Source organism: Hevea brasiliensis, chromosome 13 (assembly GCF_030052815.1).
Source record: "Hevea brasiliensis isolate MT/VB/25A 57/8 chromosome 13, ASM3005281v1, whole genome shotgun sequence".
NCBI classification, from domain to species: domain Eukaryota; kingdom Viridiplantae; phylum Streptophyta; class Magnoliopsida; order Malpighiales; family Euphorbiaceae; genus Hevea; species Hevea brasiliensis.
This window is the reverse complement of record NC_079505.1, coordinates 70,374,343-70,446,055: the sequence shown is the minus strand read 5'-3', so window position 1 is coordinate 70,446,055 and position 71,713 is coordinate 70,374,343. Positions and strand designations below refer to the sequence as shown.

Here is a 71,713-nt window from a genome sequence, read left to right as displayed (position 1 = left end):
AATCCATCACAACTGCACCATACAAGCTTATAGAAGTAAGTTATGCATAAGAGACATATGTGAATTATGCCATTTCAACTCAAACCCTGCAAATTAATATTCTAGCACATTAAAGCTCAATAAAAATCTACACAAAGTTACAATTATCCACAAAAGAAAATACGCTCTCCAAGTTATGCCAAAAAAATACGGCATGTGCATACTGAATCACACAACCAAAATAAGTTCAAAACCACTAAAATGACCCTATTACCATCATATCAACATGATAAGCAAAAATACATAAAAGGTACACACCCAACCTCAACAAAGAAGTAAATAGCATATGCTGCAGACCCTTTTTGCTAAAAAACTTTTCTACATAAGCCAAGAAGGGGTCCTGCACAGGAAGCAATGAAAATAAATCAATCTTGAGAGAGTTAATGGATAAAATATCAGATTAAGAGTAACTCCCCAGCAGTGCAACAACCTTATCCATTGAAATACATCTACAAAAAATAAAATTCAACAATGTCAAAAATTGAATTTGGGGAGATTTAAGACAAAAACAAAAATAACGCAAAAAAAAGTAAATCAACAAAAGCAAAATAAAAGAACTTGGGGTGCCTCTCAAGAGCGCTAATTTATAGTCCTTAGCTAGACTCTTGTCATGTTTCATGGTGGCTGGAATTGGAATTTATTGCCTTTGTTTCCAATAGGTGTTTCAATGAATCTATACTTCATTTTCTTTCCATCACATGAGAAGATCCTTGTTACTTTGTCTAAAAGTCTGACCATTTCTTTCTTGACAACCTTTGGTGCATCTTTTTCTTTGAGAGATGGTTGCTTGACTTCACTTTTCTCCACTTGCTCAACTTGAAAGATTGGTGCCATAGGACAAGGTGGATTACTGTGGAAACCCATATACATTTATTATTTATTATTATTTTATTTTAATTAGCTAACAATAATTTAATATATTTATTAAAAAATATATATTTTTTATTAGATGGTCTACTTATTTTTTTTATTTTTGAAATTAAATATATATCTGCAATCTGAACAACCCAGTTCAATAATAACTCTTATCCCATTCTACACCTAATAGAACTCTTAAAATATATATATACCATGATCATCTCTTCTGCTAAACTTTGCTCTCAAAACCTATTTGTCATCTTTTTTTTTTCTATCAAATACTCTCAACAGAGAATCCCTAAATTTTTACTTCTCTATACACCACGTTCGATTCTATTTTCAAGGCAAAAATTCTCATTCCTTATTTAATAATGGGTGAATTTGATTTTATTTTCTTTCCTCGATTTGTTACCACTACTCTAAAAATTTATTTATTATTTTTTTCCCTTGATCATTGGTATTGAATTGGGTTGATCATGATTACTGTGAGATAATAACCTTCAATTTAGATTATATATATATATATATATATATATATATATATATATATATATATATATATATATATATATATATATAAACCTTCATCCCCTGTTGGCTTCTATGCGTGCGTCCCTGTGCATTCTTGTGCATTCTTGTGTGTATATATATATTTTGGTTGACGTGCGTCTTGCGTCCCTGTGCGTGTGTGTATATATATATATTAAAAATCATTTTATTTTACTGTTATTTAATATTTCTCTTTAATACTTTGGGTGTGTAGGAGATTCGAATATTCAATCAGCCAATTGAAATTGTCTCTCTTCCATTGAAAATAACTATTGTCTTGGAGGTTCCAAGTGAGTGGTAATTATAGTACATGACACCGTTTTTGTCCCTTTTAAAATTTCTTAGCATTAAGTTTGTTATTAAATGAAATTTTAAATCAATATATTAATAATGATTTTATATGTGATTTTCTAGAGTTTTATTTTATTATTAAATTTTATTTCGATTTTGATTAAATAATTGATTTTGCCAACTATCTCTGCATTAGACCTATTAGGATTCCGGGAACAGGCCTTTAATGTATTTATATTGATTGATATTTGACTATAAAATTTACTGATGTATTACTGAATTGATTTGAGATTGATTTGATTTTACTGAATTGATTTGAGATTGATTTGATTTTATTAAATTGATTTGAGATTGATTTGATTTTATTGAATTGATTTGAGATTGATTTGGTTTTATTGACTCTCTGAAACTATTGAAATACATTATTGGAATTGCACTATCAGTTATTATTTGCTATTTGAAATTTTTTATTGATTTTGATTGATTTGTACAAATTGATTTTCTATTTTGAATTGGTACCGTGCCCGATTCTTTCATTATCCGCCCCGTGTGGACTATCACGGTATTAGGTTGCATTGTCGAGTCATGCATCATTGCAGTTTATGTTTGCATTAGTATCATATGCATTGATATCTGTGAAGGAGGAGGAAGGTATCGATATCCGATAGCGCTTACCATCCGCCTTTGGTGATGTGGGGTATCATCACCACGGTGCAATCGTACCATAAAATTTTTATTGAATGAATTTCTTTTATATTTATGTTTTTATGAAGTTATTTTATTAATGATTTTTGACAGCATGAGCATGATTTTATTGAATAGAAAATTTATTGTGAAATTAATCAAGCGTCTGCCTATTCCTATTCCGTTGTGTGCTATAATTATCATTCACTGAGCATCGAGCTCAAACCACGTTTTCTCTGCATTATCCATTTTGCATCGGTAGAATTCTGCAGCTGATCCAAATATTCAATCCATTTTCTGGAGAGGGACAACTTTGATTTATTTTCATGGTATGCCCGAATTCATGTTTTCTCGGTTTATTAATTAGTTTAGTTTATTGAACAGTTTAAGTTTTTATTGAAATCTGTAGAGATTCCGCAGTTTACCTATAGGATATTTATGATGTTTATTCAGCATTTTGTTTATTTGGATTTTGTCTATTTTTGGGATTAGTAAGTAACAATATATTTATTCAAGATATTCTGATAAGGCTTGCATGATTTAAGAATACTTAAATTATGCTGTGATCCATTAATTTTGGGTCGTGACAAAGTTGGTATCAGAACTCGGTTGAGGTCTAGTAAACTTGCGGAGCATAGGATCCTTAACGTCTTTTCAGTTTATCATTGCTTTAGATATCTGCGTCCTTCGTACTTTTTCACCTGTCTTAATTTGGCTCACATTTTCAGATTTAATACTTGTTTATTAAAATGAATAGGTGCCTGAGTCTATTAAACGAAAGAGGAGAGCTAGGGCCAAGGGTCTTAATGGTGCAAACCTTGATCCAACAAGGGAGGTACCACCTCAAACTATTAATCAGACATCTGAACAGACGCCTACGGCTAAGACTGCGGCACAACCATTCCTTTGTTTCTCCATACTTTTCCATAAGATTTAGTACACCACCTACTTTGTTAGAGTATCCTTTATCTGTATCAACACCTATGGGGGATGCAATAGACACTGATATGGTGTATAGGGGATGTATAGTTCACATTGGAGATAGGGAATTAGCTGCAGATCTTGTTTCTTTGGATATGTTTGAGTTTGATGTGATTTTAGGCATGGATTGGTTAGCCACTTATCACATTTTATTGGATTGTCATAATAAAGTTGTACTCTTTAAAATTCCTGGGGAGGCAGAATTTCAATTTCAGGGAGATCGCAGTATGGCCTCTAGTAATCTTATCTCTGTAGTGAGTGCTAGACGATTATTGCGAAAGAGGTGTAAAGGGTATCTAGCTTATGTTAGAGATGTTCAGGTAGAAGGTGCAGGTTTGGAGAAAGTTGCAGTGGTTAAAGAGTTTCCTGATGTGTTTCCAGAAGATTTATCGGGTTTACCCCCGGAGCGAGAGGTAGAGTTTGGTATAGACTTAGTTCACAGGCCGAGCCCATATCTATGCCACCTTATCGTATGGCACCCGCAGAACTTAAGGAGTTAAAGGAGCAACTACAGGACCTACTAGATAAGGGGTTTATTCGCCCTAGTGTTTCTCCATAGGGTGCTCCTGTGTTATTTGTACGGAAGAGGGATGGGTCTTTGAGAATGTGCATTGATTATAGGCAATTGAATAAGGTAACTGTGCGTAATAAGTATCCTCTTCCACGCATAGATGACCTGTTTGACCAACTTCAAGGTGCGAAGTATTTTTCCAAGATTGATCTTCGATCTGGGTATCATCAATTGAGGGTTAAGAAAGAAGACATACTCAAGACGGCCTTTAGGACTAGGTATGGACACTATGAATTTCTTGTAATGTCTTTTGGTCTTACCAATGCTCCGGCCGCTTTTATGGATCTCATGAATAGAGTTTTCAAGCCTTTCTTAGATCAATTTGTTATAGTGTTCATCGATGAGATTCTAGTGTACTCAAAGAGTAAGGAGGAGCATGAGCAGCATTTGAGAATTGTCCTTCAGACCTTACGAGAACACAAGTTATATGCCAAGTTCTCAAAATGTGAGTTTTGGTTAGATAGTGTGGCTTTCCTAGGCCATACAGTATCTAAGGATGGGGTGTGCGTTGATAAGAAAAAAGTTGAAGCAGTGCTTCGTTGGCCTAGACCCACAACTGTGTCAGAGATTCGTAGTTTCTTGGGTTTAGCAGGGTATTATAGACGATTTGTTCAAGACTTCTCTCGTATTGCAGCACCTTTGACTAAATTGACACAGAAGAATGTGAAATTTCAGTGGTCTGAGGCTTGTGAGAAAAGTTTTCAGGAGCTTAAGACTCGTTTAACTACAGCACCAGTGTTAGCCCTTCAATCTGGATCAGGGAGTTATGTAGTATATTGTGATGCTTCTAGGATTGGTTTAGGATGTGTTTTGATGCAGCATGGACGGGTTATTGCATATGCTTCTCGTCAGTTGAAAAGGCACGAGCAGAATTATCCAACTCATAATTTGGAAATGGCTGCAGTAATTTTTGCTTTGAAAATCTAGAGGCACTATCTGTATGGTGAGACTTGTGAAATCTTCACTGACCACAAAAGTATCAAATACATATTTGACCAACGTGATCTTAATCTTAGGCAAAGGAGATGGGTAGAATTGCTGAAGGATTATGATTGCACCTAGGCTGATGCTCTAAGCAGGAAGTCTTCTGGTAGTTTAGCCCATATATCTACCAAGATGAGGCCTCTGATTGGTGAATTACATGGGTTGCTAGATCAAGGAGTAGAGTTTGAAATCATAGCTGGATCATTCTTAGCACATTTTCGAGTTAGGCCTATCTTGATTGATCGAATTAAGGCTGCTCAAAAGAGGGATTCTCAGCTGTGTGAGATTATAGATAATATTCATCAAGACCAAGCTCAAGGATTCATGTTGAATGATGATGGAGTTCTTCGTTATGACACTAGACTTTGTGTCCCCAATGTTGATGAGTTGAGAAGAGAAATCATGGAGGAGGCACACTATTCTGCTTACATAGTACACCCAGGTTCAACTAAGATGTACCGTGATTTAAGGGAGCATTATTGGTGGGGTGGTATGAAGAGGGATATTGCAGACTTTGTTGCTAAATGTTTGACTTGTCAGCAGGTTAAGGCAGAACATCAGAGACCATCTGGGTTACTTCAGCCATTGCCTATCCCTGAGTGGAAGTGGGAGCATATTGCCATGGACTTTGTTGTGGGTTTACCTAGTACACGAGGTGGTTACAATGCAATCTGGGTGATAGTGGACAGATTGACAAAATCTGCTCATTTCCTTCCTGTGAAGACTACATATGACTTTGCTAAACTTGCACAGTTGTATATAAACAAGATTGTTAGTCTTCATGGAGTTCCAGTTTCCATTGTCTCTGATCGTGGTACTCAGTTTACTTCTCGATTTTGGAAGAAATTCCAAGAAGCTTTAGGAACACGAGTAGACTTTAGTACTGCTTTTCACCCTCAGACGGATGGACAGTCAGAAAGGACCATACAGACATTAGAGGACATGCTTTGTGCATGCGTTATGGATTTTGGTGGCTGTTGGGATCATCATTTGCCTTTAGTGGAGTTTGCTTATAATAACAGTTATCAGGCAAGTATAGAGATGGCTCCATATGAGGCATTATATGGTCGAAAGTGTAGGTCACCGGTTTGTTGGGATGAAGTTGGAGAAAGAAGGCTTACTAGACCAGAGTTGATACAATTAACTTCAGAGAAGGTTCGACTAATTCGTGATCGACTTTTGACTGCTCAAAGTCGACAGAGAAGTTATGCTGACCCTAAGGGCAAAGATGTAGAATTTATGATTGGTGATCATGTATTTTCTGAGAGTTTCCCCTATGAAAGGAATCATGAGGTTTGGCAAGAAAGGGAAGCTTAGCCCTCGTTTTGTTGGTCCATTTGAAATTTTGGAGAGAATTGGAGTAGTTGCTTACCGTTTAGCCCTTCCACTTGGTTTTGCACATGTACATCCAGTTTTCCATATTTCTATGCTTAGGAAGTATGTACCAGATCCATCTCATGTTTTACAACCTCAAACCATGCAAATTAGGGATGATATGTCATATGAGGAACAACCAGTAAAGATTTTAGATCGACAAATTAGGAAACTCCGATCTAAGGAAGTAGCTTTGATCAAGTCTTGTGGCATAATCACTCAAGTAGTGAGGCCACATGGGAGGCAGAATCTGAAATGCGAGCCAAATATCCTCACTTATTTGATTCTTCAGGTTAGAATTTTGTCTATTCAAATTCGGGGACCGAATTTTTTTAAGGGGGGAAGTATGTGGAAACCCATATACATTTATTATTTATTATTATTTTATTTTAATTAGCTAACAATAATTTAATATATTTATAAAAATATATATATATTTTATTAGATGGTCTACTTATTTTTTTTATTTTTGAAATTAAATATATATCTGCAATCTGAACAACCCAGTTCAATAATAACTCTTATCCCATTCTACACCTAATAGAACTCTTAAAATATATATATACCCTAATCATCTCTTCTGCTAAACTTTGCTCTCAAAACCTATTTGTCACCTCTTTTTTTTTTCTATCAAATACTCTCAACAGAGAATCCCTAAATTTTTACTTCTCTATGCACCACGTTCGATTCTATTTTCAAGGTAAAAATTCTCATTCCTTATTTAATAATGGGTGAATTTGATTTTATTTTCTTTCCTCGATTTGTTACCACTACTCTAAAAATTTATTTATTATTTTTTTCCCTTGATCATTGGTATTGAATTGGGTTGATCATGATTACTGTGAGATAATAACCTTCAATTTAGATTTATATATATATATATATATATATAAACCTTCATCCCCTATTGGCTTCTATGCGTGCGTCCCTGTGCATTCTTGTGCATTCTTGTGCGTATATATATATTTTGGTTGACATGCGTCCTGCGTCCCTGCGTTTATATATATATTTTGGTTGACGTGCGTCCTGCGTCCCTGTGCGTGTGTGTATATATATATATTAAAAATCATTTTATTTTACTGTTATTTAATATTTCTCTTTAATACTTTGGGTGTGTAGGAGATTCGAATATTCAATCAGCCAATTGAAATTGTCTCTCTTCCATTGAAAATAACTATTGTCTTGGAGGTTCCAAGTGAGTGGTAATTATAGTACATGACACCGTTTTTGTCCCTTTTAAAATTTCTTAGCATTAAGTTTGTTATTAAATGAAATTTTAAATCAACATTTTAACAATGATTTTATATGTGATTTTCTAGAGTTTTATTTTATTATTAAATTTTATTTCGATTTTGATTAAATAATTGATTTTGCCAACTATCTCTGCATTAGACCCATTAGGATTCTGGGAACAGGCATTTAATGTATTTATATTGATTGATATTTGACTATAAAATTTACTGATGTATTACTGAATTGATTTGAGATTGATTTGATTTTACTGAATTGATTTGAGATTGATTTGATTTTATTGAATTGATTTGAGATTGATTTGATTTTATTGAATTGATTTGAGATTGATTTGGTTTTATTGACTCTCTGAAACTATTGAAATACATTATTGGAATTGCACTATCAGTTATTATTTGCTATTTGAAATTTTTTATTGATTTTGATTGATTTGTACAAATTGATTTTCTATTTTGAATTGGTACCTGTGCCCGATTCATTCTGTTATCTGGCCCCGCCGTGTGGACTATCACGGTATTAGGTTGCATTGTCGAGTCATGCATCATTGCAGTTTATGTTTGCATTAGTATCATATGCATTGATATCTGTGAAGGAGGAGGAAGGTATCTGATATCTGGTAGCGCGCTTACCATCTGGCCTTTGGTGATGTGGGGTATCATCACCCTGGTGCACTGTACCATAAAATTTTTATTGAATGAATTTCTTTTATATTTATGTTTTTATGAAGTTATTTTATTAATGATTTTTGACAGCATGAGCATGATTTTATTGAATAGAAAATTTATTGTGAAATTAATCAAGCGTCTGCCTGTTCCTATTCCGTTGTGTGCTATAATTATCATTCACTGAGCATCTAGCTCAAACCACGTTTTCTCTGTCTGTTATCTGTTTCAGATCAGTAGAATTCTGCAGCTGATCCAAATATTCAATCCATTTTCTGGAGAGGGACAACTTTGATTTATTTTCATGGTATGCCCGAATTCATGTTTTCTCGGGCTATTAATTAGTTTAGTTTATTGAACAGTTTAAGTTTTTATTGAAATCTGTAGAGACTCCGCAGTTTACCTATGGGATATTTATGATGTTTATTCAGCATTTTGTTTATTTGGATTTTGTCTATTTTTGGGATTAGTAAGTAACAATATATTTATTCAAGATATTCTGATAAGGCTTGCATGATTTAAGAATACTTAAATTATGTGCCGGTCACGGTTCAGAATTTTGGGTCGTGACAATTACTATTCAAATGTTGTGCAAATGCAGCCTCTTTTGGATTTTCATCATTGATACTCCCTTCATGGATAAGACAACTTTCAAGAGAAGCCTTCGGATAGCTCTTTCTAAAGTGTTCTTTTACTAACTCATCAATTATATCAATTCTCAACAAGAGTCTACATCTTCATGTAGTTTCTTCTTATCATTGCCAATGTTGAAGAATAAATGATCCTCTCCGACTTTGAGAGTAAGCTTTTCACCTTTCACGTTAATCAAAGCACCAGCTGTAGCTGGGAAAGGCCTCCCCAAAATGATTGGCGTATGAGAATCCTCTTCCATGTCCAAAATGACAAAGTCAACTGGGATGTAGAATTTTCCAACCTTCAGTGGTACATTTTCCAAGATCCCTTCTGGATACTTAATTGATCTGTCTGCCAACTGAGGAGAAATGTGGGTTGGCTTAAGATCTCCTATGTTGAGCTTCTCATAGATGGAAAGGGGCATAAAGCTTACACTAGCCCCTATATCACATAAAGCTTTTGTAGAACATGATTCCCTAATGTGGCATGTAATTAAAAAACTCCCTGGATCCTTGAACTTTGGAGGAAGTTTTCTTTGGAAGATAGCACTGCATTCCTTAGTTAAGACTACAGTCTCATAATCTTCAAGTCTCCTCTTATTTGAGAGAATTTCTTTCAGAAACTTAGAATAATAAGGCATTTGGGAAAGAGCATCAATAAAAGGCACATTTATATATAGCTTCTTCAAAACCTCTAAGAACTTCCCAAATTACTTATCAAGCTTGGCTTTTTGAAATCTCTGTGGAAAGGGAAGCTGTGGCTTGTAAGGCTCTGGAGGTATGTATTTCTCTTTTTTCTCTTCAACCTCCTCTTTACCTTTTCTTGCACTCTCTTTTTCACTCTTTTGTTTTTCATCTTCCTCATTTTCTCTCTTCTCAACTTTTTCACTCTTCTCATTATGCACTATTTTACCACTCCTCAGTGTGATGGCATGACATTGCTCCCTTGGATTTTCTATTTGACTAGGAAGTTTCCCCATATATTTGGTACTTGATGAGCATGCTTATTGTGTAATCTGATTTTCTAGCATCCTTTTGTGTGTTTGCATTTGTTCTAGCCTTGCTTTCATCTCTCTCATCTCTTATGATGCTTAGTTTGGTTAGCAAGAATCTGTTGTAATAAAGCTTCTGTGGTGGAACTTTGCTCTTGCTATTTTTGTGGAGGATTCATGTTTTTCTGCTGAAAATTAGGCAATGGTTGCCTATTTTACTGATATGGAATTCCTCGTTGCTGTTGTGGTTGAAGATTTTTATTTGGGACTTGATTTTGCTGATTTCCCCATGAAAAGTTAGGATGATTCCTCCAAGCTGGATTATAAGTTTGAGAGTAAGGATTCTCCATTTGTTTGTTTCCATAATTACCAATATATGCAGCTTGCTCTCCATAGTCTACTCCACAGCTGGTAGTTCCTTCTGCATAAGTAACTTATTGTGAACTTCCAGATGATGATGATGAACTAACCAACATACTTAAATCTTCCATCTTCTTAGCCAAAACATTTGTAAGTGCATCAAACTTTGCATTAATCATGTTGAATGGATCAAGGTCATACATTCCAGCAACTTGCCTCTTTTGAGTTGGAGCTGGTCCTCTTGAACTACTCCAAAGATAAGTATTCTTTGCAATTTTCTCCAATAGCTCATAAGCTTCATCTTCATGCTTCATAATAAATTCTCCTCCTGTTTGAGCATCAATAATCCCTCTAATTGCAGGAGTAACAATGGTGTAAAAATTCTGATTTATCATCTATTTTGGAATGGCATGATGTGGACATTGTCTTTCTAATTCCTTCCATCTCATCCATGATTCATAGAGAGTTTCATCTTCTCTTGGTCTAAAAGCTGTTATTTGATTCCTCAATTCTTGAGTTTTTCCAGGTGGAAAATATTGTGCAAGAAATACATTAGTAAGTTGCTCTCAATTTGTAGTAGAGTTGTGAGGTAAAGAATCAAGCCAATCCAATACTCTATCCTTCAAAGAGAATGGGAATAGCTTCAATCTTGCTGCATCATTAGATATTCTAGGTTGTTTTTGCATATCACAAATCATAGCAAACTTCTTTAGATATGTGTGTGGATTTTCAGAAGGATGTCCCCTAAATTGGGAATTTTGAATCATTTGAAGAACCCCAAAGTCCATCTTGTAGCTATTTGCATCAATTCTTTGTCTTGCTATACTCTCTCTCAAGTCATCAAAATGAGGAAATGCATAATCCATCATACTTCCCCTAGGCACATTAGCATTTATAACCTCTTCACCTTGGGCTGCATTTTCATTGTTTCGATCATTTCCAGCATTACCACCACCAATTCTAATTCTTTCATCAGCCATTTCTGCTTTAATTTCAGTTGCTCTCAAGGCTTCTTTCCTTTTTCTGGTTTCTTTTTTGTTGGCTCTACAAAATTTCTCAATTTCAGGATTAAACAATAAGGATGTGTCACTTGTGCTTCTAGCTCTTCTCATAAAAGATTAAGAGTACCTAAAAAGAACAAACAAATACAAAAAATGAAAAGATAACAAAAGCAAAAAAAAAACTATAAACAACTAAAATAATCAAGAATTCAATCTTAAACAAACAATTCCCCGGTAACGGCGCCAAAAACTTGATGTGTCCCAACTGCAAGTGCATGGGTCGTATAAGTAATATAGAAGAAATCGTTCCCACGAGGAGTTGTGTTAATGATTGAATTTTTGATATAAAAATTGACTAATTTGAACTATTTTTGAAATTAAAGCAATAAATTGATAGAAATTGGAGTGTGAAATCTATATGAGCAAAATTAATAATCTATTCAACAATGCAATGATTTAACTAAATTTGCATCAAATTAAAATAAGCAAATTGAAATATAGCAAGATTTAAAATGGCAAGTAATTAAATTCGATTAGAAATTAACATGATAAAAGAGGCGATTCTAGAGTTCGGGAGTTCATATTCAAGCGATTTTGGGATTTTTAAATTGGTTACCCAATCTTATGGAATTTACGGGTTTTAAGGAGATTAATTCTTAAATCCTTTGAATACTCTTTCGAGTGGGACAAAGAGTGCTTTAACCAATCTAATCCTACTTTCGTGGAGTTAAAATTAATCAAGATCTATTAAATTCCTTAATTAATCTGTAAATCCTCTTAATCCTTAGTTTATTTCTAGATCTAAGTTAATTAAGTCTAATTTCTTGATTATCCATCACAAGGTCTTCTCCTTTCGATGCTTCAACCATGGATTAAGAACAATACTTAATGAGATCCTACACTAAGCATGTCATTGAGCACACAAGAAATGAATAAAACTCATTAAAATCACAAAATATAGATTACCCAATTAAAATTCATAAAATATCTCAAATATTACATCTCAACTCCAGAATCTAATGAAAACTACTCACTATCCATAATATTTACAATAAATTCTAAATAAATATGGAAATAAATCTTAAATCTAAGCTAAGGACTAAGAAACCCAATACAAGAAAGGTAGGAAATAGGGAAGAAGGGAAGAAAACTCCAAATCTGGGTTAGAAATGGAGAGTTGACATTTTTGCTTTATTTTCTGACTCTTTCCTTGCTGTTGCTCCCTTTTTTTGTCTCCTCTCCCTTTTCTAAAATAAGATAAGGGCATATTTATATCTTTTTCTGATAAGTAGCCCTAAAATAGTATGTTTAAGGTTTAATTTTCATGAGGAAATCTTCTGCCAGCTCATTATGAAAACTCTATGAACTTGCATAAGTGGACTGCAAAGTTATGTAAGTCCTTATGCAGTTTTCAGCAGGTTTTGGACTCTCTGTGTGAAGCTGCATAAACAAGGAGTAAGTTTGCATAAATCATGCAGTGACTTATACAGATTTCAGCAAAGAAGAAAAATTGTTTCTTCTCCTTATGCAGAACTGCACAACTTATGCTGTAAGTTATGCACAATTTGGCCACTGCATTCTTCAACTTTCAAGCTTTGTTTTTTACATCTTTGGCTATAGGAATCACTCCTCACTGGTATAATTTCTTTTTAGCCCCTCAAAAATACCATTTTTCCTACAAAACAAAGTAAAATTACAAATTAATCTAAAAATTGATAATCATGAAAAACTATCTAAATAATTAATAAAATTAGCCAAAAGTGACTAACAAATAGATAAAATGACCATGAAATTAAATCTAAATGACTATACAAAATGCATGTATCAGTCATTGATACTTTAATAAAACCCACATAATAGTCCTTTTGTCTAATTTTCCATCCAAATCACCGTTAACTCTAAAAAATTATCAAAATACACTTCATTTATAAATTTCAATATGAAACAAAGGCAAAATTAAAAATTTTTAATTGTTTTAATTTTTAATTTTATAAATTAAAAATTTATAAATTATAATTTAAATTATTTTAACATAGTTAATTTTATAAAATAACTATTAATAAATCCTTTTTTTTAATTGTTATAAATTGTAGTTATGTTTTAAATTTAATTATATTTATATTAGAATAATATTAAGACTTATTTGTAAATAATTATAATATTTAAAGACAAGTTATAAAAATAAAGAGATGCATTGTAACTAAAAAATATGAAGTTTAAATTAAGGGATTATTTTGTTAATAAATTAAAACTTTAGAAACTAAATTATTTTATATTAAAATTAAGTAATGAGCATTTTGAAATTTTTTTTCAAATTAATAATAATTTTAACGGTAGATACCAATCTATTAATTTATTAAAATGTTAATAATTAAATAAATAAATTTTAAAAATATAAAATTAATTTATAAATTTTACCAAATATTAGAAACCATCTTGTAATTTATCTTTATATATTTTGTCGGTTATTATGAAAAAAAATATATATATATATTTTTTTTCATGTTAAATAAAAAGAAATAGAGACATTAAAGGGTAAATAAACAAAAAAAAATCCACAAGGCCTAATTAATTAAGACAAATGGGCAATAAAAAAAAATATATGTATATAATAAGACAAAAAAAAAGTGGCAGATGATAACAGAAGTCTGCAGAGAAAATTTGTGTTGCCTAAAACAATCCTTTTTAATAACTAACACTTGAAGTAAATAACTGAAAATGAAGACACAAGTTGCAGCTTGGTGTGGATAATAAAAGAAACAGAAAGCTGAGGAACCCAAGCCTTGCAGATCTCTTTCTTTCTTCACACATCCCTAGAGAAAGGTGATTGATAAGAAAAGACAAAGCTTTTTTAATTTCTTTTTAAAAAAAAAATTAAGCATATTAATTAATTAATGTATTAATTTGTATTCTTGTTTTGTCTTCTTCTCTTTCTTGCAAATTTATTTCCCATCAATAGCAATGAAAGAATTCAGCCCACATGATGAATAATTTATCCCACTTGAAAATGAGAAAAAGATGCAAGGGCAAGTCCCATCATTGTGTATGAATCTCTCCTCTAATCTCTCTGAGCTTTCCAGTCATGTCTGATGGATGTACTTGTTTTAACTGTTGAAACCTTCTGTTCCTCAGCTTTCTGTCCCATCCACCAATTTTCCCAAAAGGAATGTGGGACTCCTTAGGTCTGCTCCCAATCAACCAGCACACTCTCTCTTTCTCTCTTTTTTTACTATTCTTTCTTTTGGTTCCTAATTTCCTCACTCTTCTGGTAAATTTACCAAGAAATATAGCAGGTAGAAACTATAAACTCCCCCCCACTACATGGAATTCAAATCTTGACAAGGGTTTAGATCAGGACCTTAAATGCACCACAATAACTGCAATTTTTTTTTTATTGGTGTTGGGGATAATTTTTACTCTTCAAGGTCTTGTTATAAACGCCTCTTGGCTTCTCCAAATGAAATGTTGTTGTTGGTGTTGGCGTTGGTATTTGCGTCCCATGACCAATCGAAGAAACAGAATGGATCCAAGGCCTTGCTTGCTTTCTGTTCATCTCCCGTGAATCCTTGGCTAAATAAAAGATCAATTGGGTCTGCCTCTATCCCTTCCAAATCAGCAAAGAAACATTCAGATTGGTTAGAGTCTGCATGAATTGCAGGTCTGTAAGGAAACCCTTCGCTGAATTGATCAGTATCATCCATCTCCATTTGATTCTCAAGGTCCTCAGTCTCTTCTTTTACTGCTGCACTTGCTGTTGAGCTACCACAAACCATAGTTGGAGACAATGTATCATTGTTGCTCTCCTTCTGTTCTTCCTTAGTATTTGTTGTCTTTTGGGCTTGAGAACTCGAGGAGCTCTTCGAAGCACTAGCATTGTTCTTTAGTGGCTGAGACCTTGTCGACCCTGCAAGAGCATTCCTCTGAGTAGGCCATGGATGGTTGTGCTCAGAAGTATAGGTGATAACCAACATGTTAGGATCAGTTCGGCTACGCTCCACTTGTTTCCTTGCTGAGCAACCCTTTGAGCTGCTGCATCTGTAGTATCCCCTGAAATGTAGACAAGGATTACTGAACACTGCAATGCTCCATCAAAATTATTTTGATTAATATACATTGGAAATATGCACAATTTTCTCAGATGCAAATATGGCATTTTTGGAAAATCTTCAGGTTTCAGCAGAAAATGAACAAAAGAAAAACATCCATTGATTTGTAATTATAACTAATGTTTGAAATGAGTTTAGTTGGTCCAAAAGCACACTTTACATCCGTTGTTTTGCAACATAAAAATTGCATTTCATGGTCAACAGAAAAATAATAACAATAGAAGGGAAAAAAGAAAAAAAAAGGGAAGAGAAACATTTTTTTAGTCAGGTGATAATATGCCAGGGGAAAGGAAAATGTGGAAATCAGCTTTTGTTCTTTGTCTTAGAAACTTTATATATATAGGTTAACAATCTAGAATGACAATACAAATTTTTCACTTACCTTGGGTAAGGAGAACCTTTGATGGGTTTCTGACCATACTTTCTCCATGCCCATAAATCAGATGGAACTACTTCTCCACCAGGCCTGCTGTTTGCAGCTGCTGGTGCTGGAATACAAACCACCTTCTTTGCCTGGCTCTTCCTGTATTAACAATACCAAAAAAGAAAAAAAAGAAAAAATAAAAACCTAGTTTTTTCATTTCAAGAACCAAAAAATGAAGAAGATCAATTTATCAAAAAAGTCAAAAATTAAGCAAAGAATGAATAAATTCCATTTTTGGGCAAGAATATCTTACCAATTTGGATAATTTTCTTTGAAAAAGATGAAAGGGATGGGACATTGATTCTAAAGAGTAATTAATACTAATAAAAACACAATTATATGCATATATATAATTTTCAAGTGGTTAAGAGGGGGAAAGAAGGTGTTTGAGATTGAGATACCTACATGAAAGCTAAGTCTGTGAATAATATTATGACAACAGTCAGGCTACCTTTTTTCAGGTTGATTAAAACCCATCAAGATTTTATGTTTTTGGTTTATGTAATGTAAAAAAGAGAATAATTTCACCTGAAATGATAGATACTAGACGATCAATCTTAGTGTCACTCACTACACAGCTTTTTGTCAAACCCTAATTCCTCAGATCCTCACTATGTATGAGGTTGTGTAGAAAACTCGAGTTTCAAGAAAAATTCATTCATCTCCTACACATGATGATGATGATCATCATCTTCTTCGATTGTTGAAGTAATATTAAAAAAATAGTTATAAAAAAGAAAAAGATACAGTAAAGTTGCATTAAAATCATAATTAATTTATTATAAATTAATTCATGGAATCAAGTGATCAAAATTAAATTAACAATAGTGGTACTATAGTCTTACCTTCTCTTGATACCCAGACTCCTTGGAGATGAGATCTGCACTGGTCCGGCGTTGTCAATCAAGCAAGCTTTAGAGCTATTAGTATTAATCATGTCGATTGAAACCATAGAAGAAGACTTAAAACCCCTTGGCGAAGAAGAAGAAGCAGAAGCAGAAGCAGCAGCTAGAACAGGAGAATCACAAGGTGAAACAGGCAACTTGGTGGGATTATTCTGCGAGATCTGAATCCGTGAAAATATATTATGAGGATTCTTATTCATCTCCTCCTCAAAGACTTTATGGGCAAGAATATTACTAGAATTTGCACCAGAAAAATCATTACTAGTGTCATCAAGACTAGTACTAAGCATATGATCCGTGGAATTTGGACTGCTATAGTAGCCAGAACCTGCAGGGACGTTGAACTCGTGAAGAAGTGGATCTCTCATGTTGCAAAAAGGATCTCCAAAAACACTATCCCTGTTATCCTCCATAGCAGTTGAAGAAGAAGATAAATTGAGCGGATCAGATGGGAATTCCCATTTGGATACAGGAGCAATATCTGATTGGCCTAAAGCTCCAGCGCTGGCTCTAACTATATCTGTTAAATCACCTCGGTAGTTGTCCATTTCCAAGCCAAAGAAGCTGCACATACTAATGCAAAATCAAGAATTAAATATAAGAGAGGCCATCGATCATCAAGGTACTACATATGCACATGGAGAGAGAGAGAGAGAGAGAGAGAGAGAGAGAGAGTTTGGTGAAGGATGTGAATTTTCTTGCACCCAACAAAACGTACAAGGCAGGCATGCAAGAAAATTTTCTTTTTCTATGATCTTTCTTTCTGTTTAGGTTTATGGGAGATGGGTTTTCAGTTATTAGGAAACAAGAAAAGCAAAAAAAACAAAAGAACAGGGTTTCTCAAGGTTTGAAACTATGAGACTTGCTTGTTCTTCCCTTACAGTAGCGAACAAAAGAGAGAGAGAAAGAGGGAGATGGTCTCTTTGATATTTGAACAAGTGGGAGAGAGAGAGAGAGAGAGACGCTGACTTTTCATACAAACATAACAGCTATTCTTCATAAGAAGCAGCAGCAGCAGCAACAATAAGAAAAGAGTGTTCATAAACTTAAATTCAGCCATTATTATTTACATAAATTTGGCTCAACTTGAACTTAAAATGTCATAAACTTAGAGATGATTTGATTAATATGAATGATTGATATTCAATTAAATTTTAAAAAATAAACTTAATATTTAAGGAAAAAAGCTGACCAGTGATATTGTCAAGAAAATGAGAGTTAATTGAATAGAAAACAAAAGGGTCAAAATTATGCAACTGTTTAATGCTATTTTAGTGTAAGGTTTGTTGTTTAGTCATTTTTCTGTGTATCACAGAAAGCAAAAGAGTTATAAAAAAGGGTTTATCTTTCAAAGAAAGTGATGGGAAAGTAAATGACTAAAGAGGCGGCAAGTAGCCGCATTCTTCGGAATACGTTTCGAAACGTAGAGATAACATTATCACCCGTTTCGCTATTCCAATTGCCAATGTAATCATGAGCACTTCTCTCTTCGTATGCTGATAATTTGTCTGTATAGAATAGTGGTCTCGGCCTCCCTACCCACTAGAGGCTTGTGGGTCCAATTTTCATTTCAATTATTTTTAAAAAATAGAATTAATTAAATTTATAATTTAGAAAAATTAGAATCAAATTAAAATAATAAAATGTGTTTAATTTAATATAATCTTAATTTAATATATTATGATTTCCTAATTTAATTTGAAACTAAATGATTAAAACAAACTATTATTATACCATAATTTGATGGAAAATTTTTCGAAATTTTATAAATTATTATGAATATGCACAACATATATTAGTTGTCAAATAAAAATTTAGATTGGAAGAGAAATTATTAACCTTATATTTATGATTATAATTAGGTCAAACTAGATAAATTGATTTCAATTAGACCTTGATTTTTTTTTTTTGTCTTTGCGTGTAACATGCTTAATTAATTATGCTTTTATATTGACATATGCAAGCTATACTTAACTAATAATTATCAATAAATTATTAAATCTAAAAGTTTAAAACTCTTAATTAAAAAAAATTATGAGAATAGTTTTGTATCTTTAACATATCAATTATTAACTGTCTACTAAAATTAAAGCATAATCAATAAGATCAAACTCACTTTAATTTATACTGAAATATTTAAATAAGAAAGAAGGACAATTAAGATTCAAATTTTGAATCTTTTAATTGATGAAATTCTGATATTATCTCAATAAATAATTCAATTTAAAAACTTTAAATTTCTAATTAAAAACCATAAAAAATAATTTTACATCTCTAAAAATGATTTTTCTTATTTAAACTTGATTTACCATGAACTTAAAATATAAAATATATAATGAGATCCATTTATTAAATACATGAGTATCGCATATTTGTATATTGAATTCATGATATACAGATCTAGATAAAATTTTTTCCTTTGAAAATAACTACACGTAAAATAGTCAATTTAATTATCCAGTTATATGGAGGCAAACACAGATGTGAAGGGTTAAGGCTTACTTAAGGGAAGATTATAAAATACTTCTGGTGTACATAAAAATAGTATTTCCTCTCTCATAAGAAAATGAACTCTCTTTATAACGTGGAGAGTGAATCTCACATAATTATGAGAGATATTGCATGTGCACTGAGTGTACCTGATAATCTCTCTATTCTAAATTTCTAACCCTAGAAGCTTATAGGAGGTTTCTTGTATAAACATATTACATTGATTCACAATAAATTGATGATGTAGTGGTTCAAACTTGTTTAGCTCTTTAAAATTAACAAATTAAACAATAAATAATTGATGGTAAGCATGCAAAATCCATAGTATCACAAGAATAATATATACATTAATCAGTGGATGCTAAATAAAAAAAAATAGCAGTAAATATTTAATACCTCTTTCTATGGGCGCCATGAATGCTTGAACAGACTTGTAGCCAGAACATGGATGCCATTGTTTTTGGAATTTTCTTTCAGATAAATGGTTAAATGCAATGACGCAATGAGGAAAGAAAAAAAAAATCCTCGTTTATAGAAAATCAAGACGAAGAATATCCTTCAAACTTTTAGGAATCTTTAATTAATTAATTAAATTAAAACTCAAATCCAATGAGTTTCCATAATTAAAAAATGCAATTCATGTTAATTCAAAAAGAGGGAAACTGTGAACACTACATATATTTTAAAAGGGAAGCATTAGATGGAAATAGAAATCAATTATATATATATTATTATTATTTTTTTTATTTATAAAAGGAACAAACAGAAAAATTTTAAATATATGTATAATAATTTTATACAATATTAATTATAATGAATTTTATATAAATTTTATTATAATTAACAATCAAAATATATTTATTATATATACAATGATCGTATTAATACGATTTTGAATATGGAAGGATATATATATATATATATATATATATATATATATATATATATATATATATATATATATATATATATATATATATATATATAATTGGACATAGTTCTATTCTACATTCAATTTAACAGTGTAAGGAATCCACACCTACCAGGCCTTTTATGAATGAGAGTGTACAAAGAACAGTTACAGGTTGTGGAAGTATTTTAACTAAGGTCAATAAAATGATACCATTATTTTTATATTTGATGACTAATCTAACAATTATTTTTATATTTAACAGCTAATCTAACCATTATTTTTATTGAAATACTTCCATTGTAAATCACTATATAAATAGCTAATTACGAATAGTTAATATTTAAAAGTTAATAGCTACTATAACAATTAATATCGCTGACAAAGCCATAAAAGATTTCATCAAGATAAAAATAAAGTAAAATAATTATATATAAGATGGGAAGAAATTAATATCTTATAATTATTCTGGTCAATAAATCTTTTTTACACTAATAGATGAGTATATTACTGCATTTTCAAATATACTTCCTTAGAAAGTTGTAAAATCAAGTGAAAAAAAAAATAACCTATATATGTTATAATACTTTCTGTAATTTCTAATTTTTGCTAAATAAGTATATGAATGTCTATTAATTAATTAAATAATGTTTTTCATAAAATGTAACTATTTCTTTTCAATTTTTCTAACCAAAATATAAAAAATGTAATTTGTTATTAAATAAATTTTATAACAAAAGCCACTTTTATTTGTGAACTAAATGTGATCATAAACCTAAATCAACGTATATATTGTCTTTGTTTCTATATCTATCTCATAATTGAAAATATAATACTAATCTTGCTTTGTGAAATCATAATATGTTTTTCCTTTAATTAATCCTAAATTAACCGGAGTTTATGAGATTAAAATTGGAAATTGTTTTGATTGTCATAAATCAAGAAACTTTTTCTTTTCATTTCTTACGACTTCATAAGCAAATTCAAGATAGAGTATACAATGTAGCAGAAAAATTTATTTAGATTTCATCTATTATAAATTTAAAGTATAAATATGTGGGTAAGATTGATTAAGTGATAATGCACACTTATGTTTCATGCTTTGACTTAAATTCGAGTAGTGAAATCACTATTTATGGAGAGGGCTTTAACATAATTACACCCTAATACGGAGGAATTAATCTTTCATCCAACTGTAAAATGAGGGGTGGAGAGATATCTTAACTATTTAAAAAATATATATAAATATATAAATACTATTTATTTTATATGTGAATCTCATCATATATATTATATTTTAACTTCGCCATGAATTAAGCTTAGGAAAATTTTTTTCTATAATAAAAATATGTTTATGTGGAAAACATTATCTTTACCCGTGAAAATTGAAAATTAAAGAAAGAAAAAAAAAGGATTGAAGTTTAGGATTTGCCAAAATTGAGAGTTGTTTTTATCATCAGTCAAAATCTAGAAATATAAAATTAATGTCCAAACACAGACCCAAAAGCTGCAGACAGCCTAACTCCATAGCAGTTTTTCTTTGAAGTTCAAAATAAATTAATGAATTAACTGTAATTTACGTCATCTTCTGCATCAACATTCATTTGAATATATTACAAATAGTGCTTATTGGGATTAATTAATTTATTTTTTTATTTCATTTTTGTGACTTCATTAGTTGCTGAACATTATGAAACTGAACACTAGTTAGATGGTCATTAGAATGATCTAACATCAGCCACTCATCATCGAAACATGTGTATTGCTTTTTTCTTGTTTTTCCAACTTGGAGAGAGCTTCGTTTACATACATATATATATATATATATATATATATATATATATATATATATATATATATATATATATATGAAGAAATCTATATATATATATAGAGAGAGAGAGAGAATAGTGTATGCAGTGCATCCATTGAAAGTGAACAAGTGTCGAATTCTGTGTGTTTCTAGGTATTGTGGGTGTGAATTTATCTCTGCCTTTCTATTGCAGAATCCACTTTTTCTCCCACTAAATCAGCCTAGCCATTGCAACCCACTTTCTGTATATCATGCTTGCTAGCATATCCAATGTTTAATTAACTCCATGAATAAAAATATTCTAAATTTGAATTCTTACATAAATTTAGCAAGGATATATTCAACATATATTTTATAGTTAATTAATTATTTAAATAAATGAGTATAAATAATTCATACTCAATATGCAAAGTCGAACTCATAATGGGTATAATTTTTCAAATTTAAATTTTAAATCCGATTATATATTATCCAAACCCACCTTATTAGGATTAAATCGAATTAGATACTTATAAATACCCTATCCATAATCATTTCTAATTTTAATTCAATATCTATTTTTTAAGAAAGGGGAGGGGGAAAGGCAATATATTTAACATTGGCATATATATAATTAAAAAAAATGGGGTGAGGGGAAGGCCCCCTTGGCTATAGCCTCACTCGCACTACTGAAGGTGCTTTTAGATGCGTATGAATGCGAAAGACTCAATGTTTTTTTATCTAGTGTATAATTAACTTATTTGCAAATTCTTTTTTTTTTTCGTAAAAAAATAACAAAATTAATTTTATACTAATTATAAATATTAATGGCTATTTAATTTGTTGAAGACATTTCTTTTCTTAGAAAAGGAGATTTTGACATCATACATAAAAGGTGAAAACTAATCCTTCATTAATTATGACTATACATAAAAAAAATTAAAAATAATTATCCAAGACCTTCTAATGATGATTAAGCTTTGAAAAGGTGATTATCATGATATAAACTAGCTAGATGGAGTCTAATCTTATATTATATCAGACTGATAAAGGATAAGGATATTAATTAACTTTTAGCTTTAGTTAGGAGTCTTTGTTCTCTGTAATAAAGCAAAGTGTTTTGGTGATTAATTAATTAGATGAAAGTTCAAATAATATAAACCTATGTGTGTTTGTAAGGCTTCTTTTACATATAGGCAGGTGGGTGTGATTTGTTCAAAGAAGGAAGATCATCAAGTGTGCACCTTAGCTAAAAGTCATGGTTGATGAGACACATTGAAAGGCTTTGAACCCATATATACTATATGAAGGGTTTCTTTTGAAAGTTGAGGAAAAAAACGTTTCTTTCTCTTGTGTAATCTATATATGTATGTATCCATCAATGTGTAAATAATTAAAGATGGGATGTTAGAGAGAGAGAGAGAGAGAGAGAGAGAGGTGGGTGTGTGTTGTTTAGTAAATGATGAAAGATTGTAGCTTTCAATGGGCCAATGATCATCAATGGAATCACCGACATCTTATGTTTGATGAGACATTTTGAGAATCTTCCGTGGCTTGCAACTATCTCCCCTCTCCTCTCCCATCTCTAATTGCCCTCAAGTTCTTGTTTTTGGACTACGTGTAAAGGCCATTATATTGTTGCCAACTTCATCTCTCTCCTTTGTGTCTTCAAACGCTATGTATATACATTTCTTCCATTAATTCAGTCTTTTTTACACTTTCTCTGCTTATGATTACACCTCATTAAGTTGATATTGTTAAATAATTTATAGTTTAAAAAATTATTTAATAATTAATCAATTAGATAGAAAAAATTAATTATTTCATAAAAACATCAAAATTTAATGATTTCTAGATCGAATTTATAAAAAACTGTGGAGTTAAACAGTAACAGATTACCATCGAATTGAGCGTGAGTCTCACCGGATGATTAAATCAAATGCTATATCAACATGATCTAATCCTTTAAATCAAAATAATTATTATTATATTTTGTATAAATAATTTATTTTAATTTTCTTAATCAAGCTCCATCTTTTATTTTCTAAAAATTTTCTCGCTTTTGTATAAGTACTTAGCATGGCAAGAAGGTAATAAACCCATATAAAATAAATTTCCTAACTAGCTAGGGTTATCCCAGTTTCTCTATTGGGCTCTTTTCCTTGCTTCCATGAACATAAATTTATAGCTAGCTAGCTAGCTAGGGCATGTTAAAAGGGGAAAAAAATAGAATCATCACTGGGATTTTCTTTTGGTGATCCTATGGCCACCAAATAAATAAATAAATAAAAACCCAAACCCTAGTCTTCTAGTTATGAATCAGTGATTGGGTCCATATAATACACACTTTGCCTCCACGTTCCTGCATGACAACCTCATCACAAGAGAACAAATTGAACTGGGATTCTCTGAGCATTAATGTACAGGGTTTTTGTCTTCCCACAAAGAACCAACTAAGCATCCTGCCATGTGAAGCCGGCTCTTATTTTTAATTTAATCTCTATCTGTCAGTCATAATATTATATAACCTAGCTATTAGCAAAATATAATAATTAATAAACTTGATCATCTTAATTAATTAATTGAATTCATGACCCAGTAAAATGCCAAATGCCCTCTTTCTTTGCAGATGATTGCTCCTTATAATTAAAATAGTGTGTCTACAGTAAGCATGACAAACACTTGCCTGTGCACCTGACGACTCTCGACGTCAGCCGTTCACCGGCAACCTTACCGGTTACATTCATATTAGCCATCTAGATTGTCTACATGGACGGCCTGGACTATTCCAGAAAACCAGTGTATTTTGTCCTTAGTGACCACATGCTAATGTGGGGTCCATAATCTATATCATATCAATAAGCTATTTATTGAGTATTTTCTTTGACTTTTTTTCCAAATTTTTAAGTGGGTTTGATCCATTCTTATTAAGAAACTTAAATTTTCCAAATTTGCACTGAAACTCCTCAAAGATTGGGGGGCTTGACATGAAAGGTGGGGTTCCTGTTACTCACCACCAACCACAGTGCCTATATTGCCTAGGCTTTGCAATTGGACATTTTGGTAGGAATTGAGAAGTAGCTAGTAGCTGGACATGAAAATGAATGAGTTTTTCATAATGTTGTCATCTAAGGAAGTTTCCTTCTGCCCAAATTAGTGCAAAACCACTTTATGTAGATGAGATCAATATAATATATTATTTATATTATTATATATGCTTGCTGCTAAACACATTGGCATCTCCCAATACCCATCATCTTAATATGGGATTAAACTAAGGGTTTTGGATAATTAAGCCCTTGGATTGTGTGGAACTTGGTCCTTGCCCATGTGATGTAAATTACTTTGCTTCCAACTTCAATATCTTTTTTTAGCCTTTAATTAGGGGATCATTTAGAAGTTCCAATGCCCCCTTTATGTGCAACTCAAGTTCAAAAAACCATAGTCATTCATTCACACTTCCTTTTCTTTTCTCAAAGTATGCATACCATATCTTTATTTTCTGTGCGTGTTCTTTGTTAAAAAAAAAAAATCGTCTTGTTAATTGCCTAATAAGAGAATTATATGTTTCTCTTAACTTCCATTATGGTGATAAAACTTTTATTAATAATAATGAATGAAGAGATTTCTAAAATTATTTCACTTCAAATTTTATATTTCTTCTGTTGTAATGCATAAAGAATTCAATTTAGTTAGTTTTAATGCTTTTTTTTTTTTTTTGGTTATCTTATTTGTTAATTAAGGAGCTTCCCTGTGGTCATTAATCCAAGGCTTTGGGATTATAAAGGAAAAATGGATTGGTCGGGAAGGAGAGGGGAGGGGGGTTTGGGTTGGGTTGGGTTCTAGGTATGTTATTATGGCATGAAACAAGGCTAGTTGGTTCATGGAAAATTGGGCATCAATTTTGGGATCTGTCAAGCTACTTGATTGTTTGATGCAACAGTTCTTGATTATTGTGATGCATGTATATAATTGGAAGGGGGGGAAAGTACAATTGTGATGCTTCAAGTTGAATTTAAAGGATATTCCAATTATCTACATAAACCATTACTCCTCTGTTTGAAAATTAGAATTTTATAAAATTTAATTTAATTATTTTTTTTTATCAATTTTTATATTTAAAATGAAAGAAATTAAATTTTTTTAATTAAAATATTTTAATTTTTATAAAAATAAAAATTAAATATAATTATGTGAGAATTTAAATGAATTCTTATTTTTTGAATAATTTGTTCCAAATAAAACCAATTTTTTATATATATATTTTTATTACATGCCACTTTTTATTATATATGCTTTCACTTTTCACTTACCAAAAGTTGTTTCTCATCTAAATTTGGTTTTATAATAAACTTTTTGAGGCATTAAAAAATTACATTAGCTTGTTAAAAATAATTTAATTAGTTTTTTTATACTTTTAAAAACGAAAATTATTATAATGTTTTAAATTGGAATCTCCTAATTTATCTGTTCTGAAATAATCATTTATAATGAAAATTGAAATAAACTAACTAATTTTATTTCCTTGCAATTTAACACTTAAAAATATTCCAGCTTGTAACATAATTAACGTAATCTTTTTTTTTCCAATATTTAAAAAAAAAAAAACCCTCCCCTTAAAAATTTTTTATTTAACAAAAAATAAAATTCATGCAAACCCATTGTACATCTGGCCTATAGATGAAACGGCACTGGCCCAAACTAAATTGTGGGCCTTGGATGAGACCACTTGTTATAGGATTGGATATGCAGACTTCAGATAACTCATTATAACATTTTTATTATTAAAATTAATAAATTTAGATTCTAATTTTAATCTATGAATTAAAATTAATGAGTTTCCATATAAATTAAACATAATTAGTATTATTAATTTTAAAAAGATAAATAATATATGTATATAAGATATTTTATGTAAAAAAATTTTAATATTAAAATCTTAAATTAATTTAAAAATATATATAATTTGAGATAATTTAAATAGAAAGATTATTTTGTAAATAGAATAAAACTTCAAAACCATATTATTTTTCATAAAAAAATTAAAAATTTACCCATAATTTTTAATATATTTCAAAAATTAATTTATATATATATATATATATATATATCCCGGCAACAAGAACCGGGCGTGTCAATTTTCCTCAGAGCGGCAATATAGGCTCATCCCCAAGATTAAGATGTGCTATAAAAAATTGTATCCCATTCATAAATGCTTCTCAAATGTTATTAGTTCCTGGAAAGCCAAGTCCATACATACAATCTCCAGAAACGGCTCAATCAATCTACTTGTTTCATTCCACAACACCCAAGAGCTTGAGCTACTCTTGCAAGCTTTTTCTGATCCTTCCAATTTCCTACAAGCCAAACAAATTCATGCCCAGTCCATTCTTCATGGCATCACCAACAGTGGCCTGCTGGGAGCGAGGATTTTGGGCATGTATGTTCTTTGCGATAATTTCGCAGATGCTAAGAAAATGTTTTATCAGCTTGAATTATACTTTGCCATGCCCTGGAATTGGATGATCAGAGGGTTTAATAAATTGGGTCGCTCTGATTTTGCTTTGTTGTTTTACTTTAAAATGTTAGGGTGTGGAGTTTGTCCTGATAAGTATACTTTTCCTCCGGTGATTAAGGCTTGTGGTGGTTTGAATAATGTGAGATTGGGTAAGATGGTTCATGACACGATGTTTTTGATGGGTTTTAGTGTAGATGAGTTTGTGGGTAGTTCATTGATAAAGTTGTATGCAGAGAATGGTTGTATAGAAGATGCACGCTGTTTGTTTGGTAAAATGCCTCATAAAGATTGTGTTTTGTGGAATGTGATGCTTAACGGTTTTGTGAAATGTGGGGAATCGAATAGTGCTATACTGGTGTTTGAGGAAATGAGAAACTGTGAAACTAAGCCCAATTCAACTACATTTGCTTCTGTTCTTTCCGTCTGTGCTTCAGAGGCAATGCTTCAATTTGGTACTCAGCTTCATGGGCTTGTTGTCAGTTGTGGGTTTCAGTTTGATCCTCGAGTCGCCAACACACTTGTGGCTATGTACTCTAAATGTGGGCAGTTATTTGATGCACGTAAATTGTTTAGAACGATGCCTGAGACTAGTGTTGTGACTTGGAATGGGATGATTGCTGGGCATGTACAAAATGGGTTTATGAACGAGGCCTCGCATTTGTTCTCTGAGATGATAGCTGCTGGTGTTAAACCCGACTCTATTACATTAGCTAGTTTCCTCCCATCAATTATTGAATCAGCAAGTCTCAGGCAAGGTAAGGAAATTCATGGTTATATGGTGAGACATGATGTAACTTTAGATCTGTTCTTGAAGAGCGCACTTATTGACATATACTTTAAGTGCCGGGATGTGGAGATGGCTTGCAAGATTTTTAATCAAAATACCGTAATTGATATCGTAGTCTGCACAGCCATGATTTCAGGCTATGTGCTCAATGGGTTGAACAATGATGCTTTAGATATTTTTAGGTGGTTACTGCAAGAGAAAATGTGTCCAAATGCTGTAACTTTGGCAAGTATTTTACCTGCTTGTGCTGGTTTGGCTACTCTAAAATTGGGGAAAGAATTGCATGCTTACGTCCTCAAGGGTGGGCTTGATGGGAAGTGTCATGTGGGAAGTGCAGTTGTGGACATGTATGCAAAATGTGGAAAGCTGGATCTTGCACATCAGGTTTTTAGTAGAATGTCTGAAAAGGATGTTATTTGTTGGAATGCAATAATAACAAATTGTTCTCAGAATGGCAAACCACAGGAGGCCATTCATCTTTTTCGTCAAATGGGGATGCAAGGTATGAATTATGATTGTGTGGGTATATCAGCTGCCCTTTCTGCTTGTGCAAACTTACCAGCACTCTGTTATGGGAAAGAGATTCATGGTTTCATGATCAAAGGTGCATTGAACTTTGATCTTTTTTCTGTGAGTGCACTAATAGACATGTATGGGAAATGTGGAAACTTAAGTACTGCTCGTCATGTGTTTGACATGATGCAAGAGAAGAATGAAGTTTCGTGGAACAGTATCATTGCTGCTTATGGGAGCCATGGTCACCTTGAGGAATCTCTTGCCTTGTTCCATAAAATGTTGCAAGATGGAATTCAACCTGATAATGTAACCTTTCTTACTATATTGTCTGCTTGTGGACATGCTGGCCAAGTTGATAAAGGAATTCAATACTTCAGATGCATGACTGAGGAATATGGTATCCCAGCTCAGATGGAGCATTATGCTTGCATGGTAGATTTGTTTGGCCGTGCCGGCCGTTTGAATGAAGCATTTGAAACCATAAAAAGCATGCCATTCTCACCTGATGAAGGTGCTTGGGGGACATTGTTGGGAGCCTGTCGACTCCATGGCAATTCTGAGCTTGCTGAAGTGGCTTCAGGACATCTACTTGACTTGGACCCAGAAAATTCTGGTGGCTATGTACTGCTTTCAAATGTACATGCCAATGCTGGACAATGGGGAAATGTACGCAAGATACGAAGTTTAATGAAAGAACGAGGAGTTCAGAAGGTACCTGGGTACAGCTGGATTGAGGTCAACAACATCACTCATATGTTTGTTGTTGCAGATGGAAGTCACCCCCAGTCTGCTCTTATCTATTCATTGCTGAACAATCTTCTTTTAGAGCTGAGGAAAGAGGGTTATGTTCCTCAAACTTGCATTCCAATGCATCCACAAACTTTCGGTTTGTCATAATTGGGATTTTTTTATCATGTTTTGCAATTGTGGAAACTTGGAGGAGAGAGACATATTTTGGCATATGAACCATGGTAGGTTGGAAAATCACATTTTCTGATCCACTACACATTATCTAACATAAGAAGTTCAAGTTTTATTTATGTTTTCTTCTGTTTTTCGACAATTGATTTCAAAGCCACTAATATAAGACAGGAATATTTTTTAACAAGCACAGGACTAGTGTACAACCACAATTCATTGTGTTGTTATCTATGTATCGTTGGAGGAAGTATTTTTTTTTACTTTTTGTTTAAAAAGATTAGATGTTTTGTTGAATAACCTTTAATAATCACACTAATTCTACTGACTTTTTCTCATTTATGTACTTCCATCTGTTGATTTCTAATACTAAGTTAATTTGTATGGTCAGTTGGTTGATTGATTTCATGGTCATAAGATTTTTATGCAGGCATGGAGTCTTCCAAGGAAGTAGAAACATCATTGGTGAACTTGATTACAAGAAAAGAGAATTAGAAAATTGAATATAAAATTGGCTGGCAAAGATACAGATGTTAAGAGGAAGGCATGAGGAGAGACGAGATGTTCAGTGTTGAACAATAAAACTAGTATGAATGAATTATGAGTTGAAGGACTTACATCAAGGTAACAGTAAGAAGACTCAAAATGTGCAATAAAGCCATGTGGTTTTGATGATGTTAAAAGGAGTGAAAGCATTGTTCGCATAAAAGAGGAATATGCTGATGGTAAAAACTTACCGGAAATGTTGGGAAAGAACATTTAAGTGGAGGAAGTTGATATGAGAGATGATATTTTGTTGGCATTGTCACAAATCATCTCCAAATTGATGAAAATGTGGATAAAAAGGATTAATAAGTTTCCTTGATTATGGTGGTGGTGATTTGCAAGTGGAAATAGGTGCCTTTAAAAATTTCAAGGAATGCAATGGTGGCAGGCAATGAGCTCCAAGAATGGAAGAGGTAATTAATCTATGCCTTTATCCTCCCCACTTCTCCCCCCCACCCCAACCACCACCACCACCCCCACCCCCAAGCTGTGCGGATCATATATTTCTCCTTATAATGTAGCTGACTCTGGATGCATGCTTAATTCGTTGTGTGTATATTGAAAGATAGGCAGATACACACAACTAGGTTGCATATAAGTCTACAGTTGCTTTGTTGCTATTTAGTTTCTTCTATAATTCTCTCTCTCTCTCTATGTATATATATATATATATATGTATTTATGTATGTATTCAGTGTGCAGTTGATTTTCTGTGTTTCATCTGTTTCCCTTTTCAGGGTCATAATTTTTGTTGTCTGCAACTAAGTTCGTAACTATGTGATAGTATGACATCTATAACTCATGGTACTCAGGGTTGTAATTTTTGTTGTTTGCAGCTAAGTTCGTAACTCAAGGTAATTCTATTTAAATTTCAGTGTTACATTTCTTTGTGTTGCTATGATATTTATAATTCTCTGTGATGATGATCTAACCATATTTTTAATGCTTTCAGTCTTTACTGTCTATTGCTCTTAAATTTATTTCATCCAGATTTAAAATAATAATAATAATAACAGAACGGAGAAGTGGAAGACTGAAGATGCAATGAAATAGACATGGATAGTCTGTCTGTGGACTCACTGCCACCACATCAATTGCAAAAAACCCTAGCAAAATGTTCGGGAAAAGAAAAGAAACCAGATAAGAAGCTGAGTATGTCCTAATAATAACAGAAAAAAAAAGTTAATGCACTCCTTCCAGTATAGCAATATTGACATGGTTTCCAAAATGCACAATTCTCAGGCACTAGTAGTCGGTCTAAATGATGAAGCAAGTACTCATGTGTTTCTTAAATGATAATAGAATAAGCAGTCAGCATTTTTTTTCCCTAGCTTATTTAGGTTTATCTATGTACAAGCTATATATATATATATATTGTCAGTTGTTATGGTGCTGTGATGCGGAAGATGGCTAGATATGAAGATCAAATACTGTTAAGAGAAGAAAAACAGTGTAATGGATGCAAGGATGATGCCTTACAAATATATGTTGAGCAATGCGTTGTCGTTAAGAATTTAGATTCTTTAAATGTTGCAGGTCAAGAGTATAGATTGAGGGTTGATGCCATCTTTTCATTGTCATATGCTAGTGAAATTGTTGAGAAATCGTCTAGAATTGATGGTTATATGAGCAATGCTATCAAAATTATTGAATTAAATAATAATGAATCAATTGATTTGTTTGAACTGCTTAAGGCGTTGTGTTCTGTGAAATTAGTTGCAGAGTGTGACTGATGAAGGGCAGTTGATTCACTGAAAATGCTGCCTTTCTATATATTTCTAATTTAGAGCATGAGACCTGTCATTATGTTTTTACTATGTACATGACAAAGATGCTTTGATAAATTTTCCCTGTATAGGTATTGCAATGAAGGATAAATGTTGGTATTTTAATCCCACCAGCACTGAGTTGTGCTGCTTAAAGCGAGGACCAGAACCCATCTTTCTGATTTTTTGGCAGACACAATCTCCGTATCTTCCTGGAATAAATTTTCTAGCTTTATGTCTTAATCTGATTCTGATTGGGAATATATTTTAATTCAACAGCTGTAAATGCACAAGACTCACAGAACTTGTTTAGCATTGAAGTTGTGTTTATTATTTTTTAAAATTTTTATTATTAAAATATATTAAATTTAATTTTAAATTAATTTTTAATGTTTTCTAATTAGACAATTCTCATAAGTTCTTATTTATTTATTTAATTCATTGTTTGCGTTTAGGATGAATTATATTTGTTATTATTATCTTATAATGTAATAATTTGAAATTTTAAATTATGATAACTTTTTAAAAAATGTTAGTATAAAAAATATTTTTATTTTTTTTATTTTTTTATTAAGTGTTCAAGTTCAAGCTACCTTTGATTTATAGGTGATTAAGTGATGAGGTCATAATCATGATTTGCCATTAATTTTTTTTTTAATTGCATGGATTTGCAATGAATGGAATATAATTTATCTGTCTCAAATCCTTTTTTTTATTATTATTTTAAAATGTAAGCAGTTCAAAGATATTTTTAGTTTATGAATATGATTTTAAATTATAATATACAATTGAATTTTGTTAATATAATTTAATATTTTAAAATAGTAATACATAATGATAATTATGTTCAAAATTTACAAATAAATTAATTGTGTAATAACGTCAAACATATTTATTTATATATTTTTTAATAAAAAATTAAAAAAAAAGTAAAGATTTGAATTTAACTTTATCAATAAATAATATATTTTCAGTCCTTAAATCAAATTAAGTTAAATTATATTATTAAATATTTCCATATTATTATGGAAATCAACGCTGATTTAGATAGATACTCATTATATTAAAAAAAAAACTAATTTATATAACAACTAAGTAATAATGAGAATTGGAATTTAAATGAAATGAAAATGACTTCAAATAATAAAGCAGAAAAAAAATTATATTTATATAAACCACTAACAAGTAATGATGAAAGTTAGAATGAATTAAAGGCAAAAATTTGTCCAAATAAGCTAGAAATGAGAAATCATTTGTGATCCACTAGCTTATTAAGAAAAAATAATGCAAAGTGATCAACATGATGCCTTGGCCCTCCAATCAACCATTTGTGTGGATGCCAAATAAGGTTTTATATTATTTTTATTATTATTATTATTATTATTATTATTATTATTTAAAAAGACTCAAAAACTAGAGGCACTAAGCAAAAGAGGAATATCTTATCCTAAATGAAAAGCTATCTCCAAAAATTAACAAAAATACATAAAGGAATTTCACATCCAATTAAACAAAAATGGGGAAGGAATTATTTTTCTTAATAAAATTGGAGATATGTAAATTATTTTATGTTTTCAATAGATAAATTTTCTCATAATTTTTTTATAAGAAAATTTGCATAATGCTTCCATTTTACTATGCATATTTAAGGAGAATTCTATTATATGTATGAGGAATTTTAAAAGATATTTGTCAATGTAAATAAAATTCAAACTCTCAATATTTAATACAACTCCTTCAATTGCTTCTTTTTTTTTTAAGTCAAACAATTTTTGGTAGATTAATTTTGAGCATCCACCAAAAGATTTTGAGAATTTAACTAAGTCTCGATTAGAACTTTGCTTATATAGATTGCGATCTATTATAAACTCAATATATAAGTATATAAAATTTATTTATTTTATAAGTAGGTTTGTCTTACATTTTATATTTTGAATATAATAAATTAGATATAGATAAAAATTTTCATTTAAGTAAATTTTTTAATCTAAATTTGATATATTATAATTTAATATATAAATATATAAATTTTATTTATTTTACAAGTAAATTTTATTATACATGTTATATCTCGAATCAATAACGAAGGTTTAGTAAAAAATTTTTCTTGGATAGATTTTTCTTGTGTAATTTACCATCAACAATGAATGTTTTAGTTATTGCAAAAAAAAAAAATCTGTAGTTATGAAAAAAAAAAGAAATTTGTAGTAAAATATAAATTTATAATATTACTCCATTGTTTTAAAACATTATAATGTCAAATGGTTTAGTGCAATCTAGAGTTGTTATATCTTTTTGATTCTTATGATATTATTTGTTAATTGTAGTCTTATAATTAACAACAGCAAGCTAAGGCTGATAGACAAAAGAAGGAAAATAATTTAAATTAACAACATTATAAATTCTCTAATTAATTACTTTATAATGAAAATATTTATAATATTAAAAATTTAGAAATGAAAATATTTATCATTAACAGTAAAAATTAAGAAAAATAGATGGAAATATATATATATATATGACGAAATCAAAATTTAAGGATTAATTAATGTAACTTTTTTTTTCTTCTATTTGTTTTTTTCTGTAGAAACAAATAATATGTTGAATTTTATTCATCCGGAATCAATTTATATGCAATTGGATCATGCACGTCCACATAAATATATTTTGGTTAACAATACTGTCTGTGCGTTTTGATTGTAAGATTTTCAACAATTCATCAAATTTAATTATATATATATATATATATATATATATATATGTATAATTCAATTATAAAAAAAGTTAGCATGTATATATATATAACTACAATTGTTAATTTGATGATTAATGATGAGGACAATTTTCTTATTAACCCTTTTTGGAATGGAAAATTTTAGAGATATATGAAATAGAGTGACTAATGTTGTAACCTTGTTTCCTATACCCTAATGAACTTCTTTAATCTTTGCTTGGATATTTAATTGCGCAGGAAAATGAAGAGAATTTGACAAGGAAAAGTGAAGAGAAGAGAAAAAAAAATATAATTTTTTTTTTATAATGTTTGGATTGAATATTAAAATAGAAGATAAATTTGAGTATGGAAAACAATGTTTATATTTTTATATTAAGTAATTTTCTTTAAAAAACACAAAATTTCGCCAAAAATCTTTTAGGTTAAATGCAAGGAGTTGAGGAATGCATTTTATTCTTCTTTCTTCGATTTAATGTTCAAACAGAAACCATATTTCTTTTCTTTTCTTCTCTCAATTCCCTTAATCCAAACAAAGATAAGATCTTTGATTGTATTAATAATCAATGGAATGTTTATATTTCCTGAATTTTCTAAATATCCTTTATATTCATTTGATGATACACAGAAAATTAATTCTTTAGAATTCAGGACAATTTATCTCAACAATGCATTCTCCATACAGCAAACCAATGAAATGGTTATATTATAGTGCAATAAGGGTCCATTTCATAGGATGGAGAAGGTTATGGCTAAGATTTCTTTCCCATGAAGAGATTTAATGTACAAAAAGGGAAGATTTATTTCTCAAGGAAGAAATATAAAGCCAATGTAATCCAAAATTTTAGGCATTTAATTACCAGAAATTTAAAGAAGTTAAAAAGGAAGAAAAAGATTTTCTCTTTAATTACTCATATAAACAAAAGCAATTAGAAAGAAGCAGAAATACAATCAAAGACTACAAAACATAAACCCTAGCATAACACCAAACACATCAACATCCCCTTAATTAAATACCGACAAATCCCCCATATTAACCATCGCCCTACTTAGCATGTTTCTTTCAGCAAATCCACCACTAACACCGCCGCGGCCACCACCACCACCACCACCACCATGTTGAATTTGATTATTGTGACCATTTGAAGATTGTAACTGTTGCTGCTGCTTGTGTTGTTGTGGCTTCTTTCTCTTCTTCTTCTCGTAAGCTATCCCTCTCGCCTTAGCTTGTTCATCTCTCACTTCCCTAAGGTATAGTCTGACAGCGCGTGCACCAAAAGGGTTGGTCTCAGGCAGGCCGCCGTTTTCCTCGAAGGCTGCTCGGAGGCGTCCGATCAGCGCGTCGAGGCTTCCCCACGCCTGCTTAAGTGGACAAGGGCAAGGAGCTGGTGGGTGCTGGTGACCAAAAAATGGACAAGTCTGGTTATGCACCTTTGTCTTGCCAAACTGGTCAAGGTACCTCAAGAACTCCAGGACATGAGCGCCGCTACACCGGGATAGTGCTAAGGGTGGGCGGTGGTTTCTGAGGTACTGGCCAAAAGTATTCCAGTCTCGTCTCTTTTGGGATTCATAACGACTTAATGGCAGCGATGGCGGCGGTTGTGGCACTGTTGGTGGTGATAAGGTTACCTGTTGCAGCTGTTGATGATTGTTTCCATTTCTTGATGAAACTGTAGAATTGCAAGCCACTGCAGCGGCGGCGGCGGCGGCGGCGATGGCAGCTGACATGTTGCAGTTCTTTAGAAATATATGGTGGTGGAGCAGAGAAGAAGAAATTGGATGGTTTAAGGTATAAATTTGGAGATAGCTCTACGCTCACCTATATATGCGATCTTTGAAAAGAGTACGTGCTGCTAGCTTGTATTGGCGAAACAAGTATGCTCAGAAGAGAGAGCATACAGAGAAGTTTTTTGGCACCTCTAGAGAAAGCAATTACACATTCAACTACACACACACGGAGGGGGGGAAATTGAGAGAGAGAGAGAGAGAGAGAGAGAGAGAGAGCATTACAAGGAATGGAAGATAAAAGAAGAGAGACGTGTGACCATATAAAGAAAAGTAGGGAAGGGCGGTGAAAGAAAGAAAGAATAAGGTCTAAGTCTAACCCTGAAGTTTGATCTTTTTTTACTTCTGTTAAAATCTTTAATATTAACAGAATTATTTAGTAATCATATATATATATATATATATATGATTACTAAATAATTCTGTTAATATATATATGTTCAAATTAATGTGAAGAAACCGAATAGGGATGAATTAAATTGATCTAATAATACCCTTAGAAACAAAATTATTGAATGTTGATATATAAGATTCTTAAGTATTTATATCACTAATTTACAGTAAATCCAGTTCAGTATGTAAGAGAATTTTACACAGAATTAATTATGTGCCCCAATCCATGAGGTTGGAGAAGGAGACAAAAGAGGGCCCCATGCAAAGAAACCCAAGTCGAGTAAGTGATGACAGTTTGAATATCATCTCACAAAGGTCACTTCAATATATATTTTTCGCCCATTCTCTTCTCATTCACTGTTTCTCTACCATTTTAACACATCTATGCATGATCTATCCTTTCTTTCTTTAAGATGTAATTAATCAATATCCACCATTTCCAGGGCCTGCAACACAGTAACTTGACCATATCTTAATTCCATCTTTTACAAGGCTATTATGTATGGACAGAAGAAAGATTCTTGGTATCTATACGATCATATAACTGATAAGATGTTTCACTGAAATCTGTGTCTCTATGCTTAATCGATGTAGTAGCAATTAAGCTAATTAATTTCTGTGCTGCTAATAGCTATCTACCTGCATATATTAATTATTTCAATCACTTGTATTAATGTTTAAACGTAAGTTTACGAGTCATTTTCCCTTGAAATTAATGACTTGGCACACATCTTAATTCTACCTGTCTTTTTTTTTTTGTTTTTCCTGAATGAGCATTTCAATTATTGATGATTCTTGTTCTTATTTGAGAACCCTTCAACAAATATGAGTTGATTGTCTAAACCTAACTTCTATACGTGCTAGAACTAGAAGTGCCAAGGCAGACCCCACACAAACTGAGAAATTAAGCAGGCTGGGTTGGCAAGTGAATAATCAAACGAATAAGAAAATTTTGGTGAAAAGAAAAGAGAATTAATTGGGTAGGAAAAAGAATAGGCAAAAGGGGGTTAACGGAAGCAATGATTCAAGTTGATGGAGCGTATCGAGGGTGATTGACTAAGCAGTGAAGACATTTGATTGGGGTTTGGTTGTTTCATTGCTTTTGCCTTTATTAGTGATTGGCTATGGTACCAAGTTAGGTGCAATGTTACATCTTTTCGAAATGTCAAATCTCAGGGTCCTTTCTTTTCTTTTTTTTGTCTTCTCCTTCAGATTTAATCAATCAAACACCTTCCTTTTCTTGCCAGATTTACCAGTGCCTGCCTTTTGCATCTGCATCCTCTCCCTCCATCTCCCTTCTTTTTCTTTCCCAGGGCACATACAGTGTTGACAAACGTTCTTCTTCGCGTGCTGCAAATCGCATGCTTATAGAGATGGGATCTCTCTATAATCTGTTAATTCTTTTATTCTTAGCATTTTAAATTTTTAATATAGTATCAGAGATTAATCCTTTTTTTTTGTGTCATTTCTCACATATTTACGTAGAGGTGAATTATTAATAAAAAATTTTCTTAGCCTTTTATCATGATTAATTATTTATATAATTTTTTTAAATTATTTATTATTTTAATGTGAATTTAAAATTATTTATAAAAATAATATTTACTATAAAAAAAAGTATTTTCAAGATTTAAAAAGTAAACATAAAATCGATTGAAGAAGTATATTTAATGGCAATTTATTTGTGTGTCTTGTAAGTGTGTGTGTCAGCTTATCAATGTGTGTAAATATTTAAAAATCAACAGTTAAAATAATATTTTTAGAATGTAAATTTTTTTTCAGATTTAATAAAAGTAAATTAATAAAAATTATGATCAAGAAATTAAATAATAAATTAATATCAAACATAAAATTTGTTGAAATAGAAGCATAAAAAAGTTGAAGGTATTTGATTAAGTAAGATAACAAAAAAAATAATATTAGAAATTTTTGGGTGGAAGTTAATAATTATTGCATGAAATATAAATGAAAATATTACATGAAATATATTATTAGAATGTATCCTTTACTACTCTTTTTTAATTAATACAAATTTAATAGCGTAATACTAAAATTAAAATATTTCACATCATATTAATATAATAATTTAATTTTTAACTAAATTTATCATAAAATTTGACACACGTTATAAAAATTATCAAAATTAAAATATTAAATAAACATATTACAACATTAATTAAAATAAATAATTTGCATTAAAATTTGAAATTTATCTTAATTTCAGTATTTTTGCTTCTTAATGTTAAAATCCAAATAGCAATTCAACTTTCAAACTTTGTATATTACATCAGAAAAAAAAAATCAGGTTGCATACAAAGAAAAAAAAAATATTTTAGATACAAAGGTAACAAAGAAAAAAAAAAAAAAAAAGTCAATAAGAGGGTAAGAAGAGAGAACGTTGCTAAAGGGAAAGAAACTCTTTAATTTTGAAGAAAATTATTTCTGACATTTTTTTTTTTAATATTGTGGTATAGTTTTACGTGTTGCCCTGGAAACCTTTAACTTAAATGGCATTGTTATGTTATATTTATTAATTTTATACCTATTTATTATATTTAAAACTATTTATTTTGAAATTATTTCTTAAAATAAAAATTAATGAATAGTTTTAAATAAATTAAGAGTATTGTAAGTATTTTTTATTTACATTTTTTATTATGGGTGTAATTTTTTTTGTGATTTTAATTGTGCTTTAAATTAATTTATAATATTATAACTCTAATTTCATAAAATATGATAATTTTATCTTAAAATGAAATTCTTACTCCGCTTTAAATTAATGAGAATTCTCATTGGCTAAAAAAATTCACTCATCTTATTATAATTTGTTTTCTAATGCATTGCAGCAGTTTATTCTTAAAATTGTCAACTAAAATGACAGTTTTAGTGTCAAAAATTTAGAGTTTTAATTGATGTGATAATATATAAAATTAACAATTTGACTGATAGTTTTATGAGCAATATTGCTTTGCTGCACTAACACAAAGATACAGAAATTATTTTTCAATTAGCAATTTTTTATTTAGGTGTTTAATAATGAAATCACTTTTTTAATTAGCGATTTGTATGATGCTATATTATTTTAGTAAATAATTTAAATTTCACATTATTTTGATAAAATATTTTTAAAATTACATTATTTAAATAATTAATTATTTTTATCTCGCGTTGCTTATTTATAAATTTTGAAATCTCTTTATAATATATAAGTCTTTCTAATATTAATATCTATATTTTAAAGTTGGACTTGAGTTTCTATATTGTTTTTATTATTAGTTTCCTTTTTTTTTAATTAAATTTATGCAAGGTTCAAGAATAAAACATGATTTACAAGAATTGTTTGTATGATAATTAGATTTATTTCACAATTTATAAATTTATTTTCGATTTTTCATAATTATCATTTTAAACGTGTGATGGTGAACCTTTGAATCTCACAACGATTAGAAAGTCCTAATATAAATTTTAATAGAAACTTGAGAGTTTAATGTGGAGTAATAAAAATTCAGAAATTCAATACTTAAAATGATTTATTTCAAGTTCATTTAGCTAAATATTATAAAATTTTGCAAATTATTTAATGTCTTATTTTCAATTGCAGCTAAAAGTTTTCCTTTCTAAAAAATAACTTTTTTAATGAGTCAGAAATTTTACTCATATATAAAGACCAAAAAAAAACATAGGTGTAAGCTTATAACAATTTTTTGAATTTATAAGCTAAAAAAAATAAGTTGGATCAACTTTTTGAGCCTGTTTGATATTGTTATTTAAACTGCTGTTAAGAAAATCACTTTTTTACATATACTAGTTAGAGAGTATTAAAAAAATTTAAAATTAAATTTGATAAGTTTTAGTTATAAAAACACTAAAATAACAAAACAGATTTTTCTAAACTGTTTTTTTTAACAGCATTTAAAATGGTACTTTTGTTCAGAAAAACAGTTTTGAACCTTCAAACGCAATGTGAAGCAGGTATTTCATTTTGATGCTTATAAGCCATATGCTTATAAATTAGTTTGACTAAATATTTTATTATATTCTCATTTAATTTTTAAAATTTCATCATAATTTTAGTTTAATATCATTTTTAGTCATTTTAATAATAAATATGCTTATAAGTTTTTTTTTACTAAATACATTAATTATTTATTAGTCATTTATAAGCATTTTAACTAAACGTATAACTAAAAATTTTAAATATTTATAAGCCTAAATTAGGGTATTTATAAGCTGATTTTTATTAGCTAAACTAAACACCCTCTTAGCATGCAACAAACTAAGACTAATGGCTTTTATTTTAATTATATTAAAATCATCTTTAAAATTATAAGATTTGGAAGATAAATTTCAATTAGAGTCAATTGTAAAAGAAAATACATAAAATTTTACTAATATAAAACATTTATTTAATTTGAATTTTCCATTTGTCATTGGAATTTTCTTTAAAAATAAAATGGTATAATATTTATATTCAATTAAAAAAAAAGAAAAAGAAAAATATAAATGGCTAATAGCTTTTCATAAGAGAAAGTCAGTGGCATTAATTTTGTTTTGTGGGTGAAATTGAGATGCTTTTTCTAGAAATTGATTTTGCAAGCCTTAAGTAATTATAAAGGAGAAGAATCTCTTCAAGTTTCCTTTTGTTGATGATAGCTAACAATCAATTTTCTCCATATTCAGAAAACAAGAATTTATGCTCTTATCCTTTGGGGTCAACTAATATATTAAATCATTCACATGCAAAAAGGAATGAAATTGACTTCCACATTGTTTTTGTTTTTAATTTTTTTTATAACTAAAATAAATTTAAAAAATAAATTTTAATTACCATCCTTTTACACTATAAAAATGATACATCATTATTAGAATATATATATATATAAAATAATATATCAAGTTTAACTTCACTAAAAAATTAGCTCAGAAAAAGAAGTTTATTCAAATTTTATATATAGTTAAAATATTTTATAAAACAATGTGGGACAACGAAACGAAAATTAATAATTAGTAAAATTTTTATTAAAAATATAATTTTAATATTGTATAAAATATTAAAATATAATTTTAATAATTATATATTCTTTACTATCAATTCGGTCCACTCACATTGGTGTGGATCGTAGACTCTCATGGTAGGGTTCACTTGTTTTTATTCGAAATTGGCATCTGAATTTGTATCCAATAATAACTCTTGTTTGTATAATGTATTCCATTATTTTTTTTGGTTTTGTGATGTCAATTTATTATAATATTAAAAAATAGTATAATTTTTTAAAAATGATAATGAATTTGTTATAAAGTTGGTTTGATACAACTTGGACTATGTGCTATCATCAGAATTAAGCAAATCAAAGAAGATTTTCTCTTTGGATATGACTAAGTTGGATTATCAGAATATAGAAGTGAATGTTTATTCCATTGTGTAATGGATGGATTTTAATAGTTAATTATGATGAAATTCATATGTGACTTACTATAATGAATGGCTTGTCTTTTAAAATTTCTCCTTTTTGTATACCTGCAAATCGCCCTTCAGGAAATCTTGTGTGCCCAGAAATTGCGAAGGGGTCGCATCAATCAACATGAACTAATAAGTGCAGGAAATCGTATAGTGTCAAAAAGGCTTAGCGCATCCTCACCAAATTTTTACAGTTCATTTGTCTAAGAAGTGAGCAAAAAGCTCAGACAAAATTGTTTCCTCTTTCACACACCAAACTTTCCAATTTTAATATTTAAAAGCCCCAGGACAAACCACACTGCTGGCCAACCAGATATACACTGTACTGTATACATATACATTCAAGTATGAAATTTGCTTACTGAGATGGTAAGCGCTAATTGCTCTTTACTTTTTGTTGAGAAGGTGAGCGAGGTTACGAAGTTCCTCGAATGCATGCATTGTTTCTGTATCAAATCCTCCAGCAAACTACATCAATAAATACAGAAATTAACATAAATACAAGTGGTCTAGTGGAAGCAAGAATTTCTAGAAACATTTGGAACATTTCATTTTTGAGCAAAAGAGGTCTTTATATTAGGAGATGATTAGATCTTGGGTGGAGCAAAAACTCTCCATATGCATTGCTCTTTAATATCAACTGTTTAGATTTTTATAGGAAAATATATGTTATTTTTTGTTTGTTTCTTGGGTAGGTTACGTGTTGAAAATGTATGAACTCGTTTATTCCTTTTCTCTGCTCTCTTGGCATATGTTAACAGAATCAAACAAAGCTAAATTTCAATAAGATAGAAATTTAACATTCTTGTTGGTGAAATGAAATAAAATTACTTGTCACAAACCTGATGAATTCTGAAAGCAAACCTAACTCCTTGGAGTAGCATATAGTCTAGCGCAGGGTCTTTTTCTAGTGCTGCTTTTGACTGAATTTCTAAAGCTACCCTCTTCATGTACTTCTTTGCCAACTTAACTGAGCCAAGCTTTATCTGCAGCATGGAGGAGTCATTTATTGCCACGTGAAATCTCAAGACAATACCAGACAAACCTCTGGAACAAAATAACCAATGGAAAATTGTATGATCCAAAAGGAATATGACCAAAATTAAAAGAGCATTGAAATGAAGGTAAATGAAAGTATGGAACTGCCTGTAGAATCCAATTTTTTTCAGAAAATTTCCAGGTAAGTTTGCTACCATATTAATAAATGAATTTAATAGCTGCAGAACTCATTTATTATCCTACTTTGACCTTGTATACACCAAGAGATAATTGTTAGCTGAACACCTTTTTTTATTAAAAAAAAATAAAAGAAGAATAACATTTAAGAGTTATGAGAAGTTTATGTTGGTTTTGCTTTGGCAGAAGCAGTAACCTTGACTTTCCTCTTTCTCCACTCTAACCTTAATCCAAGAGCTACTTATGAATTGTACTGTGTTATGCCTAGTATTCACTTCCAACATGATTTAAAATATCGGCTGTTGCATTGTGTAATAGCTTTTAATTACAGGTTTCAGGGGGTATGGATACCCCTTGTAACTAAGGATTATGAAATTTCAAAGTTGGTAACAACTATTATTGACGGTAACACACGTTACCATACGTGAAACTCTGACTCAGAGAATGCTGAAAACTATTGGCATGGTTGTTAAAAACTATTGGCATGGTTCGATTGTTTAGCTCGGGGTAGCTATTTTGGTGGAAGTAACCCCAAGCTCAACATAAGGACACAAGTCATCCACACTCTTTCAGTCACTGTAAATTTCACATGGTATCAAAGTAGACTACATCTCTAGACCTAAAAAAGCATGGTGGGTAATGGCATAACGAGTCAAACCCAGGTGGATCCATGGCCTGGTAAAAATGACCTAGACCTGTATAGCCAAGCAAAAAACAAAAAAGGGGGCCAAACTCTAAATGGGCCACTACATGTAGTTCAAGTGATAACTGGACCTATAAACATTAGTCCATTCTAGTTGCACTGGAGGGACAGTGTAGGAGTCTTACATCGAAAAAAACTAAAAAATTGAAAATGAATATATGGCAAAGGGAAGCCAAGCCAAATTGGCTACTTGCACTTGAGAGGGGAGCATAGGATTCCCACATCAGAAAAAACTAATAAATTGAAAGTAAAAATATAGCAAAGGAAAGCCAAGCTAAATTGGCTTAAGCCATTTTGGTGAGGCAACCCCAAGCTCAACACAAGAACCAATGCCGATAAGTCATCCGCATTCTCTGGGTCAAAGTAAATTTCACACTATAAAGCAAAGAATATGCTTTTTCATTTGTTGAGTAGAGACAGCTTCACATCCATATTTTGTCTAGTTTCTTTGTAATATGTGCTTGCTTTTTTTCTCATATTTCCTATCTCTATAAATTCTCAAATTTTCATCTTTATTTCTTGACCTGAGAATCATCAAATACATTATATAAAGTGAAAGTTTAATCCAACACAATATCAATATCATCAACAAACTAATGATCAAAGCTTTTAAAATCAAAGTCAAGATAATCAAGAACCTCTTAAACATTCTTTTTAGTGGTAATGAGATTAGTTCTTTACTATCTACTTTGTTACTTTAGTTTTAAATCGACTAATGGCAATGATGTTTAAGAATAATAGATTTAATATCTTATTTGATGTTTTTAATTTATTATTTAGTTGTGTATCATAATTATAATTATATCCTTAAATATCTATTAATTTCATAGTTTGTATTTTTTTTTTAATTTATGCAGCAATAGACTATTGTCATTACCTTACAACTGTTGTAGGCTTGTTTCCATTACTTGCGATCATGATTTAAATCTATGCTTCCAAGTACCATTTTGTTTCCTCCTATTGGGAAACACAGAGAATTGTGACAAATTAATTCAAACCCTTTTTTTAATTTAAAATATAACTAGTTGTTTTAATTTCGTCAATAGCTATTGGATAAAAAGTATAGCCATACGACCGGCCATGTTATATGGTAGTGAGTGTTGAGCACTGGAAGAGTCGTATGTGTCCAAGATAAGAGTTGCGGAGATGAGAATATTAAGGTGGATGAGTGGCCATACTAAACTAGATAAAGTCCATAATGAGACATAATGAGAGTATTAGAGAAAAGGTAGGAGTGGTACCAATTGAAGATAAGTTGAGAGAAGGGAGATTGAGGTGGTTTGGTCATGTAAAGCGTAGACATACGGAGGCTCCGGTTAGACAAGTAGAGCACATTAAGGTAGAGTATAGAAAGAAAAGAAGAGGTAGACCTAAACTGACTTGGAGGTGAGTAGTACAACATGACCTAGAAGCATTAAGCAGATTTAACTCAAAATCGTTTAGAGTGTAAAAAGAGAATCCATATAGCCAATTTCAAATTTTTGGGCTAAAGTCTTAGTTGAGTTAAATTGAGCTATTGGACAAAAAAATCCAAACCTTTTCGCTCCCATCTTAAAGTTTGAGATAAGTGATCCAAAATAAAATATTTGGATATAATTGCCGATTAACAAAAAAATTTACCTTTTTTGTTCGATTGGCCTTTATGTAACATTTTATATTAGTCTTATTATAACACAAAATTGCCAAACTGTTTATTACCATATGTATTCCTAAAAATTTCATAAAAGCATATTTAAGAGGGAGGGAAGAAAACATAAAAAGATGTGGTTAAATGAATTAGATTTTTTCAAGTATTAATAATAATAATAACTAACTATTTTTAAAACGTGGAAAATAATTTTTCATGGGGTCTTACACTTCATTTTTTGTTGTTACATCAAAAATTTTTTAAGGGAAAGGAGGTTGCATAAACCCTAGCCTCTTAGCTATGAGGACATTAATATGAATTTCTTTTAATAAAATATGTTTCATGCTAGCAGTAGGGGAATTTTAGGATACACAACTTTAAGTTTGGTTGCGGTTGACACTAATGTAAGAGATTATGTATACAACTAACAAAGGTCAAAATTTTTGGTCATTAACACCCTAATGTTTATCTGGCAAGTAATATGAAAACAAAAACAACTAAATCTAGCTCACCTTGCTAAGAATGCCATTATCCAACATCCAATCTGTTGGAATTTGGAAATCTTTGCAATTACGCATCAAGGATTCTCTTGTTCGTAGAAGGTTGTAAACAGTACGTTCCATCCTGCAGGAGGATATTAAAGAAATAAAAAAAAAATTGTTTATGTAGCAAAACGGGACAAGGTTTATACTTTATATAATAAAATTTTCTGTAGAAAACAAAAAGTTCAGGTTCTTACTTCTCAGATAAAGTGATCATTTTCTTTAGTGCAATGTCGCAAGGCACTCGAGGATCATCCTTGTAATAAGATACTTCTGACTCCAACTTCTTCAAATCTCTATACCCAAATGCTGCTTCTCGTAGCATATCAGCTTTCTTTTCTGGCCAATCAAAGTGCTTCAGGACTGCCCTTTCATCCACCTATGCAGATGTTTATGATTAGTATTCAATGATTCTTATTTTATATTATCGAGTTGTCTCCACAAGTAGTCAAGCATTAATAAGTATGGAAAAAATTTCAAAATTTTATTTCTACTTTGAATGGATTGGCAAGGTGATTCAATATGCCAACCTCATTTTGCGTCACTTAGATTCTACTATAAATTTGTCTTCCTAACAAGTTTTCCTTTATTCATTAACCATGATTTATAAATAAACCTAGCTTGGTTAAAATCTTTAAAGAACTTCGATCATATATTTTAAGCTACTCTAACCAGGACAAAGGCCAACTTACCAGAAAGCCAAGTTCATCATCAAGCCACTTCACAAATGCCACAACATCTTCAATGTTCTGATAAACAGCATTATTGACCTCTCTTATCAGTGAATTGACGAATTCTCCTTGAGTCTCAACATCTGCTTTTATCTACGAAAGGTTGACATTAGTACTATTAAGCTTCTAAACTATATTATTATAGACTACCACAAAGCCAAAAGTATAGTTACTCATATTTCCATTGAAAAAACATTTAAGATTAAAAAATGGGTGAAAAAAACAAAGAGAGAGACTTGGATTCTTAGACGATCAAGTTCAATCTCAAAATGCTGCAAGAATCCAAGTTTTCATTTCTTTCCTCTCTCTTCAATCTTCACTGTAAATAAAACAAGCTTAAGCTCTTGCAAATAGACTTTTCAAGCTGCATTTTGTTCGAAGAACATCCCTAAGAATATGATGCAAAATGACCTTTGAACAAGAAATGAGCAGCCACTCACTGCAAGCAAATGTGATGATCGATTTTCAATTTCACCAATCATGCTGCTACGAACATTAGCAACGTCTGGGGCATCACAGATTGCTCCATTTGAAGATTCCTTTCTCGAGTCCCGCTTCATGAGCGAATGGTAAAATTCAACAACTTGTGGCACTCGCTGCACCACTCCTGCTGTAGTACACCTCACTGAGAACTTTGGAGGAGGTGGCGGGGGAGGTGGAGGAGGTGGTGGTGGTGGAACTTGAGCTGAATCTTCCTCTTTAGGTCCACTGGAAATGGAACATGAGGGTCTTGGAACGGGATTTGGAACGCGCAAAGCCCTTTTCTCAACATCTAATGATGACACTATCTTATTATTCTCTAGGCAGTTTTCAAAGATATGGGGTCTTCGATCCATACCCAAATCATACTTCTGAGAAGTTACTGGCTCAGCTTCCTTTTCCACTTCTTTTCCACACATAAAACCATCAGATTGCCGTCTCTTACTTGACAGCCACTCTTCTACACTGAACTTAGATCCGCTTATAGAGTGTCTTCTGCTTGGGCTTCTTCCTTCCTCTGAATGGACCCAATTTTTGTCAGGGCATTCCAAGTTTGAAAAATCCTCATCAGTAATAGGCCATTTCGTCAATTTCTTAATCAGATTTAATCTCTTTACACTACTGTATTCTAAATACTCATTGCTCCGCCAGGAGAATGAGCCAACAGATTCATTACTTTTCTCTTCTGACTTCAGGCCAGAGGCCTTATCAGAATTTGTTGAGCATGAATTGCGCAACTCATCTCTCAAACATGAATTGACCCACCTCAGGTAGGCAAGCTCCTCAACCTCATTTAACCTGCTCATCTGCAGACCCTCAACTTGTTTACACAAATCTTCATTTGTTAGTCTTAGCGAAGATGCCTCAGCTTTAATTTTCGCCACAATTTCACTCTGACAAAATTCAACATATAATACGCAGTAAGGAAACAGAATGAAATCAAGTTAAAAAAAAAAAAGTTGCACCAAAACTTAGATTTTTGGGGACAAAGTGATAAAGAACAAACCATATAGTCATCACTCAAACATGTCAGTTAATTTGCTTGCTACAAAATAATTGAATATACATATTGAATAGCTAGACTCTTTCAAAGCAGTGAATCAATATGGCCTACTTCAAATGAATCAGCTATCCTCAGTTTAGTTGCTGTAAAACTAAGGTGAGAAGAAAAATTGATCTGTTATTGTCCAGATAAAGTGGAACAATGTGAATAAAATTAACCTTTCTAACTCTGAGCTTGGATTGGAAGTGGTTGAGTTCTGAAATCATCAACCAAAACTAATAAAAATTCATTGCAGAATATCTTATAAATTCTTGCTTTACTTCGTTAGAAAAATGCAGAATAGTACTTGACAAGATTTTATTCAACCTGCTAGAAAAAATTGTTTTGATAATTACTCGTTGTAAGGAAGTTAGCATTTTCTCATTAGCCAAATAGAACGTGCAGAATTAAAGAAATGATGTTGGTAATCATACCTCAGAAGCCTTGGCAAAAGACGTCAATTGAGTCTCCATAGAAGATAGTTTGCAAGAAAGATTCCTCTTCTCCATCTGCAGTTCCTTGTTCAACCTTCTTAACTGCACAACTTCCATTTCCAAATTCCCCTTTGAACTCTCATTGCCTTCCCTTTTCAATATCTCCTCATGTTTCTTCTCTGAAATTAAATACATCTCGGTCACTTGTTCACAAAGGACGCTTTTCTCCGACTCCAAAAGCCCGATTCTCTGAGAAAGCTCATCAACTTCATTTTTCTTCGTTTCAATCTCCCTTTCAAGATCAAAGAACCTTCCATTCCTTTTGAGCTCCGACACCTCTGCTTGCAACTTGAATTCCCTTTCTTTCGATTCCTGAAGCAAGCTTCTTAGTTGATCTAATTCCAGAAACAAATCACGGGACCCTGAAGACTGTCTCCGGTGATTAGCCTGGTATGCATGTGGGTGGACTTGGGTTGCTGTTACCGAGCAAGAAAGATCACCAATAAGTGATCTTTTGACACGCGAATGAGACGGCACCAGAGGGTTCTTTTGGCTTGTGGTGTCTGAATTTGCTGGTGGAATTTTCTTGCTTGTAACTGCAGTGGCTTGTGCCTTGATCTTCTTATCTGCTGTGAAGCCTTTAACAATGTGAGAACCCCATGAGGACCGGAGCTTTGAACCATTGTTGTTATTGCCTTTGACGTTGTTCTGTGGCTTTGGTGCTTGATTTTGATCGGCAAATTTCAATACTTTAGATTTGGATTCAAAAGGGTTTTCTTCTCTCATTGTAGGAAAACAAAATTCAAATGTACATAAAAAGGCTACTCTGTTTCTGTGTTTCACAACCAATTCGAAACTAATTTTCGCCTCTCAAGTTTCAAGCTCTATGAACTAAAACCCACAGAAAAGGACTTTTGCTCAAATGAAGCTACATACAAGCTAAAATGAGGCTTAAAATTTTAGGTTTTCATGTAGATTTTGACAAAAACAATGAGGTTCTGAGTGCGGATTTGAAATTTGAAGAGGAGCTGCCAATCGTATAGTGCCCGAAATGGAATTGGAATGTGCAATGTGGCAGCTTTTCTTTCTTGCGACAATTTGAATTTTTGAATTTTGAATTTTTTTTTTCTTTCTTTCTTTCTTGGGGTTTGAGAGATGCGAGGGAGAGCATGCAACGGTCGTATCTGTTCCAGAGGGCCCACCACAAGTGGGTTTAGGTAACAAATAGGGTTTAGAAGAGCACTGGCTTTTGTAATTTAACCATTTGCAAGGTGCATTATATAAATTATTATTTAGTATGGGGTAATATATTTCATATTCTTTGAATTTTACCATTATTAATATTTTGGCGTTCCTATTTACTAAAATTAATACCTTAGTCTTTACATTTTAAAAAATAAATTATTTAAATCATATAATTTACTTATATTAACAATTAGGTCCATTTAGTTCATTGAAAATTAATTCAAAAATAGAAATGAGTGAATTTCATTCTCTTCATAAATATTTGAAAATTTTTATTTTTTATTTTTTATTTTTATTCTCATTCTCATAACCAAAAGAATTATCATTCTTCTTTTAAACTTGAGAATCAAAATACTAAAAAGTGAATAGTTAAATGTTCAATTTCATTCGTGTACTTATTAAATAATTTATTTTAATATTTTTTATACTATTAATTAAAATAAAATTTTTAATTAATATTTTGTATTTTTATATAATTAAATAAAATTAAAAATTATAATTATAATAGTAAAAAATTATTATTATTATTATTATATTTTTATATAATTAATTAAATTTAAAAATTATTATTATAATTAATTTTAATTATTTAAAATAAACGTAAAAATTTTTTATATTTTGTTATAATTAAATAAAATTGGAAATTTACAAATAATTATAATTAAAAAAAAATATATATATATATATTTAAATTTTCTTATAATTAATTAAAATTAAAAAAATAAAAATATGAAAAAAATTACATTAATTTTTATTAAGCATAAAATAAGTTTGATTGCAATTCCATAACTTATATATATAAATTAAAAACCTTGAAAAAGAATTTAATTTCAATTTCACAATAAAAAAAATATAAATAAAAATTTATCATTCTATTTCTGATTCTCTTTGATTTCGATTTCGTTTTCAATTCTAATATACTAACCGAATAGGCATTTAAGTCTGATTGATTTAATATGCACAATACTCAAAGACAAGTATATACAGCTACTCTGAGTACCCTGTAGTCGGACAATGAGAGATAAAGATCCACAATCTAGTCATCCATAACAACCGCTTTCAAGCAGTTGTCCATGATGACTACTCTTGAGTAGTTGACCTTATTGGGCCAATAATGGGTGAGACTATTCCAATGAGGAACTGGCTCATTCAATGCTACTAGAACGTCTCCTCTCTTGTCATGATCCCTCTCTCACTCAGCGATAAAAACGTTTAGCTGGCTAAATAAGTGCAGATTGACTACTCACTATAAATGTGCCATAAATATATGGTAATCTAGCTATTTAAAACCTACAATTTGTAAGTGCTTAGTAACCGCCATTTCAGAAGAATCAAAGTGATTATGACCCCAATAGGAGACATCGCTTGATGTTTTTGAAACCTATTCTATATGTGATAGGGCCATTTGTATGGAATCCAATACATAGTGATATTTCATTGAGTTAAGGTTAGCTTATTAACTAAGGTAAGCACCCATATTCTTTGAAACCTTATTCTCTACATTTCCTCTCTCTCTTTTTTCGTTTTTTTTTTTTTTGAACATTCTCTTTTTCTCATCCTAACTTAAGCTTTTGAGTGTTAAGTGGGAGAAGTCCCTTGACCTTTTGACCTTGTGTTGTTTTGCAATTGAGAAGTAGAAATAGTACAAGTACCCAAAGAAGCCATATTGGAGGAGGGAGTACTTGTATCATCCTTGACCTATCCTTATAGCCTTAGATACATCTTTTCCACGTGTCATTCATATGAGATACCTCAAGTATCATTCTTTATCAAAGTCTTTATGTTCTATGTAAATAGAATATTACAATTCCTAAATTATTCTTCCATGAGAGCAAAACTAGAAATTCTCCAATAAGCGAGAATTACTTTTTCGCCTATCGTAAGATTTGGTGCAACGCGTTTGGGAGCAACAAAATCTTGGCCAAAACGCAACCTACTTTATGCCACCACCTCCACCACCATTGCAGTCATGGCGATGGACATAGCAACAACACCAATAGATGAAACATAGGAGTGAAAGAACGAGACATGACAATGAGGAATGGTGATTTGAGAAATAAGACCAAAGAAGGAAAGCATGGTCAATGGTGACTCAAGGACAAGTTTGCAGTGGCAGAGGAACGAAGGAGGAGATGGAAAGGGAACGACACGTAAAGAAATGAAAGGGAAGAGAAAAATGAGTTATGAAATTAGGGTTCAGAAATATAAGGCATTCAAGGAAGGTGGACTAGGCTTGGAAACTTTATAAGTTAAAATTATATATATATAATTTTAATTTTAATTTTTATTTCATGTAAATGACTTATCATAATAATAATTTAATAGTAAATTATAATTTATAATTAAATTTTATTATATTTATTGTAACATTAGCAAGTTAGAGAAATTTTAGTAGAGAATGATGCTCCAATTGACCTAGAACTTATTTTATAGGGAGGAAAATTAAAAAAAAATATATAGGAAAAGAAAGAAAAATTAATTCCCGTATTTTGTTGGAAGGAAGGAAGAAAAATTATTAATCTAATTTTCTTGTTCTGTAAAAAAAAAAAAAGAAAAGAAAAAAATTATAATAATTTGCATGGAAAATGTTTTTTTAACCATTTTGATTAGAAAGCAGTGTTAATTTTTGTGTTTACCCTTTATGCTTTATTTTATTTTATTTTAAATTTTATTTTTTAAATTATTTTATTTTAATTTCAAATTAAAAATATAAATAACTAAAATATGTATTCAAATAAATATAGTAAAACATAGATTTAATCTGAGAATAAATTATTATTAAATTGATATAATTTTATTATATTATAAAGAATTATATTAAATAAAAAAACAATATTATATTATAAATTTAACATAGTTATATATTAATATAAATTATTTTACTTTTTCTTTCCTATAAAAAATTAAAAAAAAATTCTTTTATAAAAATTTTACTTTTTCTATATAATTAATAATTCCATCAACTTTTTGTTTCCTAGCTTTCCTTTCTACTGCCTTTAGATATTTTTCATTGATACAAAATTGAGAACGCCAAACAACCTAATCCTATCCTAACTGAAACAATGGACAAAAATATTTTATTGTTACAGCGATAAATCCTTGAAGGACTATCTTCTGTGCTAGCGGCAGCGAAGAAAATTAATTGTAAAATCTGGAGCTTGTTTGATTTTTCTCGTCGTTTGGGAACTAGGAAAAATCGATTCTGCACTGCGAATTTGACTTGCTGCTAGCCCAGAAAGGCCCTGTAAGTTCATTGGATTCTTAGTTCTAGTTTTCTTGGTGAATTTCGTTTGCATTTTCAGGTTTAGCTGACCAATGAGTAGGAAGTTATTTTGCAATATAGATGAAGCTAGGAAGTGTTTTTTTATTCAGTTCATGATACGCTTTAACTTGGCTTTTGGGGGTCTGGTGGTGTGAAACTGTGGATTGCTATGGAAATCGTAACTATGGCAAATGGACAAATGGGTTTATCTTGTTTCGAAAGGAATGGAAATTTCACTGGCAGTTATAGCTGGAAACCATATTCTGCGTGTAGGTTTTGGAATTCTCGGCGATCCCTTTTTGGTTTTCCATTAAACACAACGAGTAGGAAGAAGATTAGAGTTTTGGGTTTTGGTATAAGAATTAAGGCTATTTCAAATGGAGATTCGGATAATCGGTTGGTTGGGGCTGGACTTCTTGAGAAAGAGTTTGAATTCAAGCCGTCCTTTGATGAGTATTTGAAAGCTATGGAGTCTGTTAAAACTGCTAAGGAGAAGAAGAAAGCCCTCAAATTAAGTGGGCATAAGTTGAAGGATGACTTATCATCATTGGGGAAAACTGAGAAGAGTTTCAAATTGAGGTGTAATCAAGAAAATATGTCCAAAGTCATGAAAATTGATGAGTTAGGGGACAATGTTGATGGAGCCATTGGCCAAAGTGATGTAAATAATGGTGAACATGATTACAAGGAAAGGACAGTTATAGAATCAAGTGTCAAATTGGCCAGGAAAGAAAGCAGTGCATATACTAATGTAAAGAGGAGGGAGGGAGGAATGACAGGAGATAGGCAGTGGTTGCGTAATCAAACTTGTAGTACAAATACTGAGTTGGAGGACTTGTATCAAGGTAGGAGTCAGAACACTGAAAGTGTGCAAAAAAGCACTATGGTAGTAGATAGCATTCAAAGGAGTAAAAGCACTATTGGCATAAAAGAAGAGGCTTCTTACGGTAAAAATTTACCAGAAATATTAGAAAGGAAGGGGAAGACCATTGAAAGAGAGGAAATTGGTGCTAGAGGGAGTAAAATAAGTGGTGGACTTGTGAGGAATCATGCACAAATTGATGAAAACACTTACAAGGAAATTGTGCAGAAAAAAGGATTTCCAAGTAGAAGCAATCTGGCTTTCCTTAATGATGGTGGTGATGATGATATGGAAATGGAAAGAGCTGCCTTCAAAATTTTTGAGGAATGCGAGGATATTACTCCTAGGCCACGAGCTTCAAAGATGGAAATGGAGGACAGAATCCAGAAGCTAGCAAAGTGGTATTTAATCTACCTCGTATTCTCCTTATAGTTTAGCTGTCTTGGATACATGCTTATTTCACCATGCATATTCATTTATGCTTGCATATAGATTTATAGGTAGATGCTTAAACCTATTTTGCATTTTAATCTATTGTTGTAATTTACCAGTCTTTGTATAGCTGGGCAAAGCAACCTGAATCTTAGCAGAAGCAGCATTTCCATTATATCAGTTTGACATTATTAATTTTTCAAGTTGCATAAAAATATATTTGTTTAATAGCTTGTATGTATAGACATTTGCTTTCCATCGGTATCTGAATTCTGTGAGAGCAAATATACTGCCACAGGTGGTGGTTGAATGGTTAACATGCTCCTCTTGCTTTCCCAGTGTTTTGTGGTGTGATAGCCTTAGCTGTGTGGAGTCTTGATGGGCAGCCCTTAGCCTTAGTTTTATGGGGCCATAAAGTGCTTGTACTAGGGCCCTTCCCTATTTTTGCACCCAGAATTACGGAAAAAAAGGGAGTTCTCATATGCAAGTTAACTAAATTCTTGTAGAACTTGTTAGGACTGTCAATCATCATGTGATGAACTTTTTCATGACTGAAGTTTTCTTTAAGAATGCAATTCTTGTGAGTTTCATCTCTTGTAAAATTCCTAGAGAAATTTTGAGCCTAAAGCTCATATGTAAATTTCATACACTTCTTATTTCCGTTTTAATACTTGTTAAGAGTCCCACATCTAAAAGGAAACATCATGTCTAAGGGATTTATAAGGATCAAGGGCCAACTAATTAATTGGTTAGTTTTAACTTTTTAGCAATGGTTGGTCTAATCTCAAGTACTTTACAGACTCTTGCCTCTATCCCATTCATTTACCTCCGCCCTTCAATTCATAAATTTTAATGATACCTCTTCATATCTGATAGTTTAGTGAGGAATGTCTTTGTTCCATAAGGTGGCTTATATTTCATTTTGATTTCTTAATTAAAAAATGGTACAACATATCCAAAAGATGAGTGTGGTAGAGATGTGGATGTTAAGATGGATGTTTGGTATTGCAATAATGGATAAAATTTGAAATGACCATATCCACTAAAGAATGCATGCAACACACATTGGGGATAAAATAAGAGTGTTAATTAAGATGGTTTGGTCATGTCTAACATAGAGAATCAAATGATCTTGTACGGAAATATGCTAAATTTTTTGTGGAAGGAGTCAGGAGGAAAAGGAAAAAATTTTAAATGACGTGAAAAGAAGTAGTATTAAAAGATTTATAATTTTTAAAAATTGATGTGGAGCTAGTCTCAAACAAAGTTGAATGGTGAAAAAAGATCCACATTTATGACCCCAACTAGTTTGGATTAAGGCTTAGTTGTTGTTTTTGTTTGTTGTATTCTTGTATAAGTATTAGGACTCATTATTGGCATCATCATCAGATATATCCATATGACATCATGCCACATGCCTTATCGAGGGGAAAAAAAAAAGAAATCATATTTTTGGAATTCTATTTGTATTTGATTTTAGTTATGTGAACAACTAAAATGAAATAAATCATTATTTATATATTGTTATCATTATTATTTGATAAAAGAATAAATTTTATTAAGAATTAATTAAGATTGTACATAATGGAGGATAAGATATCCTCCAAGAATGAACAAATTCAGAAGGAAAATATTTAGTTAGAAACAAAACAAAACTAGGAGAAGTAGAAGTCCTCTAATCAATAATTTTCAATTTTTAGTTGTATACTTGTATTCTTTTTCAAGTGATATTCTTTTTAATGAATGTTTGCATCCCCCACGGGTATAAATTAATGTTGATCTGAGTACATTTGAAATCTTCTTTGCTAAATTTGCCTGTGATGTCATATTTCTTTCTGCCTTAATTGTTGAAGTTCAGTCTTTTTTGTATCATGTCTGTTCCCTATTTATTTAATGTGATCTTATCATGACCTGATTCAAGTTAAAGTATTTTCTTTTGATAGTCTAAATGGTGCAGATATTGATATGCCTGAGTGGATGTTCTCTAAGATGATGCGTAGCGCAAAAATAAAGTACACAGATCATTCTGTATTGAGGGTTATCCAGATATTGGGTAAACTGGGAAATTGGAGGCGAGTGCTACAAGTCATTGAGTGGCTTCAAATGCGTGAGCACTTTAAATCTTATAGGCTAAGGTATCACTTCGTCCCCTCTTCCATGCTCCAAAATAAGTAGGCATGGCTTAGAGTGGTACTTATTGCTTTTTATTAAATAGGCTTGAAGACCTATTTGGAAGTACAGGTGCTGTGGTGGATTTCTTATTAACATATGTGCTGTTAAAAATGGATCTGGTAGGATTAAGAAAAGTACTGGAAGTAGTTAGAAATAAGTTAGTCAGGCGTGGTTTAGCAACAATCCAAATGCATATTGATGGCAATGACAATGATATTAGAGTCTTTGGAGGTGCTGGTTAAAAAAAGATATATGTACTGCGTCTAAGAAAAGAAACTGATAAATCGAAACAAAAATGGAGAATAAAATGCTAAATTTCCAAAGTCAATTTGCAGGCTTCTTCTTCTTCTTCTTCTTCTTCTTCTTCTTTACAAGAATATAGAAAAAAGGATAAACTAATTCAGTAACACTCTTCATTTCTATTTTTCAAATTTGAATTTTTGAGGTCTTTAAAAGGTCCATGTACTGGAAGCCAATAAAGAAGGCAAGAAAATAAGTCTTGATTCTTAAATTCTAGGCTGTTCTCTGCAACCAAATACTCCCAATATTGCAACACAAATTAGTAGATCATTAGCTCAAAGAAAAAAGGTTAGTAGGTAATCATCTGAGCCTCTTTCCTCTTGTCATAGGTTCTAAACTTTACTTGCATAAAACCATCTCAACATCTATGAACATACCAAACTTAAAAAATGCAAAAGAACCTACTCCAAATAAACCATGAAGTGACGGAGCAAAGAAAAGGATGAGAACATGACTCACTTTTGCTTAAGTTCGTATACCTTGAATAAGTAAGTACTATTGATTCTTTAAAGATTTGCAAACCAAACTACAGTTCCTTATTTTGGACAAAATTTTCTACTTCCTCTTTTAAACATCACTATATTCTTGCCAATGATATTTTTGTTCTTAAAATTTGACACAATTTTTTAAGAATTTTGTGGTTATTACCATCTAATGTGCAAAAGTGTGTCTAGGTGCAACTGGAAGGAGAAATTTCTTTATAATGTCATTGAAATGACTTCATTTGGTCTTTTTGTGCTACTGTAAATTCATTCTTTTGCGAATGTTATGCGTACAATTTTTAGTACCTGGTCCATGGAGACTTTTGATTTTCAAATGGAAAGCAAAAAAATAATATTTTCAGTGCTTTTCTGGGCAATGCAAATTTTGGAATTGGTGTTTGTATGGATTCTCTTTTAGGATTTTTCTTCCTAGGTGGTGGATTTGAATTATAGCGCTTTGGAATTCTTGAAATACACATTTTATTTTCATTACAGAATATGCCTATTATTTTTTTTTTCCTTTTTACAAATTATTCATTACTATCAAATTCCACTATTTATGAATTACTTAAGAAAATCATGGTCATTGCATGAATACTCTTGAATTTGTAAATTCTTTGTTTTTTGTTTAGTTTTCATTTGGTAAGCTTGCTCTTTTTATTTATTTTGCTATTGTGAAGGGAGAAAAAGAAGCCTAAACTTTATTTTATTTTTTGCATTACAACATTTATTCTTAATGGTGATGCAGATACATTTATACAACTGCACTTAATGTACTTGGGAAGGCACAGAGACCGGTGGAGGCCCTCAATGTATTTCATGCAATGCAGGTAACATACAACTTGTTTGATGTGTAGCTTGCTCCTTTTTCATTAACTAAACATCATAAAATCTAGTGTTCCCTAACTGTCTTTTATTTTCTTTCCAGCAACAAATGTCTTTGTATCCTGACTTGGTAGCTTATCATTGTATTGCTGTCACTCTTGGACAAGCAGGCCATATGGAGCAGCTTTTTGATGTGATTGATAGCATGCGATCTCCTCCCAAGAAGAAATTTAAAATGGCTTTGATTGAGAAATGGGACCCTAGATTGGAGCCAGATATAGTTGTCTTCAATGCGGTTAGTAATACTTGGCTGTAAACCAGTAACCTGTATATGGAAAATACTCTGTAATTTTACATTTCTTCTGTTGATAAAATGGACTGGACTTAACTCTGTGCCAAAAGGCGCATTGTGGGAGGGGAGTTGGGAGGATTGCCCAAGTTATAAGCATTTTAGCCTAATACCCATCCGATGTGGGACTTAACACGCCCCCATCATGCTCAGGGCTAGACATTTGAGGGTGGCCAACACCGAGATTGGGTCGACTTTAATACCATTTTAACAAAATGGACCGGGCCCAACTCCATCCTTAGAGATTTTTTTTTTTTTTTTTTGAATATGATCCTAAGAGAAACCTTGTGGGTAGAGTATTGCCCAAGTCATATACAAAGTATTTTGCCTGATACTCAGCCGATGTGTGAGTTAACATTTTTGTTATGTTAAAACCAATGATCATGATTGCTGGTGGTACCAATTAGCCAGTAAATCACGTTGGCCATTTGTGTATCACTGTGTGTAAATTTTGCACTTCTTTGTTTCTTTAAGACCCATGTTGAGGATTGCTGGTGCCACCACTCATATAGCATACTTTGCACGCTTGTTAGAGACGCGTTCATAGGCAAGGCCTATGCTAGACATGGTCAACGGCAACAAGAATGGCAGCAACTAATTTTGGCAACAAGCATGGTGGCAGCTTTGAGATATTATTCTAATTATTATGAATTTCATTTTTAGTAGTCTTCTTATTTTATATAAAGTCCTTGATCATAGGTTCCTATTTTGGAAGAAAACTATATTATGTAATCTCTATATAAACAGGACATATTTATGAATAGAAAGGGAAGCGAAATTATTTTTAAAAATATTACGAAGTTCCAGAGCTCCCTCAAAAGAGCTTTACTTCAAGCCACTATAGGTTCCTCATCTAGAGGCAGAAATACCAAGGGGAATTCATTCCATCCTGAAGAGGATTACCCTGTTCAGCAGCCTGTGACATGATGCTACTCAAGGGCCCATAACAACATGCCAGTCATGTAATAAATAGTATTTATATACATAAGCATATGTGTCAGCACAGGTGTGCGCTTTGAAGTCAGCATGATTTGATATATTTGGATTGAAGGTGGAAGCTACCAACATCACTAGCCTGATGTTTATGGTCTATGACTTTGTGAGCTGTTAGATGAGTTTTTAAACTGCATCTACAGTGTCTCAAAATATAGCATGAAGATAAGGTTTTAGCTTCATATCTATGCTGTCAACAGATGAATATAACACTGCATGCCATATTAAATTTGGGATGACATGGAAGACTTTTTGATGCTGTCAATACTTTGGAAGGGGCTTGTTTCCCATAGTCTATAAGATCTTTCCAAAAATTTTAAATACATTGCTTTCTTTTATTGTTTTCTTTGGTGATGATTTCATTGCTTTTCACTAATCTGGCAACATCAAGTATGGATTGAAACCTTGAACTGCACTCTCTAGTGCATTACTGTTTTATCTAAAGATTAGAGCAATCATCTTTATATAGTTTAATTTACTCTATATACCTCTGTGTAAATAATAATTTGAAATTTCTCATTATGTAGGTCCTAAATGCTTGTGTTCAGAGGAAACAATGGGAAGGTGCATTTTGGGTTTTACAGCAATTAAAGCAACAGGGCCTACAACCTTCTACCGCAACTTATGGACTAATCATGGAGGTAATAGATGCTTGTACTTTCTGCTTCGGTAGGACCATAATTCTGCCGTGTCCCTCACTATGATTTTGGCCCACTCTTTTGCAAAGGACTAGAGCAGTGCGGTGATCTTACATTATGAGTAGTCATTTTGGCTACGCATCACGCAAATTATTATTATTTTATTTTAATAATATAATTTAATATGTATTTTTTTTATATTTTATATGTTCAATATCATACTATAAAATTTTGTTAAAGATAAAATTCTTAATTAATTATAATTTTATTTCAAGTATTAATAAATAAATAACTTGATTAATAGATTATTTTTTATTATTTTTTAAATTATTTGACATATACCAATAAAAGCATAAACAAAGTAGGAAAAAACAAATATTCCATCTGGCAATTTTTTAAGTATCATTATTAAAATTCTTATATTTTAAATATAAGAAATTTTTTAAATTAAATTTTTAAATTTTGTAAATAATTTCTTAGTGAATATATATATATATATATATATATATATATATATATTTTTTTTTTTTTTTTAAAAAAATAATTCACCTTTTTTATAATTTAACCGAAAATTTAATTAAAAAATGATTGATTTTTAGAAATATATAATTTGATGAGCATAGTTTTATAATATCTTAAATTGTAAACTTAAGAATTTTAAAATTCTTAAAAGATGTACTAAAAAGAATTTTAGATAACTATTTTTTGCATGAGATAAGATTTTAGTAATTGAAATTTAAATATGTTTAGATAAAAGTTGATATTTAATATAATAAGCTAATTTTTTATATAAAAAATATAAAAATAAAGATAAAAAATAGGCTATGCCACATGGCTATTTTTTAAACACTTTTATTAAGTTAGATGACAATCTTATAAAGTCATTATAAGGCTTAGCTTTAATGTATATATAGAGCTAGAGAGATTTCTGTTGGTATATGTAAGATACAGAGAACTGCTTGTGCTTAGAAGCCAGTGAATGATTATGATGTCTAAATTTTTTCTGTTGCAAAGAAAAATACCTATGTTTGGGTACTGTAGAATGTAGCTTGCATGTGCATTTATAATTGCAATATAGCATGTTAAGGTTAAGCATAATCTTTTAAATTAAAAAAGAGTTAAGCGTAATCATCCATATACTGCATTGTTTCCTGTATGCTTGTTAGTGATGCCAGAAAATTTTAGCAACATAGAAATCAACACATTTCTGAAAACTTCTGTTTGGGAGGTTTTTTCTTTTTGGAGTTCAGGAGAGAGAGATGGGAAAAAAGCAAGACTTTGAACCCTTTATTTCCTGCACGACAAGCAGGTATTTCACTACTAGACAGCTAGAACAGGGGATTTTGGGAGATTACTTTGATTGCCAATTATCCCAAACCTTACGTTCAAATGCACATGCAAATTTTGCATTTTTTTCTAATATGCTGCAGCATACCATATGATCTTCTTGTTGCATTCACACTTATTCTCACTTCCCTTTCTCCTTTTCCTCTCTCATTGATTATCCTACTACTAGAAAGCTCTAGTAATTGAATCTTCTAATAAACTCTCTCTATTATCACCAATAAAAGGGTTAAAACTTCCTAATTTTTTCTTGCGAACAATAGCTTGTTGCTATTCATGATGTTGCTTCCTATTTTATAACGATATTCTGGGTTGTAAGTGGGTTTTACCTCTGTGCATTGTAATGAAATTAACTCTTTTTAGCTGATAAAATTTCATTCTTTTATTCTTGTAGTTATGTACTCCATTTACATCTAACCATGTGCATATTAGTGCTATTATTGTGTTTATTCTTTAATAAAAGAAAATATTGCTCTTCTGAGATAGGAAGACAACAGCTGTTATGAACTTGTCACTTGGTCACACTATGCTATAAACTGCAGCTTCTTAGAACTTAAAATAGATTTTTAAGATTCTGGTTTCTTGAATATCCATTTCAATTAGAGAGAACCAGAAAAAGGTAACAAATTTTCCTTAAAAGGTTTTTCTGCTTGAGCAGGTTATGTTTGCATGTGGCAAGAACAACTTGGTTCATGAGTTTTTTAGGAAGGTGCAGAAATCATCTATTCCAAATGCTATAGTTTATAAAGGTACTTGACTGATCAGTCCTTTCTCCCACATGATTGTGTAGAACTTCATTTTTAAAGTAAATACTTTTTGCATGCAGTTCTTGTGAATACTCTATGGAAAGAAGGTAGGACAGACGAGGCTGTATTGGCTGTTCAAGACATGGAAAGACGAGGAATTGTGGGCTCTGCTGCTCTTTATTATGATCTTGCTCGATGTCTTTGCAGTGCTGGAAGGTGCCAAGAAGCACTATTGCAGGTAATTTGATTGTGTTTAATCTGTTTTCTTTATGTTTGCTAAAATTTTAATACATTTAAAGTCTTTTTTCACCAAACAATTCAACAAAAACCAATTTGTTTTGTATGAGTTGAATTATATGCAAGTTTGCAGAACTCTTTGACATTTTTCATGAGAAAACTTGATATTCAATGTAGATTGCTGACTGCACCATCTTAAAGTTGAGATGATACAGCTATTGAATAGACAAGAGAAACTAATGTACCATAAGACATCACAAAATCATGAATTGATGATGATCGTAGTGCAATATTTCTTGATACAACTTTTTTCCATTTACTGTTCTATTATTACAATGCATCCGGTGGTGCTTCACTGCTTCATACTGAATATGCAAATTCATCCTGTATTTTCCTGGTGAACATGGATAAACTTTTTCACTTAATGCTTCCTTTCACAGGTTGATAAAATATCAAAGGTAGCTAATAAGCCTCTTGTGGTAACCTACACTGGCTTAATTCAAGCTTGCCTGGACTCTGGAAGCATTCAAAATGCTGTGTACATCTTCAACCATATGAAGCAGTTTTGCTTTCCAAATCTTGTTACTTGCAACATAATGCTGAAAGCATATATTGACCATGGATTGTTTGAAGAAGCAAAGGGGCTTTTCCACAAAATGTCAGAAGATAGCAACCATATCAGGAGTAAATCTGATTACAAGTTTAGGGTAATGCCAGATATCTATACTTTTAACACCATGCTAGATGCATGCATTGCAGAGAAGAGTTGGGATGATTTTGAGCATGTCTACAGAAGGATGTTTCAGCATGGGTACCACTTCAATGCAAAACGTCATCTTCGGATGATACTGGAAGCTTCAAGGGCTGGAAAGGTATTTTATTGAATCATTGTCATGCTTTATTGTTAGTGCTTGTGTGAAAAGGCTGATGAAATAGATGTTCACAGGTTTTAGTATCTTGATAATTGTAGCATAGTAGAAGGCCTATTTGTGGGAGACTGGGACCCTTAACAATAGCTGTGTCCATAATGAATAGCTCAATTTCAGGTGCTATTATATTAAAAGGGAAATGGAATGCATACAATTTTTCTAACGCTTTAAGAGAATAATGGAATTATTGTCTTTCTGTAGGCCATTATTTTAATGCACTATTAACTGAAAACTCATGAATGTGTCCTTTGTCCTAAGAATGTTTAAAATTTATTGTAAATTTTGTAAATTGGAAAGTTAGTGGAATCCATGAATTTCAACATATCCTGTTAAAAATTTGCATATTATAGTTTGTAAATGATCATTACCATGATATTTTATGAGGCACAGAAACACACATGACAATAAAAGTTGGGTTGATGACAAATGCAATAAAAATGGCAGCACTGCTGATGGAGATGGTTGTGATATTGCTTGTTTCAGTCACCCCAAAAGCAATGATTGATGAGCCACAAAAAAATTTCCTAGTGAAAAACTAATGAGGAAGTAGTACTATTGTCAGTGGTGGTTATAGTATTAATGGTGTTAATTATCTTGATATTGCTAGTGTCAATAATGGTAGCTGCAGAGATACAGTACTGATGAAGAAAGAAATTGATACTACAGTCAAGAATAGTGGTGATGAAGGTGGCAATGTTCATCATGATTGTTGTGAATTAGCTTATTACAATTTATGGTAATAGAGATGATGGTGATGTTAGGAAAGGCTGAGTTTGTAACAAAGAGTGGTAGGAACAGTAATAGAGATGGCCATGGCAAAGGTGGTGATTATGGTGCTTAGTGAATGGAGGTGGTAAATTCAGGAATCTTCAGTTTATAAGATTGCGTTTGTTCATCTGAAAGTTGTGCAAGTACAAAATCCTAACATTGATGACAGATATGACTTTGATGGTGGTTTGCCAATGCTTGAAGGGCTCAATAAATTACCTATATCTTAATTTCCCTTTTTGAAATGTGCAGGTGTTGATGGAATATCTGGCTGTGAGTTAACCCGACATTATACTAGTAATACTTACAGAAATTTTGTCCTGGAATAATCTTGGGATCTTAGTACCATTGAATGTTTTTAATGGGGTTCGGTATAATTGTTCTCTGCAAGAAAACTACCTTCTGTTCTCTGGATGATGATGATGATTAATATTTGTTAAAATTATTAAGGATGGATGTGATTGCTGTGAGGTTAATGTGGCATGCACACTTTTCCTACAGATGATAGTTTCTAGCGAAAAACAACTTATAATGCATGGTTATATCTATCGGAAAATTTTAATAACTATTATGTTTGCAGGGAGAACCGTTAGAAATGACTTGGAAGCACTTGGCTTTCTAGCAAAAACAACTTATAATGGATGGTTATATCCATCGGAAAATTTTAGTAACTGTTATGTTTGCAGGGAGAACCGTTAGAAATGACTTGGAAGCACATGGCTCGGGCAGATCGGACTCCTCCATCTCCTCTCATCAAAGAAAGATTTTGTGTAATGCTTGGTGAAGGCAACTCTGATTCTGCTGTTGCCTGTATTACCACTAATCCTATGGGAGAATCGCAGGCATTTTCAAAGAGAGCTTGGTTGAATTTATTCAAGGAAAATGCTCAACGGTTTAGAAGGGATACTCTGATCCGACTGGTCCGTGAGTTGAGTGTGCTTGTTGCCAGAAGCAACCCACCAAATCCTGTATTGCAAAATCTATTAACAGCTTGTAATGATTTTCTAAAGACTCCTGTAAAAGTTCCTGAAGGCAACCTGGCAGAAATCGTATGTACAGTTCAATCTTAAACGACTTCCAAATCTTGATGAAATGAATTTATTCATACTTCTCTAATATCAAATTATACACTTTCTCAGTGTCATGTGTAACATTTTCTCATGGTTATGAGATCAAAAGGAACAATGATTTATCTAAATACATCTTCTTCCCAAGTGTTTTGACCAAGTATTCTTCTAAGTTTCATGTTTCATCTTAGGAAATGACTTGTAAGCATTATTCTTGTAAGCTAGTTTGACAAGTATTTTTTCATGTTATTTTCATCTAATTTTTTAAATTTTAACACGTATCTAATTAATATTTTTTTAATAAATTTATTAATAAATATGTTTATAAATTATTTTTTATTAAACATGTCAATTATTTATTTGTAACTAAATACTAATCAGACACATATACGTAACCAAACACACATAATTACTAAGGGCAGGCAAAACATAAGAGATGAATATGACACCTTCTGTGAAAAGGAAACTATGAATTTTACCATACCATTTGTATGTTATAGTCAAGTTAATAGTATTGATGTTAAAGCTAAATTAAAATTGAGATACTCCTGTTGAAAGGCATCATTATTTAACTTTTCCATGTATTAAAATCAATCCTATCAATTTACACAAGGAAAATGCATTATTCAGTTAATAATCAATTTTAATCAATAAAATTCAATTATTTTGGTGAGAGTAAGTTCAATTTGATTTGATTTTCAGTTAATAATTAAAAAAATTTTTGATTGTCAGTTCAATTACTTAACCAAAATAATTGAAATAATAGAATTTATATTAATTATAGCAATATATATTATAAATAATATATTATTTGTATAATTTTATTAATAATATTTAATTTATAATTATTCTTTTACTAATGACAAATCATATTTATTATTTTTTATAAATAAAAATGAGTAAAAATATATTTTTATTAATATTTTATTTATAATTAGTGATGTAACATATATATTATTTTTTCCAATTAATTCATACTAGAAAATTTCAATTTCGGTTATGTTCAGTTTTTTCTCAATTTTAGTTTGGTTTAGTTATTATTTTAAAATCAATTAAAAATTCTGTTAGATTAATCGAATACTCACTTTGATTTTCAAATGTGATTAGAGGATTTAGTAGAAAGAAAGAAAAATTAAAAAAAAAATCCATGATCTACCTCAAAATTAAACTCTAAAATCAATGATTTTTTCCTTTTATAAAATAATTCTGTGGGGAATTTAAAGTTAAAGATCACCTTTTATTAGAAGAGAGATTAAGATCTCCTTTATCAGAACAGAGATTTGGTCTTCTGAAAAATGAAAATGAAAAGAGCCTCTCTTACCAATGAAGCATGTTATTGCATGCTTTGAGTAAAAGAACACATGGAAAAGTTTTCACATGAACCTCAATGTGCAAGTATGAACTCATCTTAGTAAAACACATTTTGAACATAAACTCTTCAAGATGATTTAGAATGGAAACCAGGGCTTGAAAATAATTAAAAGTCTAAACATAAAGCCATTTAATAGTTCAATATCATTCAATTAATTGCCTTATTACTATGCATACACCAATGGGATCCATGACCCATAAGTAGCATATATGGCTCATTTTCCTTTATGTAAATCCACAGAAGCAAATTTTAGTTACCCATAAAAGGCATGAGCGCTACAACTTAAAGAGTTAAGGTAGTAGCAATGGACATATGCCAATTCTACATTTTCCATTAAATGATAGCTCTATTAACAGATAGTATCATTAATGAAGGAAATCAAAAACCAGATTCCTTCCTAGAAAAGGAAAACAAATCTTTAGCTCTCTTGAATTCCATCAACAGCAGCCACATGTGTAAAAGCATAAGGGATTCTTTTTTTATTCATTTTCCTCTGGAGCTATATTTTCATCCAAGTCCTACAATGGAAAATTCTGAAAATTGAGCTAAAATTTCCAAAAATGTATTGTCTTCTTATCAACTTTAAAAATTTCTACAATTTGTAATCCTCTTTTAAATTCTATTTTCTTTCATGCATAGCTTAAAGCGTTATAATATGAATTTTCAGATTGTGCATGAATTCATATAAGTAATGTGTGTGCACACATCCATCTTATATTGTACAAGTTATTTGACATTTAATATGGATGAAAGCATTTTTTTTCATGTTTCCTACATTCCTCATTCATTTTACACTGATAAAAAGGTAGTGTTACCTCTTTTCAAGATGGGGGTAATTTCCACTAAAATCCTAATCAATTTCTGTCAATGTCTTCTTGCATTATTATGCAGAAGACATAAAATTTGATGCAAGTCAATATGAGTTCTTTGGGAAAAATGTGGTGGATTACGAGCTAGGCGGATTCGAGGAAGCTGTGGATAATGCTTCTGCTGAGAAGGCTCAAGATCATCAAGATCTCCAATCATCTGGAAAACAGAAGGCTTGAATTTGTGTATCAAATGAAGCTTGAATTAAGTCCATGGATGAACCTTGAACATTTTCTTAACTAATTTGCATACAAACATAGGTTAAAGAAGTTGCATCCTCCTCATTCTATATTAATGATCTTGCAATTTCTTTCACAAGGGTAAGTAAGATTTCTTAAAAATCATTCTTTTTCAATCACATTTGCAATGATTATTGGCTGAGCTTTCGCTGCTGTGTCTTTCAGTTGAACAGGATTAGTGAACCAAGAAGAGATGAGAAGAGAGTCCCTTCTTCTACCATGGAAATGAGTGAGTAGAAACTGAACTACTGTTGTTATGTATTTGCTCAGGTGCATTACTGCTATATAACTTTGGTGGTGATCAGGAGGATTCGGCAACAATAGGAGAAGGAGAGGAACAGTGAAATGGTATAACAATCAAAGAGGGTATGGATTTATAACACCAAATGATGGTGGGGCAGATGTATTTGTGCACTACTCATCTCTGAAGTCTGATGGGTGCATACACCTGTCCCCTGGCACATTAGTGGAGTATGAAAGTGTTCTAAGTGCTTCTGATGCCAAAATGCAAGCAATTAATGTGACCGCTCCAGGCGGAAGATTGCTTCAAGACAGTAGAAAAGCTGGTCTTGGAGAGGCAACCACCACCAGCAGCAATGCTGTTGGTCCTTGTTTCAATTGTGGGGAATGGGGTCACATAGCCAAGAATTGCTCCATTGTTGCACAAGGTCATCAAGGTGGCAGTGTATGGTTCGGTTTTGCTTCTTGTTGTTACTGTGGAAAAATGGGTCATCTAGCTAATAATTGTCCTTATTAAAAATTGACGTAAGTTTTGGGATATTGAAGTAGACCAAAATTTGAAAGAATTGAATGGTGAAAAATGAGTAGACTTCATTGTTATTTATAAGGTGGGTGGCCTTGGAAAAGGGCTTAGGAGCAACCAAACACTTTATGGAATGTCTGTGTGTCGGTTTATGTCGAACTCACATTTACATATTTCGTATCTAATTTATATTGAATTAAAAATTTTAAAATATTTATGTTAATAAGATTATATCCAGTTTGGGCTCTAAATTTGTCTCAAACGAAAACTAGATCATTTACTTTTTTTTTTTAATTAATTAAGCCCTTATATTTATTGAATTTCATCAATTAATTAGACCCAATTTCTCAGAATTTTCTCATGTGATTGCACATGATAGTAGCATCCGTTGATCTTTGCAAATATTGTTAAGAGAAACAAGCACGTATCCTTCAAAATTGAATTCCCCCAATCATAATTGAGGTTGCACTATCTTGACCCTAATCTCCACTCTCGCTTGCTCATCTTCTTGGCTCAACTCCAAGCTCCACTCTTTCCCTCGACCATGCCCTTCGCTGCAAACTGATCTAGTCTAGAGCCATGTCCGATGTTCTCAACTTTTTCAACTTGCCGTAAGTTAAGGCTGAAACCCTAAAATTTTGATTAGGACTAAAACTTATTTTAAAATATTAATTGAATTAAATCAAAATTAATAAAAAAAAAATGATTGAAATTGAAAATATTTAATCAATTATTGTTTTAATAAAAAAATATAATATATATTTTATATTATTAATTAATTAATAATAATAATAATATATTTAACCCTATAATAAGTTCAACCTAAATTAAATTTAACCCTCATGAATAACTCTACTTAAAAATACAACACTAAAAAAAAATTAAAATATTAACGATAATTTTTTTAAAATTTATTATTTAATTTTTGTATTTTAATAAAATTAATTATTTAATTTTTATATTTTTAAAAATATGTTATTTAATTTATGTATTTTATTTTTGTTAAACTATTTAATTCTTTCGTCAAATTTTCAATTACTCGTACTATTTATACTAATTAGTCTTTTTATTTTAAAAAAATTAATTAATTGATCTTTATATTTTAAAAAAATATTACTATTTAGTCTCTTTAATGAAACTAATTAATTGGTTCGTGTGTTTTTAATTTTTTAAATATCAATTTTATATTTTTTCTACTCAAAAATAATTTTTCTTGATTATTTAGAAATTTAAAAAAACTGAATCACTTTTTTACATATGCCGCTTGGACCATTTTTATTAATAAATAAAAATAAAGAGTGAATGAGGGAGAGAATGATATAAATGTAGAGGAGAAAAATATGAAAAGAGAAAAATAAGGGAGAATAATAGAAAAAATAAGGAAAAGAAATATAAAGAGAGAAAAATAAGAGAAGATAATAGAAAAATAAGAGAGAGAATATTATAATAGTTTAGGTATAAAAATAATTATAAGAATTAAATAGTTAACAAAGTTGAATTATAAGAATTAATTAATATATTTTTTTAAATATAGAAATTAAATAATTATTTTTAATAAAATAAAGAGATTAAATAGTAATTTCATTAATATTAGTTAACGAAAAAATTGATGAAAAATAAAATAAAATATAAAATTTAAATAATATATTTAAAAAAATTTAAATAATTAATTTTATTAAAATATAAAACTAAATAATAATTTATCTATTTTCATCTTACCTATTAAATCTCTATTTAAAAAAAAAAAAATTGGGTTGAACACGCAAGGTCCAAGCCCGCCAGCATCGGAAGGGGCCTAGTGGACAACTTGTTAGAGTAAAACAGGTCAATTAGTACCAAACATCAATAGAATTAATAATGAGATTTTTTTAAGCAAATCAGAATATATATATATATATATATATATATATATATATATATATATATATAGTATTTTTTTATTTTTTATTATATTTTGATTTATTTATTTCCCTATTCACTTGTTGAAATTATTTATTGCGATAATTGTTGCCTTCACTGAAATTGAAAAAAAAAAAAATTGTTGCTTTCTTATTGTTGTGATTTCACTTTTAAACTCATTTTCCTTAGTTTATATTAAAAAAAATCAACTAATTACTCAAAAATAATCAAAACTCATTAATTAAATTTAATTAAATAATCATATTTCAAATTTATCAAATCAAATTATTTAATTTAGTTATTTTTTATGAGGAATTTATTTAGTTTTTAATTTAATTTAATTCAATTAAATATAAATAAATTTTAATTTTTCAAATTTTTTTATTCAAATTGAAATCAAACCAACTGTTAGTGCTCCCTTACCTAAAAAGTGTTAAGTGCCTTGAGAATTCAGTCTCTCCTTTTTGTCATTACCTAAGATCTCAACAAGTTGTAGCTATCTTCTTCAAGTCTTAAAAGACTTAGACTTGGCTCCTCTCCATCTTTATTGAGACCCTTTGAGTAGAATGGGAAGGTCAAACCATATGGGTTTTGATTGGGTGCTTCCTTAGGCAATTAAAACCTATAAATTGACTATACAAACCTAAACTCAACATCAAGTTAGGTACCCAAAACATAACATGCTATGGAGTTTGAATATAAGAATAAAAGATGACCTAACAAATTTCTTCTTCTTCTTCTTATTATTATTATTCCTTACAGACTCACCTTAGGATAAGGACAACTAGCCAGCTTCTATTATCTATCTATATAGAAAAAGAACAATTTCCTTAGTATATATATATATAAATGCTTGTCCATAAACAAAGTTATATATGCACACTATAAAAGGCATGCTACAACATATCAAGTT

The 71,713-nt window shown here is 31.1% G+C and overlaps 6 protein-coding genes and 1 non-coding gene across 14 annotated transcripts; 4 read left to right on the top strand and 3 right to left on the bottom strand.

Moving 5' to 3' along the window:
• Positions 1–10,633: 10,633 nt before the first annotated feature.
• Positions 10,634–10,740, top strand: LOC131172259 (small nucleolar RNA R71). The gene has a single exon (XR_009142742.1). It is a non-coding gene; the product is annotated as a small nucleolar RNA R71 (small nucleolar RNA).
• Positions 10,741–13,813: 3,073 nt separating this feature from the next.
• Positions 13,814–17,748, bottom strand: LOC110638302 (probable WRKY transcription factor 14). The gene is made up of 3 exons (XM_021788811.2): positions 16,605–17,748; positions 15,718–15,858; positions 13,814–15,276 (listed from the first exon to the last, which is right to left on the bottom strand). Exons 1-3 carry the CDS (start codon positions 17,234–17,236, stop codon positions 14,661–14,663), a joined length of 1,389 nt encoding a protein of 462 aa, XP_021644503.2. The 5' UTR covers positions 17,237–17,748; the 3' UTR covers positions 13,814–14,660.
• A 9,233-nt stretch (positions 17,749–26,981) lies between these two features.
• LOC110638314 (pentatricopeptide repeat-containing protein At4g21300) lies at positions 26,982–32,212 on the top strand. 6 transcript variants are annotated; one of them, XM_058132176.1, is made up of 4 exons: positions 26,982–29,648; positions 30,026–30,554; positions 30,879–30,995; positions 31,158–31,493. In XM_058132176.1, the coding sequence occupies exon 1, from the start codon at positions 27,037–27,039 to the stop codon at positions 29,572–29,574; it is 2,538 nt and encodes an 845-aa protein (XP_057988159.1). In that variant the 5' UTR covers positions 26,982–27,036; the 3' UTR covers positions 29,575–29,648; positions 30,026–30,554; positions 30,879–30,995; positions 31,158–31,493. The 6 variants fall into 6 exon arrangements, with proteins under 6 accessions (XP_057988159.1, XP_021644522.2, XP_057988162.1 ...); XM_021788830.2 differs by lacking the exons at positions 30,879–30,995; positions 31,158–31,493 and adding an exon at positions 32,000–32,212; XM_058132179.1 differs by lacking the exons at positions 30,879–30,995; positions 31,158–31,493 and adding an exon at positions 31,523–31,834.
• A 3,310-nt stretch (positions 32,213–35,522) lies between these two features.
• On the bottom strand, positions 35,523–36,627 carry LOC110638294 (protein LIGHT-DEPENDENT SHORT HYPOCOTYLS 4). Its single transcript, XM_021788801.2, has one exon. The coding sequence runs from the start codon at positions 36,364–36,366 to the stop codon at positions 35,644–35,646; it is 723 nt and encodes a 240-aa protein (XP_021644493.2). The 5' UTR covers positions 36,367–36,627; the 3' UTR covers positions 35,523–35,643.
• A 5,757-nt stretch (positions 36,628–42,384) lies between these two features.
• LOC110638300 (protein CHUP1, chloroplastic) lies at positions 42,385–50,074 on the bottom strand. Of its 2 annotated transcripts, XM_021788809.2 has the most exons (7): positions 49,010–50,073; positions 47,494–48,426; positions 47,015–47,146; positions 46,520–46,701; positions 46,293–46,404; positions 43,117–43,260; positions 42,385–42,742 (listed from the first exon to the last, which is right to left on the bottom strand). In XM_021788809.2, exons 1-7 carry the CDS (start codon positions 49,793–49,795, stop codon positions 42,662–42,664), a joined length of 2,370 nt encoding a protein of 789 aa, XP_021644501.2. In that variant the 5' UTR covers positions 49,796–50,073; the 3' UTR covers positions 42,385–42,661. The 2 variants fall into 2 exon arrangements, with proteins under 2 accessions (XP_021644501.2, XP_021644502.2); XM_021788810.2 differs by lacking the exon at positions 42,385–42,742 and having other exon boundaries at positions 43,179–43,321; positions 49,010–50,074.
• A 3,155-nt stretch (positions 50,075–53,229) lies between these two features.
• LOC110638309 (pentatricopeptide repeat-containing protein At1g30610, chloroplastic) lies at positions 53,230–65,820 on the top strand. 2 transcript variants are annotated; one of them, XM_058132174.1, is made up of 9 exons: positions 53,230–54,779; positions 56,754–56,945; positions 58,513–58,594; positions 58,693–58,884; positions 60,459–60,572; positions 62,572–62,662; positions 62,740–62,897; positions 63,337–63,768; positions 65,174–65,239. In XM_058132174.1, exons 1-9 carry the CDS (start codon positions 53,686–53,688, stop codon positions 65,213–65,215), a joined length of 2,397 nt encoding a protein of 798 aa, XP_057988157.1. In that variant the 5' UTR covers positions 53,230–53,685; the 3' UTR covers positions 65,216–65,239. The 2 variants fall into 2 exon arrangements, with proteins under 2 accessions (XP_057988157.1, XP_021644514.2); XM_021788822.2 differs by lacking the exon at positions 65,174–65,239 and adding an exon at positions 65,280–65,820 and having other exon boundaries at positions 53,232–54,779.
• A 1,201-nt stretch (positions 65,821–67,021) lies between these two features.
• Positions 67,022–68,908, top strand: LOC110638306 (cold shock domain-containing protein 3-like). Its single transcript, XM_058133136.1, has 5 exons — positions 67,022–67,055; positions 67,924–68,072; positions 68,160–68,219; positions 68,304–68,367; positions 68,444–68,908. The coding sequence occupies exons 1-5, from the start codon at positions 67,022–67,024 to the stop codon at positions 68,893–68,895; spliced, it is 759 nt and encodes a 252-aa protein (XP_057989119.1). The 3' UTR covers positions 68,896–68,908.
• The last annotated feature ends 2,805 nt before the right edge of the window (positions 68,909–71,713 follow it).

Coding starts and splice junctions, on each gene's coding strand:
- LOC110638314 (XM_021788830.2), top strand. CDS start 27,037: ATGTGCTATAAAAAATTGTATCCCATTCATAAATGCTTCTCAAATGTT.
- LOC110638306 (XM_058133136.1), top strand. CDS start 67,022: ATGGAAAAGTTTTCACATGAACCTCAATGTGCAA. Junction 68,073..68,159: donor AATCATCTGGAAAACAGAAG/GCTTGAATTTGT, acceptor ATACAAACATAG/GTTAAAGAAGTTGCATCCTC. Junction 68,368..68,443: donor TTCTTCTACCATGGAAATGA/GTGAGTAGAAAC, acceptor GGTGGTGATCAG/GAGGATTCGGCAACAATAGG.
- LOC110638309 (XM_021788822.2), top strand. CDS start 53,686: ATGGAAATCGTAACTATGGCAAATGGACAAATGGGTTTATCTTGTTTC. Junction 56,946..58,512: donor TTTAAATCTTATAGGCTAAG/GTATCACTTCGT, acceptor ATGGTGATGCAG/ATACATTTATACAACTGCAC. Junction 62,898..63,336: donor GCCAAGAAGCACTATTGCAG/GTAATTTGATTG, acceptor TTCCTTTCACAG/GTTGATAAAATATCAAAGGT.
- LOC110638294 (XM_021788801.2), bottom strand. CDS start 36,366: ATGTCAGCTGCCATCGCCGCCGCCGCCGCCGCCGCTGCAGTGGCTTGC.
- LOC110638300 (XM_021788809.2), bottom strand. CDS start 49,795: ATGAGAGAAGAAAACCCTTTTGAATCCAAATCTAAAGTATTGAAATTT. Junction 46,702..47,014: donor ATGATGAACTTGGCTTTCTG/GTAAGTTGGCCT, acceptor ACATCTGCATAG/GTGGATGAAAGGGCAGTCCT. Junction 46,405..46,519: donor ATGATCACTTTATCTGAGAA/GTAAGAACCTGA, acceptor ATCCTCCTGCAG/GATGGAACGTACTGTTTACA.
- LOC110638302 (XM_021788811.2), bottom strand. CDS start 17,236: ATGTGCAGCTTCTTTGGCTTGGAAATGGACAACTACCGAGGTGATTTA. Junction 15,859..16,604: donor AGTCTGGGTATCAAGAGAAG/GTAAGACTATAG, acceptor TTGTTAATACAG/GAAGAGCCAGGCAAAGAAGG. Junction 15,277..15,717: donor AAAGGTTCTCCTTACCCAAG/GTAAGTGAAAAA, acceptor TCTACATTTCAG/GGGATACTACAGATGCAGCA.